General features: G+C 32.8%; 4 protein-coding genes across 5 annotated transcripts; all 4 read left to right on the forward strand.

Annotated features, from left to right (window-relative positions):
• Positions 1 to 11521: 11521 nt before the first annotated feature.
• Positions 11522 to 19587, forward strand: LOC131173908 (uncharacterized protein ycf45-like). The gene is made up of 9 exons (XM_058136619.1): positions 11522 to 11820; positions 11952 to 12014; positions 14283 to 14360; positions 14501 to 14721; positions 15069 to 15141; positions 15250 to 15534; positions 17383 to 17526; positions 18497 to 18547; positions 19017 to 19587. The coding sequence occupies exons 1-9, from the start codon at positions 11596 to 11598 to the stop codon at positions 19086 to 19088; spliced, it is 1212 nt and encodes a 403-aa protein (XP_057992602.1). The 5' UTR covers positions 11522 to 11595; the 3' UTR covers positions 19089 to 19587.
• Positions 19588 to 20954: 1367 nt separating this feature from the next.
• Positions 20955 to 21814, forward strand: LOC110633551 (uncharacterized). Its single transcript, XM_021782194.2, has 2 exons — positions 20955 to 21218; positions 21395 to 21814. Exons 1-2 carry the CDS (start codon positions 21022 to 21024, stop codon positions 21597 to 21599), a joined length of 402 nt encoding a protein of 133 aa, XP_021637886.2. The 5' UTR covers positions 20955 to 21021; the 3' UTR covers positions 21600 to 21814.
• A 19175-nt stretch (positions 21815 to 40989) lies between these two features.
• Positions 40990 to 43839, forward strand: LOC110633550 (pentatricopeptide repeat-containing protein At1g31790). Of its 2 annotated transcripts, XM_058136810.1 has the most exons (3): positions 40990 to 41605; positions 41861 to 42427; positions 43576 to 43839. In XM_058136810.1, exons 1-2 carry the CDS (start codon positions 41069 to 41071, stop codon positions 42350 to 42352), a joined length of 1029 nt encoding a protein of 342 aa, XP_057992793.1. In that variant the 5' UTR covers positions 40990 to 41068; the 3' UTR covers positions 42353 to 42427; positions 43576 to 43839. The 2 variants fall into 2 exon arrangements, with proteins under 2 accessions (XP_057992793.1, XP_057992792.1); XM_058136809.1 differs by having other exon boundaries at positions 40990 to 42427.
• A 4842-nt stretch (positions 43840 to 48681) lies between these two features.
• LOC110633552 (probable carotenoid cleavage dioxygenase 4, chloroplastic) lies at positions 48682 to 50907 on the forward strand. The gene has a single exon (XM_058136926.1). It carries the CDS (start codon positions 48774 to 48776, stop codon positions 50595 to 50597), a length of 1824 nt encoding a protein of 607 aa, XP_057992909.1. The 5' UTR covers positions 48682 to 48773; the 3' UTR covers positions 50598 to 50907.
• The last annotated feature ends 21182 nt before the right edge of the window (positions 50908 to 72089 follow it).

A 72089-nucleotide genomic window follows, 5' to 3' on the forward strand; every position in this document is an offset into this window, starting at 1 on the left:
AAGCTTGATCCCACTGTTTCTCTCGGAGGCATTGATCTAACCATTTCTGGAGATATGTCCAATACCAACCATGCGTGTCTCCTTTGGCGGTTTCTTTTGACTTCACTTCTTCTGGGGGAGTACCCAACATATGTGCCAATCGTTTCCAGGTCTGCCTATGCTCGAGGTGTAGGTAGATCCGGTTTTGCAATGAGTAAGGAATCCCTAGCAATGCCTGATATTCTTCCATAGTGGGAACCGTATCAATGTCATTGAAAGAGAATACCCCGTACTTAGAATTCCAAATCGACAACATGGCTTTTAATGCCGGGATTTGGACCTTGACTGCATTAAGGTTGCAATCCTCCCGTACTTCTCTTCAAATCGTGCCTTGACCTGATCGGGAAGCGACCTCCATCCATTAGACAGACCCTCGAGGTTGTTCATTCTGACCTCTATTTTATTCAGATCTAGTGAAGCTAGTAAGCTAGCATGTGCCTCGGAAACATCATTTTGCGAGGGTACCGGACTATGAGCTGATTTGGACCAAAGTTTAGCATTACAACCTTTTACGCCGTCGACTCGAGGATGCCATGATAAAAATGATGCCTATCCTTTACGGACTCTTGGTTTGGTAATGCACTGGGAAAATTCGTTAGCAAGATAAATTAGGGTAATTTTGAATCATACTGTTGACAGGGTGACACGTACACATTTATCAAAGTAGGAAAATGTGTAGGTGTTTTAGTAGGATTCAAGATTACCCTCAAAAAAAAAAATGAACAAAAGGAAATTAAAGCAGAACAGGATAAGAGTAAGTATGCCCCTTTTTGTCCTGTAGTAGGGAGACTCCTAATACCGGATGAGTGCTACCTATCTGGATAGTTCTATCTTATAAGGTAGTTTACTACGGCTTTCAGCTATTGTGATAGTTTAGCTCAGGATCTAATTTTTCTAAAAGCCACAGTTCCCAAATTGCCCCTACTGTAAACAGTAGAGCCCCATTCTACCCCCATGATATTGTCAGGAAAATTCCACGGGTATCACGGTGAATAGAACGAGTTTCAATTTGAGCAGAAGCCTTCACGGATACTAACGGGGTAGAACCCACGGGTACCGCTACATGACCCCCTCCTACTTTCCTAAAAGGGTAAGAAAGCCCGGGTATAGGGCTGAAGTGTGTGAGGACATCGTGTGAGTGTTCAGTGTGTGAAGGGACACCTTTACCTCTTCCCAATTCAGGGGGATTTTATTTTTCTTTTTTTCCTTTTTTTTTTAAACGAAGAGCACTGCAAGGAGTAAAACAAGCAAAACAAGCGGAACAGTTAGTAGGAATAAACAACACATAAAAATATTACCGGGTGAGCCCACCTAACTATAATTTGATTAAGAAATTAGATCTACTTTTGGACCTCTAGACCGGGGTTAAGTAAAAATACGTCCCCAGTGGAGTCGCCAAGCTGTCGCAAGGGATTTTGCGGTCGCCTGGACGATCACTCACCGAAGTGGGAAGGAGTGAGGAGTCGCCACCTTAGTTTTGAGGGAAACTAAAGAAAACCATTTGGAAGAAAAATGAAACCACTTCAAGACAGAGATTCTAGGTTCGAGGTCCGTAAACGGGTGGGGAAGGTGTTAGGCACCCCACCTCGTCCCTTAATAAGGGTAAGTAGATTTAATTTTGGCGTTCTTTATAAATTGGTTAGGAGGGCTTGAATGGGAATGTTAGTCCTTTTAGTAAAAGGAATATTTGATCTTTCACTAAATTCGGATTACCCAGATACATAAGTAAATGAGACAACCTTAGTGAGTTGGTGTCGCGAATCATCTTGGTTTTGGGATTATTTTACATACAGGTTAAGATTTGGTGTGAGAATCAGATAAGAACTCTCCTCCGATCTCTTTTAAGTTATTTATTAAAATTTTGGGAGGAGATCGGATAAGAACCCTCCTCCGATCTCCTTTAGACGTTTATTAAAATTTTTGAGTTGAGGCCGGATAAGAACTCTCCTCCGATCTCTTTTAATGTTTATTAAAATTTTGAGGGGAGATCGGATAAGAACCCTCCTCCGATCTCCTCTAGACCTTTATTAAAATTTGTGAATTGAGACCGGATAAGAACTCTCCTCCGATCTCTTTTAATGTTTATTAAAATTTTGAGGGGAGATCGGATAAGAACCCTCCTCCGATCTCCTCTAGACCTTTATTAAAATTTGTGAATTGAGACCGGATAAGAACTCTTCTCCGATCCCTTCGAATTTGATCGCAGCTGTATATCTTAAAAGCCTAAGTTTAAGAGTTCTGGTATTTAAAGGTGCCAAAGGTCGAAATAAGACTTCTTTTAACTCGTTGGCATTTTGTGACTAAATAAGGAGCGTCATGCGGGATTTTGCTGATCTCCCCTAAGGTCACTTTATCAGTATCCTATCTGTACCCTTTTACTTACCTGAGTTTTGATTTTTATTCCGCCTTATGGCATTATGCCGGATCGCCTTCTACGTCAGCCTAGTGATTCAAACACAGTTACCTACATTTTGTCTAGCTGTTTCTACGTAACTCGGGACTAGATGACTTACGTTCAGAAATAATAAAGATTAACGGAAGTGTGGGTTAACCAGCACGGGAGTAAACTAGAACATATTTTTGCTTTGTTTTTTTAGCGTGACATAAACTTAAAGAAAACAACAGGCATAAGAAAGAGAACAAAGGAAATACGTGAAACGAGAGCTAGACTTAATAAAATGGCGATATTAACACTGACCTGTAGGGAGTCGAGTCTATTGAACTAACTACAGAATCGTAAAAAGTAGCAAGATTGCAGGTTGGCAGCCGGAGGACTGTGGTTTGCCTCGAAATGAAGTATTCTTTGTTAAAATGTAAACAGGTCAAAATAACCAAGCTTGAGTGGAGTTGAGCTTAGATAATATGAATGGAAATAGAGGATAACAGAGACAGAAAGTGGGAGTGCCACAGGATAATGAACGAACTGAAAATGAAAAGTTTCAGTATTCCAGAATCCCTTTTGCAAGAAAACACTTCAGAAAACTAGTTTCAAAAGTTTTTTCTACAAAAACTCAAAATAGCAGAGTAACAAACTGAATTAAGTTTCAGAGTTATTCCACTATAGTCACTGCCTCTCGCCTATATTTTCCGTCCCTTGAACAGTTTTTCATGTAGGTATTTATAGGAATCGGGTGCTCCCCATGAAGGATCAGGATTTATTTTGAGGGAGATGGAGGGTCAAGATTTCGAAGGACATGATCGGATGTTCAGGAACTAAAGAGAATCAAAATGAATGGCTGAGGTCTCTCTTCAGAATATTTGTCCTTTTCTTCTTTCGATCTAACGGTCCCAAATCTTCTTGTCCGGAACGATTTGAGGGCTAAGAGCGAAAGGCGCTGGTATTGTCATCTTCTCTCTTGATCCAAGGGTTCCGGGTTTGTCCTTACAAGTGAGATCAACGGTGGAGATTGGGGTGTACAGGACTGTCATGACATACCACGGCACTGTCAGCATTGTGGGCGATTCTTAGGCGTGCGGTGGAGATCCCGTCTGCCACGCTTTAACTACCTCGGCTCTGATTCTGACGACGGTTATTGGGATTTGTCTTATTCTTTTTGCCTACCGATCCCTCCTCTTTCTGACCTCTTTCACATGCTCTTTTCCGATCTTTCATGCTGGTTTCCTATCTTAGATCTATTATTCCGATCTTTCCCTTCCTCAGTCAGTCGGTCAAAGCATTAATTGCCTCGATTCCCGGCGTTCGCTTCTTTTACGCTCGACAATAAATGCTCATTTTCCCCTATATATACCCACAATGCAGAGACATTTCCTTCATCGATTTTCCTCTCTTCCTTCTTACTTTTCTGTTCTATTGCTCGTGAAGTTCCGCTACAAGCGTGGCTTTGATCTTTTCGATGGACTTCTTTACTTACCGATGAAAATTTACGATCCGGTGATCAAATGACCTTAGCGGCGATGGTGAGAGGCTGGATTTGACCGATCTATATTGCGGACCTCGGTTGTACCGATCTCGAGTCGCTCAGCGAGTTCATTCGGCTTCTCATCACATTGGGTGTTAAAGCGGTTTGCTCCCACATTGGGTGTTAAACGGCGGATGAAGCATCCGATCGGCAATATCCTGGGATCGATTACAAAGCGATCCTTAGATCAGCCTTTTGATATAATCAGATCTCTAGTGTATTCCGATCCTTAGAGATCGCCCAAATGATGTAATCTGTCAATGTAATCAGATCTCTAGAGATCGCCCAAATGATGTAGTTAGACCTTTATTGTAATCCGATCCCTAGAGATCGCCCTAATGATGTAATCCGATCTTTTGGAAATAAAAATCTTGTTTCTCCAATTATTATCTTATTGATTATTTTCCGATCTCTGATATATTTGTCCGATCTGGTTCCTAACAAAACGACTCTTAACTGATCCTTTATTCAAAATATTCAACTTATTATGCCGATCTCTAATTAACCGATCTCAGAATGTTCGAGAGACGTGTCAGAACAGCTGGCGAATCCCGTTAACCGATGCAGACTAGTATAAATAGGGGTGAAGGGTTAGCCAGTTGTTCTTTCATTCCATTTTCAGTCTCTTGCTCACAACTCCGAAGTTCTCTCATTTTCTCAAGTTTCTTCCGACGCCGATCAGACTCCGGTAAGGGCTTTGATCTTCTTTTTAGTTTAAGTTCTTTGTTTCTTTTGAAAATGAGCGGCACCGAAGGTCAGAGAGCGGCGAGCCCTCCTTCCATTCAGTTCTCGTGGTCGTCCGATGAAGAAGAGGTGGTCGGGCCAAGCACGCAACCTAAACCCCCTAGGGTCTCCGTTCCAGCTCGGGGGCGGATTGCATCATCAAGGCATGCACCTTCTTCAGGGAGGGAGACTCTCCCTATAGACGAGCTACCGTCGGTTCTTCGAGAATCCGATCTGCAATCGTTTGGCCAGGAGTCTGATGTGCGTCTGATTCGTATGAACTTATCCGATGTCACGGCTATCACCGAGCCGATTACTTTTTTGAGGAGAATGACAGAGTTATGGTATACGAGGAACAGTTAAAGGCCGGTCTTCGGTTCCCTCTAGATGACTTCTACAAGGAGGTCCTAAAACTTCACCGAGTGTGCATTGCTCAAGTTCACCCTAACTCGTGGAGGATCTTAGTAGCCTTCCGTGGCCTGTGCGGAGCTATGGGAATCAGACCTACGGATAAGTTGTTCGCGGTACTGCATAGGTGACTCGTAGAAAGGATGGCGAACCTGGTTCTTTCAGCGAAGCCTCATTGCGAGCTCTTTTCGGATCTGCCTCGTCCCTTAAGAATTGGAAGAACCGTTTCTTCATTCGAGGAGCAAAAATCCAGTGCTTTGAGGACTTCCCCGTGTTGGTGGCACCGGGGCCCTTGCTTCAAGCGTATTACCTAAACCAGGAGTATAGCTTAATAGTGATGGATCTGAAGAGTCGGTGCCACTCAAAAGTATTCTTGTTTGGATGCGGTGGCCGAAATTTGCACCATTGGACTATTCAACTGCTTATCGGCCAAGACCGCGAACTTCCGCTCTCTGACCTCGGCATTGGTATTTTCTATATCTCAGATCTCAGGACCTTAGCGATCTCACTGACCTTTTGTTTGTGCAGGTATGGCGGGTGGTGAGGGTTCTAGGAAGCGGAAGAAGGACAAAGAGATCTCCCGGAAAATAAAGGAGATGAAGCGTTCGGAAATGCTTGAATGCACAGTCATGAACACAGGGAAGTATAAGGGGACTGCCTCAACCCTCGGGTCCGCCCGAGGTGTCCGATCTCCTCTCCTCCTAGATCGGAAGAGCAGCCTCCACCTCTTCCAATTGTTCCAAGCACTGAAAGGGGTCCTTCTCAATCTTCTGTGAGGGCCTCTTCTCATGGCGCTCAGGTACTGATCGATTCCCTGAAGAATAACCGGACTGTTCGGGAGAACCTCGGTTTTGCCAAAGTCTTGGGGTCTTCCATCTTCCTTCGGGAGGATCGGGACAGGCTATCCCGACAGACCTTGATGATATCTTGACTCAATCCATGAGCCTGAATGTGGAGTGCCTGGTGAATCAGACCATGGTTCGGGAAAAGGTTCAGCGTCTGGGTAAGGAGATCGGGAAGAAAAATCAGGAAGTGGCTTCCCTCTTATCCCAACTCTCATCCGCTCAGGATTATATATCTCAAGTTGAGGGGCGGGCGAAGTTTTATGAAGACAAGTGGCGAGCAGTCTCATGTCTGGTGAAAGGAATCGGGTTCTCGGAGAAGTCCAGCGCTATGAGCCATGAAGGCTGCTCAGGTCGCTCAACTCATCGAGGAGCTTAAGGAGAAAGACGAGGAGCTTAAGGAGAAAGATGAAGAGATGGTGACGGGAATAGCCGGAGCCTATGTGAATGCTCACAAGGACCTCTTGGTAGAACTCCAGAAGCGTTACCCAGAGGAGGACTTCTCTTGGATGGCCGACCTGGCTCCTGGGGGCGACGATGAGGTCAGTGAGGAGGAAGCCGAGGGTGAGAGAGAGAGTGAGCAAAATGTAAATCAGGCTGGGGGTGATCCTCCAGCTGAATAACTTGTACAAAAAAAATGAAATGAAATGGAATGTCTCTTTTGTTCAATGAATGGATGTGATTGGAAAATCTCTGAATTGCCTAAGTATTTGATTGTATGAGCATAGCGAAACAAGAACTAAATGTAATTATTAATCTAAGTATAAGAGATCGGAGAGCACAATAAGCATGAGATCGGTGGGGAAGAAATGCTGAATGAGACTTGATTAAAATTGAAAATTTAACTCGAACACTTAAGATCGGAATCCTCATTAAACCGAATCAAAACCTTAGCTCTTAAACTTTTGAAAAGGAGATCGGCAATAAAACTGGTAAGAAAAGATCTAGTGCCAGTTCGTTTCGTTTATCAGGAATATACTTGACGGGTCCTGAGTTTCGACAATGGGTTTGAGAGATCGGTGAGCGATAGACTGGTGAAGCTTTGGTGATCACGAGAACTTAACAATTTGATTTAATTCTTTGTGAGGAGAGATCGGAATTGTGACTGCCTATCAAAGAGGGATCGAAAATGTGATTAGCTATCCAAAGGAGACTTAGTACCGGGGGTCGGTTTCAAAGTTTTATTGATTTTGGGGATCGGCCAAAATATGGTGTCGACAATATTAAAAATTTATTTATAATAATTCAAAATTTATAAGGATTATTATATAGAATACGTGAGAACATAAGGTCTACAAATATTAGTCAATAAAAACTATTGTTACTTAGTTCAATATCTTTTAAAAATCAGTTTAGTACACTTGATTTCGTCTCTTCATACATTTTTTTTACATATGTTATAAATAAATCAATAATTTAATATATAATAATGTTATGTTTATTATAATTGTCAATTCTTTTATTTGTATGTATCTTCTCATTCATTATTCTTTCATTTTCAAGATATATTTGTATTAATTTCTAAGCTATAAGAGAATTATATTATTAAAGCATGACCTAGAAGCATTACACATTTCTGAATATTTAACCCAAAATTGTTTAGAGTGGAGAAAGCGAATCCATATAGCCGACCCTAAATTTTTGGGATAAAAGCTTAGTTGAGTTAAGTTGATGAATTTTTTAACTAATTATTTATAACAAAAAAAAAATAAAAATAACAAAATAGAAACATCATAGAGTAGTTGAAAAATTTTACCAATATTGGAAGGAGTTCCTCACAAGTAGTTATAGAGTTTAAATAGTAAAATAATACATACAGGGCTTCTTATTTTAATATATTACATAGAAAATTCATAGAATTAAAATTACATTCACCATGGCTTCTCCTCAATCCAATGTTGCTATTACAAGCTTTTAATTTGGATTCTCATGAGAGAAAAATATAAAATCTTCACGGACTTATGTGATTTAGCAAAAATAAAAAAAAGAAATTATATTATTACTTATTAAATAAAATTATAGTTGAATATGGAATAAGCCTGCACATGAAGCCCTCGTCTATTTCTCTATACATGCGAAGTTCAAGATTCTCCTTGACATCTCTTTTACATGAAACATGTTTATCCTCGATAATAGAACCTACTGTAAAAACAAAAAAGTATCAACTTAGTTGGTTTCAATCCACATAACATTATCGTTTTTGACATTGCAAGTAATATTGTAGGAACTTTTATAATTAAGTATCATTGTAGGAACCTTTATAATTAAGTATCAGCAAAATTTAAGAGTTGTTGAGCATGCGTGACAAGCAAATTAGAATAAGAGGAGTTGATTTTCTTGAACACAAGTAATGTTGATGCCATTGCAGTTACAACTTTTACTGCTATATGGATTCCTGGGAAATATATATTAACTTATACTAGCAGCCTTTTCTCTGTCATGGTTTTGGTCTTTTCTAACACTTGTGATCCAAAGTAGGATTACCCAACTTCAAAGAAAGAAATTTAGAGTAAGATACTTATAAAACCAATTAAAACATAAATTCAAAGTAAATAAGAGATTAGACCAAGTGGGCAACCTAAATATATATAAAGCACATCTAGAGAAGAATCGACATTGATGAGATGATCAATGATCCACTTTAGTGATCCGTGAGCAGGCCGCAATTGCTTTATTGTGTTCATCATATGCTCTCCATATCATCTCTAGAGTTTCTCATTCTATAAATTTCTTGCATCCAACTTCTAAAGAGTTTTTCATGCCACAATTTGGTTTAATGACACAATCTACTCTATACAAGCAATTGTCAAGCACATTTGCTTACAAAGATCATTCACAATCACTAAAAAACATTTTTAAACCCAATTAATATACATTTGTAACAAAATCAATATTTTCAAAAATTATCAAGGCTTATTCTTACATATATATACTATATATTATGTTAGTTCTAGTCAAATTAGAATTTACTCCTTCATTATCATAATATTTTTCTAAGTTAGCACAAAATTAAGATTAGTCATCATGTCGAAAGCTTTTGTATGATCTAAATCAAAGAAGTATCAATATCAATAACAAAAATCATAAGCAAACTACTATATATCTTAAACACTTTACCTTGGGACTCACTCCACTGTTGTTGCACAACTCAATAGCGAGAGCAAAAAAAGAAAACAAAAAGATAAATATTAAGTTTTACATTTTTTAGATAAATATTTGTTACAAAAATTCCACTATTCTCTTGCAGCAATGGATATTCCCCACATCTAGAAGATGCAAAGATAAAGTTGAAAGTAATCTCCTTGAGGTCATCATGACATTCCCTATCTAAGACCAAGCACATCCATGAAATTCAATAATCATCTACCAAAGAAAATTGTAAACTAGAATAAATCAAGAAGCTAATTAATCCTTGGTCATAGCAAACACATTCATCATATTTTGCTCATTGATCACATGCTCAACTCGGGAAATAACATTTATAAATGTATAAACAGAAAGAAGGAATGGAGAAGGGACAATGAGTTACACGAAGAAAATAAAAATGTAAATTGATAAAATTTATTCTTCAAATACAATTTTATTTTATTTAGAATTACTTATCAAATTAAGTTATTAAACTAAGATTGGTTAACATGGTACAACTATATAATTATATTTTAATAAAATTACAATTTCAACTTTATTTTTTTGTTTTATAATATTTTTATTTTATTTTTTTAAATAGTCAATTAAATTTAGTTTTTTTATTAATTTAATGGTAAAAAATACAATTGTAAATAATTTAAGGAACTAAGGGTATTTTTGGTAAACCAAATGTTCTCCCTCCGCCTTCCCCATATATATATAAAATAATTATAGAATTACTATATTAAGAGTTATAATATGTTTTTTTTATTATTAATAGAATTATTGTTAAAATAATATTAAAATTTTAATTTATATTAATTATTATAATATTAAAAAAATGAAATTATTAGGTATTTAGTGATAAATATTTCATTGTAAAAATTATCAGTGACAATATAGCATATTGTATAATTGACATCATAAAAGATTTAGGGACAACTTTTCTATAACTAAAACAGTAGCGACAATAATATTTGAAAGACACTAATTACTAAAATTATTAGCAATGTATCTTTTTATCACTAAATAATATTAGTGACAAATCGATATGATTAGCTACATATTATTGTCTCTAATTATGCATTATTAGTGACGAATTATTTATTTGTCACTATAAATATGTTTTCTTATATTTTTGTAAATAATAGATATATTAATACTATTTTTATTTTTTATTTATTAAATTCTTATTTTAGTTAATTATTTTTTACAAAATTTTATATTTAATTGAAATTAAATATAAGTAAGAACAAAAATTTTAAATTTATATGAACTCTAAAATTAAGAATTTTAAAATTATATAAACTTTAAAATTAATTTAAATAATAAAATATAATTATAATTAATTTTAAAAATGAATGACAATTTGAACAAAACTAATGTTTCCTCTCTCTTCATAGATTTATAGATAATATAGATATATAGATGTAGATTTATAGATAAAATATATTAAAATTATTTCTTCTATAAACTTAAATTATATTTTATTAATATAAAATAATTACACTATGAGTTGAATTCATAACAATTGAATTCATGTACTAACATTTGCTTATAAATGATCTCATTTTTTTTTTCATTAAAATAAGAAATTGATTCTAATAAAACTATTTAAAGTTATTAATGTGTAGTTATTAATATAAATAAAGAAAATATTGATATAACTTATAATTTATTTTTACATATTTTAGTTAATTATAACAAAAAATTAATCACAGATATATTCGAATAACTTTTAGATGCATTTTTCTTTTCATTAGCTTCGATTTTTTAGATATATATATATATATATATATATATATATATATATATAAACTTTTCAGTTTAGTTTATTTTAAGTTGAGTTGGATTCTTATTTAAATTTTAATAAAGAATAAGAAAAATTATAATTTAAGTTTAGTTTAATTTTTATAATGTAGATTTCTTTCTATTTTAATTTGATTTAGTTTAATTTTTGAGTTCGATTTAGATACTGAAAACAACCATTCAATTATTCAATAATTTTATATTTTTTATAAATTTTTTTGATAAAAATTTCTTATAATAAATAAATATTGTTTATATTTCAAATAATTAAAAATCTCATAATTTATTTAAAAAAAATCTCTGAATGGTCAATTTTGAAAAAAAAAGGTAATAGAGAAAAAATAATTTTTTCCCATTTTAATTAAAAATTAAAAATTTTAAATTTAAAAGTAATACATTATAGTAAAAATTAAATTTATTTTATGAAAAATCTTTTCTGAAAAATATTTTTAAAATTTTTTAATTGAAATATTTAGAAAAATTAATAAATGAAAAATATTTTTTTATTAAAAAAATTAAATCACTTTTAAAAAAGTAATTTCTTTAAAAAAATAAAAAAATATTTTTCAGAATTTGATAATCTTACTAAATTGTATATTTAACCAAACTGTGAGCCTAAAAATAAAAATTCTAAATTAATAAAGCCATAAATTCCCGAAGGAACTGAGCTTAATTTCCGAGCTGTGGATGAGAGGCGAGCGGAGAATCTGAGACGGAGTAGAGCAGACATGAACACAGTCATTGCAAAAGCTAATTTCTTATGCATTAATCGCTTTTTTGCTTCCACTTCCAAAACCAAAACAATTACATTAAGCTTGATCTCCCGTAAATCCAAATCCAAAACCCAAAAAATCTACTCTCTGAAATCACCACTATCTCGGTTGATCCATGTCTTCTCATCATTGGACGGTGCCCATTTCATCGTGGAGGATGATCTTCAAGCATTCTTGGATGTATATTTTTCTTCTCTTTATCGTTTTTCTTTAAATGGGTTTGGCTCTATTCTCCAATTGAGAGTTGGGATTTTATGCTTTTTCAAGTGTTGGAGTATTTACCCTTTGAATTAAATTCATACTTTTGACAGATTCTTCCATCTGATTTGCGTTACATTCTTTTAAATGATCCCAAGAGAGCTCAGCTTTTAGAGGTTAGTGTTCAAAATTCTGGTTATGAAGATATTTTTTGAAGGAAAAAAGAATATCAAATTGCACATAAGATACAGGAGATGGAAGCAACTTTTCATTGTTGTTTTGTATATACTTAAATGGAACTTGCAATTCAAAAAAACAAAAAAAAAATGGAACTCACAGCAGATGCAAATTCTAATCACTTTCACAAGTTCAGGATTTATATAAAGGCTAAAGATATCACCTACTATGTTCTGTGCCAATTCTTGAATAGATCAACTGCTTTTATTGAGTATATTATTCCTTGATTACTAAAAAGAGAAGGTTTTCTTTGGAAGCCATATTGCCACTTGAGAAAAATGTATATTTATAATTCTTTTAATTAATTAATTTATTTTGTTTTTCGGGTACTGGGGGGTTTAGAAGTTCCAATTACACGCAATTTGCCTTTGGATAGACCACACAAATAGCATCTTCCTCTAAAATCTTTTGAAGATACTGAATGTTGGTGTGTTACTCTTATGGTAAATTAATCACTTAGTCACTGGGGTACTGAAAATATGAGTATACCAAAGAGAAGATTAATAAAAAAATCCTACTTGGATCTCTTTACAAGATGGGTATTCTGTTTCCTACTTGGATTTCTGTATTTCTTTAATCTTTGCAACTACTTTTCTTAAATTGCCTTAAAATTGTGTGAAGTATTCTCAAGATTGTGAGCATTGTGATTTAGTAAATTTTGTAACCTAACCATTAGAATGCATTTATTACCAGTATCATATAACTTTCATAACCATTTTCATTTAAATACCAAACATAAATATCATATAAATCAAACATATTTTAACAATTATCAAATTACCAATTCATTCTAATCAAGTCCTATTAAGTTCCCATTTGTCCATTATAATTGTTTTTTTGATCTCAAGATTATCATTTCATGATTCAAACGCTTGCCGTCTACTAAATAAATCACACCCTCTAAATTTCTTTTGCACTCATGAACGCTTACATGTGCTTCTATATATTCATATGTTCTGCTAGCACATGCCATCCCTGAGGTTGAAATTTGCTTAAATCCCTTGTAACTGTACTGTCCATTCTCTTTTTTTACACACTTTTGTATTGTGTAGGGTCTTCAAACCATTAAGCCAGTAAATAAACTTATATTGTGTTTGTTAAGAAAGTTCTGATAATGCACACTGGTATCTGAATTTGTTGTTTTGTGCTTGATACCATACAATTAATCTTTCATTTCAATTTGATTCTTCTGGCTTTGAAACTCCTTCTGTGTCTCTTTCTTGGAAGGATTGATAGCAAAACAAAATTGGGTATAATGTGACAAGAGTTTCTCAAGAAAAGAGTAAAAGGAATACTTTAGTCTGAAAATCCAGCTTAGCTGCATGACTTTGACTGGTCTGTTTGGTTTTGAGTCTGGATGTGCTTTTCCAAATTGCATTTGAGCTACCTTTTCCTTCTTTTTATTATTTTTTTTATTTTTTTCTTATTCTTTAAATCAAACAATGTTAAGTTGGATGAATGGCCATACTAGGCTAGATAAAGTCCGTAATGAGAGTACTAGAGAAGAGGTAGGAGTGGTACTAATCAAGGATAAGTTGAGAGAAAGGAGATTGAGGTGATTTGGACATGTGAAGCGTAGACATACGGAGGCTCTAGTTAGATAAGTAGAGCACATTAGGTAAGTGGATAGAAAAAAAAAAGGGGTAGACCTAAATTGACTTGGAGGAAAGTAGTATAACATAACGTAGAAGCATTACACATTCCCGAGAATTTAACCCAAAATCGTTTATAGTGGAGAAATAGAATCCATATAGCCGACCCTAAATTTTTGGGATAAAGGTTTAATTAAGTTAAGTTGAGTATTCTTTAAATCAAACCTACTTTTTTAGGAGAGAATCTAACCTGTTTTTTAATAAGGGAACAAATAGTTGCACTCCCAAGTCCCAACAGCATGTCTCACTTGCTTTTGTGGTTCCAAAAGCAACCTTCACCACATTCCCAAACAGGCTGCATTGCTTTTAAAACTTTCAGTGAGGCTAAATCTACATGGCTTCCACAAATTCAAGACACCATAACTGTATTCTCTCTCTCTTTCTCTCTCCTTTTTTTTATTTTTTTATTTTATTTTGAGAAAGGGGCATGAGAATTGAAATTCCCATCATAATTAGGTAGCTTGGTCTTGTGGATTTACTGTTTTGAACTAGTGTTTAATAAAATATTTGTCTTGCACTCTTGCTTATAATCATAGTTGTGTATGGCTAACGAAGGTTATATTGGACTTGGGGCGCTTGCCGGCGGCACGTTATCTTGGTGAATTTGGTGGGAAGTATTTAAGGAGCACTGAGGTAAATTTCATTCTCTAGAATTTTTGTCCCCCAAAAATGCACCCCCCCACCCAAAAAAAAAATTCTCCCTTGTCTTGGGCATAAATGAAACATATCTGCTTGCTTTCTTGATTAACAATTTTATGGTGTTAATTAGTTAGGTATCAATGCGGGAATTAGAGTATGCACAAAATGCTATTGGAGAATTTGGAGATGATAATAGGGCTGGCATTGAGGGAACCTTGCACAGGATATCTGCAGTCCGAAGTAGGAAGGGGGTGATAGTTGGTTTGACTTGTCGAGTTGGTAGGGCAGTTGGTGGTCACATTGACATGGTTCATGATCTGCTTCATTATGGGAAGAGCATATTGTTTGTTGGAAGGTACAGTTGCTGATGTGTTGACTTGTATATTTCAGAAATGCTGCTTGCTTGGTGATCAGTTCACTGGTTTAAGGTGGAATAGTTTAATGATAGGATATCCAGCAACAAGTTAATTTCATCATGTTGAGTTGCTCTGAAATGAGGCTGACTAGTTTTCCATGATTTTATCATCATTTGTATTTGCTATCGTCCAATTATTTTTTTTTCTCGTTTTGTTTCAATTTCTATCTCAAAAGCACGATACAGTCAGTCTTCCTATTATAGTAGATATGTTATCTTCTGCAGAATGTTCAAAATGAACCTTAATAACATATTTGTGTTATGTTATCATGTGGCAACTTCTGAAGGCCTGGGGTTGGCAAGACTACTGTTATGCGAGAGATTGCACGTGTTTTGTCTGATGAATTTTACAAAAGAGTGGTGCGTTGAGTTTATGCTATCATATAGCAAGCTGCAAGCATTCTCTCTCTGTCTGTGTGTGTATTAACTATATTCTGAGAAGTTTGTATTTAATAATAACTGGAATAGGTGATTGTTGATACAAGCAATGAAATAGGAGGGGATGGAAATATTCCACATGCAGCAGTAGGAGGTGCAAGGAGAATGCAGGTTCCAGAACCATCTCTGCAGCACAAGGTCATGATTGAGGCAGTAGAAAATCACATGCCTGAAGTTATCATTGTTGATGAGATAGGCACAGAAGCTGAAGCTCTTGCTTGCCGCTCAATTGCTGAGAGAGGCATTATGCTTATTGGTACTGCTCATGGAGAGCAGCTTGAAAATATAATTAAGAATGCAACTCTTTGTAACCTGGTTTGTTCTGTTCATTCCATGCTAATTTTACTTGAAACCCCATGATAGTTGATGCCAAAAAGCAATTATCTTAAAACATTGAATACATTTTCCTGGTTGCTGTTCGGTGAGATTGGGTTTAATTAAATCTGTAAGTTGCCTTGGACTGCTGTGCTGAATAAGTTGCATTCTATCAAAACAAAGTCACAATCTTGATTTTTCCCCATGATATAGTTGAATATTTATGTTTAGAGCATAGTTATTAAAGGCACGCCTCAGGCTCAAGGCTCACCAGGCTCGAATCCTAGCGCTTTATGCGCCTAGGTGTGCGCCTTTGTTCCAGGCACAAGGTTCTGGAAAGGCATGCCTTTTTTATTTCCATCTTTAGCGAGAACTTTCATTGGCAAAAAGGACTACCACTTAAAACTCATACTAACAAACCTAATTCAAGATATATGCCAAAGAAAAAAAAGAAAAGTATCACATTTATTTAACTTTTATGAATTTTTTAAATTTTTTACTTTTGCGCCTCACTTCGCTTAGGCGCGCACTTGCGCATTGCGCCTAGGCTCCAAGACTCCTTGGCGCCTTAGTGCGCCTTGAGCTTTTAATAACTATGGTTTAGAGTATTGATGTGTAAAGTGATTCTCTCACTCTTATACATTTTCTTTATTGAACTATGGACAGAATGCTAAATATCCTCATAAAAACATATCCTTGAATGTCACCCTTTGCATTTTTGTCAATACTTAGTTTTATTAATTTTCTCTTGTTTGATGCTTGATTTAATTTGTCTTTTGAATATCTTACCTCCCTGTTCTAGGTGATAATAAATGGGGATGGTAATCGTTATTAGACACTGCTAATTACTGTTATTAGAGGTGTTATTTAGGACTCCTACACCAAAGTAATGTGACAAAGAAAAAAGAAATTTGTGAGCTGTTTTTAGTTCTTTGTTTTGGAAATTTTAGGCTTTACGTGTGTGTTCTGATTGGTCAAGTGTTGAAGTTCAGAGGTTTTGAAGAGCATACATTTTTTATTTCGTTACAAATTAGTATTTCAGTTAAGTAGGTGAAATTCCTTTAGAGATATTTATATTTGTTTCCTTATTACTATTTTCATTTTGTTGTTGTTTTATTTTGTTTCTTTGTTGTGGTTTACATCATTGCCTATGTTAGAACACAATTGGTGTACAAATAGCATGCAAAGATGTCTATCTTGTCCTCTTGTTCAGTTTTTCTTTCTTGTATAAGTGAATTGATTTCTTCTTTTTCCCCTCTCTTTATGTAGATTGTTTTTATTGATACTAAAAGTATTATTGCAAAGCAGCTTATTAACAAGTTTCGGATTACCTAAAGTTTCTTTGTTTTTCTAAAAATTGTTAATGCTGTTCAATTACAGGACTATGAAATTTCTATTTGATTGTCTAATCTCATTCTTCTAAAATTTCATTGTCTTTTATTGGAATTTGATATCCAAATATTCTTTTAAAATGAGGGAAAACTGCAAAAGAATCCCTGAGATTGTGTAATATACAGTTTGGTCTCCTCTTGTTTCCAAAGTTACAATGAGTTCTATAAGAGCCATTGACTAACTAAATTATTAGTTTTTTAAAATGGAAGAACATAATGTAACATGCAGCAAACATTAAGAGTGTTTTCTGTGAGTACCTTTTTTTTCTTTGTAAAACAGCGTTAAATGTTGATTTGACAAGACCTGTTTTCTTACATTTCATGCATGCTACTGAATATTCTGAGTCAAATTTGCTTGTGATGAATGGATGAGGTTTTGATAATTGATGAATGGAAATGCAATTTACATCCTAGAATGCTTGTTAAAGTTTCATAATTGTCAATTTTGTTGTTTCAGATTGGGGGAGTAGAAACTGTTACCTTAGGAGATGAGGAAGCCCGAGCTAGGAGGAGTCAGAAAAGCATTCTTGAAAGAAAAGGTCCTCCAACATTTTGTTTCCTGATTGAGATGAGAGAGAGGCATTATTGGGTTACACATCGGGTACATCTTCCAATTTTCTTCTTTAAGTATGAGTACAAAGCAAGATATCTTCATTTAAAACAACCAAGAAGGGTTTTATTGTTGTCTAGTGGTAATACTAGTGGTGTGGTTCAATGGTGGTTCAATAGTGTTGCACTTGATAGGTGATTAGGGATGCTAGTCTAGTGAGCTAATTCAGTAAGTTATGCTTCCTTTATGGATTGGGAATCTGTATTAGCTTTATATTGAAAACCACTGCTACAACACACATAGGCAGATTAGAATAATGAACACACACACACACACACACACACAGAGTGAGAGAGAGAACTACATGAGCAATTTTATGTGGTCTGGTGATGTGCCTATGTTCATGGATAGCCACTTTAGTTTTTCACTGTGAAGGAGAATATTACAAGTGGATAGCTATTTTTTAATATCTACTAATGGGCCAAACCAAAACAAATTGGAAATTCTTCATGGAAATTCCGAAGTGCCTAGAGCTTTTAATGTGCACTACCTTCCTTCAATATAAACCACAAACTCAACACTTAAGCTGTGGACTACTTGGATGGGGCCAGGTTGCACTTTCAACTGAAGACATGTTCATTTCGAGATGGGGGAGGTTTCTGACCACCCCTGGTGGTTCCAAAGAATTAAGCTTTCCCCTTGTAATTCCACATACAAGAAAAAATTTTTGTACATTGATGATTTAAGTGGAATATCTGATATGATCAGAAAAAAGAAGGGAGGAGGGGGTTGGGCGCGGGGAGATGGTTTGCTGTACACATTTTATTTATAAGAAATAATTGGAAGGTTCTATTTATGCCATAATAATGCAAGAAGTGTAGTCCTCAACTAAGTAAAAATTGAGGAAAAGGAATCCATATGGCAAACCACAATTATATTGGATTTATGCTTGGCTGAGATGAGTTGAATTGTAGTAATTTCAAGTCTTCTTCTTCTGCTTCATTTGCCTTGCATCTTGCAGACAGAGAAGAGTGTGGATATGTTGCTTCGTGGAGAAAGCCCATTAGTTGAGGTAATTCTTTCAGTCGCTATGCATTTAAAATCTAGGGTAATTGATTACAATATTATTAAGAGTTAATGGTGACAAGGGTTTGTCCCAACTTTCAATTCCATAAAAGTCAAAGACTGGTTTAGACTTTAGAGTCTGTATCAAAACAAGTTCAAAATGTTTGTAGACATACGTATTCTTCAGATGGCATATATCATTTATTTATTGCTTCTGCTGTATATTTAGGTTTCTCATACATGATGGTTGTAATTTTGCTCAGGCGGTAGCATTAAAGCAAACATAATTTGCATGTGTGCATGTGCACGTGTAACCATCTTAACATTTTCTATTTTAAACATTGCCATTTTCTAATGGGATATGGTTTTGTTGACGTAATCTCTTTAGATGCTTCCATTTTCCTTCGTTATGAACTTATTTTGCTTCTAAGCCGCATCACCACTGTCAAGAACTCAAAACACTTTGGTGCTTGCAGGTCAGGAAAAGGGATAATCAGTTCAGGGTTGTAATAGAAAGATGGAAGACGTATGATGGAAATAGCATTTAGAATTTTTATTGCTTTCCATTTGCATGAAGCTGATGCTCTTGATATCTCTCTCTTCAAAATATTATTGGCACCTGCCATTATGGATTTCACATTTAGACGCACTTGTCATTTTGTATGTTGTAAATCCAGGAATGTAGTGATTAGAATCCCTCCCAGAAGACATATGGACTCTGAATCTCGTTTCTTTCTAGTAGCACATCTGTTTGGTCCTAGATCTTGCCATACAACTGATGTAGCCATTTTTGAGTGGCTCAGTCCATGTATCCTAAATGCGAGGTGATGCAGAGCAAGATAGAGAATAGACCTTAGAACAGGATAGCATAGTAGAAGTCTAGAACAGAACTGAAGAAGAAGAAACTCGATGTTGAAATACCTTGGCATTATGTACCTAAAGGCATCTAAGATATTTTGTCAGCTGTAAGCTCTTTCTCTACTAGTTTTTATTTCTTTTAAAATAAATAATTTCATTTTATTTATTAAAATGATAAGTGTTTTTCTACTCTGTTCCTGTATGATGGTGGTGAATTGTTTTGTTTGATGAGTATTGTTTTATTGAGAGTTGAGAATGATAATACACTTCTCTAAATACTTTAAATTAATTCTAAATTAAAAACATTAAATTAAAACAAAATTGATGGTAAAGGTTTGAATTATATATATATATATGAGATTGAATGCACAAATATACTATAGTCAATTTAATGAAATTTTTATTCTTATATAATTCACATTTACATATATTTTATAACTAATGTGAGATTTTGAAAGACTGGTCGAAAATATTAACCACATTATTTACTATTTTTTTGAAGAAAAGTAAAGTAAAAATGAAAAACTAAAATGATAACAAAGGCAATCTTGTTAAATTGATTTGTCACTTTCTTAAAAATCCAATAATAAAGTTAATAAGTTTTATTTAACATAATATAATTATTTTTAGGATTGTGAGTTAAATTAATAAAAAAAATCAACAAATTAATTAATAAAAAAGATCAACTCTTACTCAAGTGCTGATTTAGAATTGGAATTAATTGTATCAGAATAGTTTGGTTGATTTATTTAAAATTAAAATTTTTTATTTAAAAAAATTATCAAAATTTTCAATTTTTATATTTAATTAAGTCAAAATTAAATAGGAATTAAAATAAAATCAAATTAAATTAAAATTAAATAATCAATTCTAATTCAATTTGACGAGTTGACAACTACTACTTAGATTGAAAGAAAAAAAAATTCAATTTAATCCTTGCACTTATTGAGAAAATTTAATTTAATTTATTTTTAATTTATTTTTTAAATTAGTTTAAAAATTTTAATTTAAATTTAATTTAATCTAAAAATTAAAATTTATTGACTAAATTTCTTAATTTTTTGATTTAAATAAAAAATTAAGAAGTTTAATTTTTGAGATTAAATTTCTTAATTTTCTGATTAAGTTTAAAATAAAGAAGTTTAATTTATTAATTTTCTTATTTTTAAGTTGAATTAAGTTTAAATTAAAAATTTTAAATTAAATTAAATAAAAAATTAAAAATAAGATAAATTAAACCGCCTAGTAAATATTGAACTTTTAAGTTAAAAAAATATATAAGCCTTTTTATTTTAAATAAATTATTGATAAAAAATAAATTTAATTTCATATAATTATATTTATTTTTTTAAAATAAAATTCTTTTCAATTAAAAATAAATAAATTTTTTATTTTAAATATAAATGAGCAAGGGATTAACCCTCCCTCGTCTGAGTTTTGATCTGAGTTGGATTAATTGAGAATGCAAGAGATAAGAGATTAGTGGCTCAGAGCCAAAGCCAGCATTGGTTCATTTCTGTTTATATATATATATATATATATTAAAAAAAAAATAAAGTAAAGAAGAAAATAGAAACCAAACCTCGCCTTTCCCTACAGACTGCTCCTATATAAATAAAAACAATGGCATGTGTGAGCAGCAGTAGCAGCTTTGTGTGTTTTCCCTTGTCAAGACCCATATCAAGAACAACAAGGTTGGGGCTAATGGCTGCAACAACTGTAAAAGCAGAGGCCATTACTACAGAGAAATCTGGTGTCAAGATCGTGAGGAATCCTCCTGAGTCCAAACTCACCGAGCTCGGAGTCCGCTCATGGCCCAAGTAAGTTTCAGTTTCACTCGCTATCAGATTGTTGAGCAATTGGATTTCTTCCGTTTTCTGAAATTCGATCACGACCCAAATGAAATTTTGTAGTTTTGATTTCTGGGTAATTGTAGATTTTCCTTATCTGATTAGGTATTAAATGAAATTGTGGAATTTTGATGATAAATGAGCAGGTGGGGTTGCCCTGCAAGCAAATTCCCATGGACATATTCTGCCAAGGAAATATGCTATCTTCTGGAGGGAAAAGTGAAAGTTTATCCTGATGGATCAACTGACGCTGTTGAAATTGGTGCTGGTGATTTGGTTGAGTTTCCCAAAGGAATGAGCTGCACTTGGGATGTTTCTGTAGGTGTAGACAAGCACTACAAGTTTGAGTAATGTTTATCTTTTCTTTTTGTCAATATACATATATACATAAACTATTTGCTGCTTGTATGAATTTGCAACTATTTTCTTGATTTTATGCGCCTGAACTTTATGGCCACTCCTTTCCTTTCTCTGCCTGTGTGTATGCCTGCTTCTATTTTGTTTTTGATACAATTACCTCTGATTGAGATTTAAACTTGAGATCTCATGACCTCGAGATTACTAGAGATTAATGAGTTAACTATTGATTCTTGCCATGAAGCTGATGAAATTCATAATTGGTGGTAGGCAGTCGAATTCAAAGACTTGTTTATTTCGTACATCTTTAGAAGAAGATCAACTTGATAATCTCTAATGTTCGACTTGATGAAAATTTTGGACATGATTTTTAATGTTTTTATATTTTCAAGCTTTGAAAAGTTAAAAAGGACGAATCTTTATCTGGTAATGTTTAAGCTAAATGGGCAACCTTTAAAAATTTGCAACATATTAAAAAAATTAAAAAGGGAAAAATGATGGCCAATAATATCATAGCATGGGAAATTGTTGTGAAAGTATTATTTGAATGAGCATTGAATTGAACATTTGGTGTTAGCCATGAGTTTAGAAACTAACCCACAAAGGTTGTTTTTTTTTTTTTTTTTTTTTTTTTTTTTTTTTTTTTTGTAAGGTATAGGTTTTAAAGTAATGGATATATAGATTTTTGTTAGGAGCAAGAATTTTTAATAAGGTTATTATTTTTGAAAGTTCTCAAAAGAATTAATTATAAAAGGCAAAAGGCTTATATTAGCCTTAAAGTATGGGTCAATAGTTTTATGTCTAATTAAATCCTTCAAATTTTGAAAAAATCAAATAGGTCTTTTAAATTTTAATAATAGATTACATAAGTCATTTTACTATTTTGGGGACATAAACTATTTAACATTTAAAAATGGATAAATAAGATTGAATTATAATTTGCCTATAATATAAATCAAGCTAAGACTGTGTACGAAAATCTTTTAGTGCACAGGGTTCTTATCAGTAATCATACGTTTTTGATTTGCAGCATTTCGGTAAATATCTATTATATCATGAAGCAAATTAATAAGTTATTATTTACCGGATAATTTAAGAAGTTATTCTATGAGTTCATCATCTTTGTCATAATTTCTGTAGAGAAGTTTCTTGAATCATCCAGTAAAGAATAACTTTTCAATTTATTACAGAATGCAACAAATATAAGAGGGATGTTGCATCTACTCTAGGATGTAGCAAATATGAGAGGGATGTTGTAAATCAGATACGTAGTATTGCTAATGAGAACCCTATATGCTAAAAGATTTTCGTGCACAGTTGTGATTGGATTTATATTTAAGGCAAATTATAATTCAGTATCTTTTTATTTATTTTTTAAAAGTTAAAGGACTTGTTTATCCCAAAGGACTTGTTTGATATATTTTTAAAATTTGAAGGAATTATTTGATCTTTTTTAAAAGTTGATGGGCTTAATTGGACTATGAAACACTTTAAAAATTTAAGTGATTATTTGGTAGAACTTTAAAAACCTAAATGAGCCTTTTGCCATTGTAAAAATAATGTGAACCTTTTCGCATTTGGACGATTTAATTCAAACGTTTAAAAAAGTTGTTAAAATTTTATCAAAACTTCATTAATCCAATAACTCTAATTTTGGACTTGTCCGTAGTTATCATTGAAAATCCAACTTTATTACAATCACTAACTCTTTAATTATTTCATTTTGATACCTATTAGGCATTGATAGTGATGAGATTTGGTGATAGTTAGGAGAGAAAGTGTGTGCTTATATCACCTAATTTGATCAAATAGTTAAGAATTTTGAAACTATGAATACTCAACTCGACTCAACTCAACTAAGCCTTTATCCTAAAAATTTGGGGTTGGCTATATGAATTCGCTTTCTTCACTCTACACGATTTTGGGTTAAATCCTCAGAAATGTGTAATGTTTTTAGGTCATGTTATACTACTCTCCTCCAAGTAAATTTAGGTTTACCCCTTTTTTTTCTTTCTATTCTCTAACCTAATGTGCTCTACTTGTCTAACTGGAGCCTCCGTATGTCTACGCTTTACATTATCAAACCATTTCAATCTCCATTCTCTCAACTTATCCTCAATTTACACCACTCCTACCTTTTCTCTAATATTCTCAGTGCTGACTTTATCTAGTCTAGTATGGCCACTCATTCACCTTAACATTCTCATCTCTGCAACTCTTATCTTAGACGCATACGACTCCTTCAGTGCCCAACACTCACTACCATATAACATAGCCGGTCTTATGGCTGTACGGTAAAATTTTCCTTTCAACTTATTGGGAATCTTGCGATCACATAAAACTCCCATGGCACGTCTCCACTTCAACCATCCGGCTTTAATCTTATGACTAACATCCTTCTCACATCCCCCATCTACTTGAAGGACTGAGCCGAGATATTTAAAGTGATTAGTTTGGGACAGTACCATTCCATCCAAACTAACTCCTTCCCTATCACCAGTTTGGCCTTCACTAAACTTGCAATGCATGTATTCTGTCTTCGTTCTACTTAACTTAAGCCCTTTGACTCTAGAATACTTCTCCAAAACTCTAGTTTTCTATTGACTCCTTCTCGCGTCTCATCTATCAGAACAATATCATCTGCAAACATCATGCACCAATGAATACTCTCTTGTATATGTTTTGTCAATTCATCTAAAACTAATGTAAAAAGGTAAGGGCTTATAGCTGATCCTTGATGTAATCCAATTGAGATCGGAAAATTTCTTGTGTCCCTTCCCACTGTGCGCACAATAGTAGTTGCTCCTTCATACATATCTTTCAACACTTGTATGTATCTAATAGATAACCTCTTTTATTCTAACACATTCCATAAGACATCTCTTGGAACATTATCATAAGCCTTCTCCAAATCGATAAAAACCATGTGTAGATTTTTCTTCACATTTCTATATTTCTCCATCAAGCTTCTAATGAGAAAGATCGCTTCCATAGTTGAATGACTAGTCATGAAGCCAAATTGATTGAGAGAGATAGAAGTATCATGACGTAGTCGATGCTTCACAACTCTCTCCCACAACTTCATAGTATGGCTCATGAGTTTAATTCCTCTATAGTTTGAGCAACTCTGTATGTCTTCCTTATTTTTAAAAATAGGTACTAAAATACTTCTTCTCCATTCATCAGGCATTTTATTTGAGTTTAGAATCTTATTAAATAATTTAGTTAACCGTGCCACTCTCATATCTCCCAAACACTTCCACACTTCAATTGGTATTCCATCTGGTCCATAGACTTTACACAATTTCATTCTCTTAGGTGCTTCCTTTACTTCTAAAGATCTAATCCTTCTAGTATAATTCACATTCTTTTTTATTATTCTATAGTCTATATTTACGCTATTACCATTTTGACTATTATTAAAGAGATCATTAAAATAATTTCTCCATCTTTTTTTAATGTCCTCATCTTTCACCAATACTTTTCCTTCTTTATCCTTAATGCACTTAACTTGATTGAGATCTTGACATTTCATTTCTCTCCTCCTTGCTAATCTATAAATATCTTTCTCCCCTTCTTTAGTTCCAAGTTTCTCATATAACTTTTCAAAGGCCTGTGCTCTGCTTGACTAATTGCCTTTTTTGCCTCTTTCTTTGCTATCTTGTACTATTCATATGCCTCATTATTATCACATTTAGGTAATTTCTTATACCATTCCCTTTTTCTCTTTACTGCCTTTTGTACTTCCTCATTCTACCACTATCTCACTTTTGAGGGTGGTCCATGTCTTTTAGACTCTCCAAGTATTTTTTAGCTACTTCTCTAATCTTTGATGCTATCTGTATCCACATATCATTGGCCTCCATATCTAGCTTCCATGCTTCGGACTCGAGAAGCTCATTTTTGAACTTCGCTTGCTTTACTCCTTTGAACTCCCACCACTTTGTTTGAGCTACACTATTTCTTCTGACCTTACTTGAATTGTTCCTAAACTTGACATCCAAGACCACTAACTGATATTGACTTGTTAAAGCCTCTCCTGGAATGACCTTGCAATCTTTGCATAGAGCTTTATTTGTCTTCCTGGTTAAGAGAAAGTCGATTTGGCTTTTATTTTGCCCACTTTTGAAAGTCACTAAATGTGATTCTCTTTTTATAAAGTAGGTATTTGCTAGTATTAGGTCGTATGCCATAGCAAAATCCAATATGCTTTTTTCCTCCTCATTTCGACTGTCAAAACCAAAACCTCCATGAACATTCTTATAACCTTGCTATCACTTCCTACATGTCCATTCAAATCTCCACCAATGAAAACATTCTCTTCATCCGATATGCTTTGCATTAAATCATCCATATCTTCCCAAAACCTTTGTTTACTCTCACTATCTAGTCCTATTTGTGGGGCATAAGCACCAACTACATTTATCGTTTCTTCTTCTAGTACTAGCTTTACTAGTATAATTCTATCTCCTGCTCTTTTCACAGCTATTACAGCGTCTTTCAATGTCCTGTCTATGATTATGCCCACTCCGTTCTTGTTTCTCTCCTTTTCGGTAAACCACAGTTTGTACCTTGAATTATCCACTTTCTTGCTTTTCTCTCCTACCCATTTAGTCTCTTGAATGCAAGCAATATTCACCCTTCTTCTTTCCAAGGTATCCACAAGCTCCATTAATTTTCCTGTAAGTGATCCAACATTCCAAGTACCAATCCTGATCCTCTTTTTATCCTGTTCCTTCCTAATTGGTCTCATTCTATGATATTTTCTATTGTTTTCTATGTCTATCTTGTGTTCTGTTTCACTATTTGTTCTACTATCTGTCCTATAGACTAACTTCTTTACCCACACCCGTTCATGATGTGGGAACCCTTGCTCACTTAACATCACACTCGGGCATCGGCATGACGCGTCGCTTTTAGTGAACGCCTTACACCCTTGCATATTTCTTACTACACTCGGGCTCCGATGTAGCGCGTCGTAAGTAGAGGACGCCCCAACGTTTATATCATTTGAATTCATATCATAAGGTGTGACGAAATTTTTACGCTAGTTGTCAACTACCGCAATCCTTCTCCTTTATCCTGACTTGGGACTGGCTAAGCGCAAACTACTTAGGCGGAGTTAATTTTGATACTATGAATATTAAAATGAAATTTAAAACTAGTTGATAGTGATGCCAAAGGTTGGATTAACCAGAAAATAAAATGGAAGAATCAGTTAGAAAAAATTGGATAAAATTATAATAATCTTTTAGAATTTTGAAAAATTTAATCTTTTGCAATTAAATATTTAGTCTATGTATCTTATCATTATTAACACTTTGGTCTTTATGATTTAGAAAATAGACCAGTTAGTCCTTCAGTTTTGCTTCAGTTAGGTCCTTTCGTTTATTTTGATAGTTAGTATTTAATAGTGTTATTAAACTCGGCCGGAGGTTGATTCGGTGGAGAGACTGGGTTGATGGATCAGTGGTTCAACCAATGAGTAAATGGTTCAACTAGTGAGCTATTAAAAAAATTAAATATTAAAAATTAATTAAATATAATACTTGTTAATATAAACAAATAAATTAAATTAATTAAATTTTAATTATTTAAAATCAAACTTTAACCTTTATTAAGTTATATTTACATAAATTTTAATTATGTTTTTAAATTCTATATAAAAGTATTCAAGTAATATAATACATAAAAATTTCCATAAATTTATTATCTTTTTCCTCTTAGCTTTTTGGACCTAGGTTGGGGTGGGGACCTATTGGCTTGGGTTAGTTTTGGTCCTTTAAACTAAAATTTTCCTAGTTTTTATTATAAGCTTTCCTTAAAAAAAAAAAGTATAAATTAAGAGAAATTATATATATATATATATATATATATATATATATATATATATATATATATATATATATATATATATATATATATATATATACTCAACTCAACTCAACTCAGCTTTTATCCCAAAAATTTGGGGTTGGCTATATGGATTCGCTTTCTACACTCTAAACGATTTTGAGATATATATTGAAAATAAAAAAAAATGCCTAGTTAGCTCAATTGGTTTTGATTTTGAAGACTTTTATGAGATTTTGAGTTCAATTCTCCTTGTCAACACTTAAAAAAAAAAAAAAAAAAAATTAAAAATAGAAAAATTGCTTCTATTAACTAATTGAACCGTATGGGTCAACTAGGTCACATTGGTTCATTGAAAAAGAAATTATTTTAATTCAGTTTTCGATTGGTTCAATTATTTACATCCAATAAATCAAAGAACCGAACTGACTGATTTGTACAATTTATGACTTTTTCTTTATTTTATGGGCTTTATGTGATATAATGTGTAATTTATGGAATTTATAGTAGGCACAAAAAATAAAAAAAATATAAAAATTTAAAAGGTCCTACAAAATAGGCCCTAACCGATAGACAGAACCAAATAAAAAAAAAATTCAATTTGGTGCAACCCCTACTTCAGTTTAATTCAGTTAATATTATTTCTTAGTTTGATTCTTCGGTTATTTTAGTTTGATCTGTTTCAATGAGAAATTCAATTGAAGGGCCATCTAGTGGAATTATTGTCTCATGTTAATCTATCGAGAGGACAGCTTGGTTTGGAAACCTGCAATAAATGGCATTTTTTCGGTTTCTTCACTCTACATGGCGCTGGTTAATGCCACAGAGCATGATGGTCTGTTGGTACAGGCAGTGTGGCTGGGTTATGCCCCACCAAAAGCAGAGCTTCTTTTGTGGATGATTTGTAGGAATTGTCTATGTGTGAGGGATAAATTGTGCAGCTTAGGAATAATTCCATAGGTTCAAAACCTGTGCCTCTTTTGTTCGGAATTTGAGGGAAAAATTCCACATGTATTTCTCTTTTGTAAGTTTTCATGGTAGCTGTGGGCTTGGTTTGCAAGGTGGTGGGAATTTAGCACTTGTATTCTAGGTTTGATGTCATATTGGTTTATGCAATGGAGTTTTTTGAAGCTTGGTAAGTTCCAAAGACATTTTCTAGACCACTTTGTTTTCACTATTGTTTGGTCTTTGTGGATTGCAAGGAATGAGAAAGTCTTTAGAACTAAGGAATGCTCAATAGCTGCATTGTGCACTTTGGTTTTGTGTAGGTTGTCGATTTGGATGAAAGCACTCGATGTAGGTTTTCCTTTCTCTGGGTGGACTTACTGGTAACGTCAGAGTCGGTTAAAAGTTGGACCAATTTGAGAACTCAGTGGGCTGTGATTGATTGGGTTCCTCCATTGGGGTCATCCCTTAGGTGGAATGTGGATGGGTCATCGAGGGGGAAACTGGGAGCTAGTGGCATTGGAGGGGTTTGAGGGATAGTGGTAGTTGTTTCATTTGTATTTTTTTGTGTTCAATTGGAATTTGTGAATCAAATGCAACAGAGTTATTAGCAACTGAGAAGGCATTAATTTTGAGTTTGCAGCTGGTTGATCGTTTTGGTAGCTCATTCAAGTTGAATCAAATAGTAAAAACGTTTTGTCTTGGGTTAATAAACTGATTTAGGCTCCATGGAGATTGTCTTCCATTATCAACTAGATTTTAAATAGTTTGCAATTGTTGAGCAATGTGTTGGCCATGCATTCCCTTTGAGAGGCAAATGGTGTGGCAAATGTGCTTGCAAAACAAGGGGAGGATAGGGAGGTTGATTTCGTAGCGTTCCTTTGAAGGGTAGTGTTGTGTGGTATTGCGATTCTTTGTGTAAATGCAGGATGTGTACTTTTGCAGGGTATTGTGTGATGTTCACTACGTTGTTGTGTTATGTTTCTTCCCTTCTCTGTTATTCCTTTTGGTTTTATTTACAGATTGTGTTATCTTTTGTGGGTTGTATCAATTCCTCTCCAAGTTTTTTCACCTAGCATTTGTTATCTTAGGTTAAGTATTGTAACACCCTAGGCAAATCCCACATCGGCAAAACACGGGAGAGATGCTGGGTTCATAAGTTGATAGTTCGTAACCCTTATTGACGCGTTTTAAAACCGTGAGGGCTTCGGCCCAGAGCGGACAATATCACTAGTGGGCCGGGCCGTTACATTTATGGTATCAGAGCCGCTCCGCGTGCAACCTTGAACGGTGGTGGGGCAAACCTCAGCGAGGACGCTGAGTCCCATAAGGGGGGTGGATTGTAACACCCTAGGCAAATCTCACATCGGCAAAACACGGGAGAGATGCTGGGTTCATAAGTTGATAGTTCGTAACCCCTATTGACGCGTTTTAAAACCGTGAGGGCTTCGGCCCAGAGCGGACAATATCACTAGTGGGCCGGGCCGTTACAAGTATATTAGGGTGTCTAATGATCGGGTTTAGTTAGATGACCAATGCTAAAGCTTTTCCTAGATTTTTTATTAATAAAATTATTTGCTTACGAAAAAAAATTAGATGGCTTAATTTTGTAAGTCAATATGTATAACAAAATGGTGATATATTAATAATTAGATTTCCTTAGCTACTGAATTATATTTAAATTATAAGGTTATTTTTTATGTACTGAATCAGTGTTTACTAATAAATAAATATCTTTCCTCCTAAACCCACAAGCAATTATGGATAAGTTAAATCTAAATTACAATTTCTTCCACAAATAACACCTAATTGGATTAATTAGTAATTTTTTTTTTCATTAATTTATCTGAAAAGTTAAGTTTAATTAAAATTAAAAAGTTTTAGCATTTTAGATTTGATGCACTAGTGTTACAACCAAATCCCTAAAAACCACCTTATTTTGACTTTTTCAATCCTAACCAATTTCAACATGTTCAAATTTTCCGAACCCCTCAATCTCCAAACCCAACTGTCTGAAATTTTTGGGACAATACAAAATGAAAATTTTATATTATAGTACTATTTTGGAGGCACAATAAGTATCCCTCAAATCTTTTTTTATTCAATGAAGGCATCATCGATAACCCTCTCCTTTTTTATTATAAGTGTGAATAATATTAAAAAAGGTAAATGGAAAGACTTGAACTTGAGACCTCTCTACTCTCTATATTTTTAAAGTGTAAGAAAACTAACCATGCTACCTTTGATTAACATGATTGGTAATTTTTGTATAATTATTGCGTGACATATATCGGTCAATTCATGCTTGTTTTTTTAACAAAATTTTTAAAGTTGCAATTTATTTTTGTTACAATTATGATATTTTTATGTGAAAATTTTATCAAAATTTGAAATTTGTTTTAGGGTCAATTTTAAAGGGAAAAAAAGGGGATAAATTAAGGTTTGTTGACATAAACAATAAGGAATAATAATTTTTGACACAACTGATAAAATTGGAAGTATAAAGAGTAATATTTTGCAATTTTTGTGGTTATTAGAGAAGAAGGAAGCAATAATATTAACTTTTTTTTTATTTCAATCAAGAATAAGATATTGTTTTTAATTTTCAATTTAGACTTTGAACATAAGTGAAACTAAAATTAGAAATTAGGATAATCTAAACAAATTAAAAGACTTCAACATAATAAAAGATTTGTGGATTAAAAATTTTCAGTGCTTCTCAATATTTTTTTGGAGACCATGGCTAATTTTTAGCTTTCCCTCCCCTCTCCTTCCCTGCATCCTTAACAACATCTCTCAATAAACAAATCTAACCAGCTTATGAGTTTTAATTTTAAGCTAATTTGTTGGTTTGGAAGATTTTCAAAGCTTATAAACACAATTTATAAGCAAAATAAATAAATAAATAAGTTGAGCAATAACAACTTTTCATTTTAATTCTTATAAACATTACATTTATAAGTTAGTTTGACTAAGTAATATATTATGTTATTCTCATTTAATTTTTAAATTTTTTCGTATATCTTAAATTAATTTTAAAATAACTTAGTATACTTTTTAGTTATTTTAATAACAATAATTTCTTTTTAGTTATTTTAATAATAATAATTATGCTCACATGAGTCACTTTTTACCTCATACATTAATTATTTATCAGTTACTTGTAAAAATTTTAACCAAACACATTACTTAAATTTTTAAATATTTATAAGCTTAAATTAATTTATAAGTATTAGGTGTTTATAAGTTAATTTTGTTGGCCACACATGTGTTGCTGGTGGATTTGCTAACAATTTCTCTTGGTAGGCCTAGATTAGGTGGATGGGTTTGAGTGAACTTGGGGAATAATGGCCATGGAGAGAGGGAAATGGGAAGAGAAAGGAGAAGAGAGAGACAAAAATGGGAGGGTAAATAGAATAGGATTTAGGTTTGGAAAGGGGTTTGGGATAGTCCTATCTAATTGTTTGGCTCAAGTCGAATCGCCGACTATGGTATTGGATGGGAGGGGGGACCAGGACCAAATCAAGTTTGTTTGGTTCCTCATGGTTTCAGTCATGCTTAGTTTAGTTCCAGTTTTAGTTCGTTTAAGATGGTTCTGATTTCAATTTTAAAGGTTTTGATTCCGGTTTGTATATGATTTAGTTTGATTTGAGCAAAATTGATAGTTTTTTTTTTTTTTTAATTTTCAATTAAAAAATTTCTGTTTATCAAATTTATATAAGGGAAAAGTATTAAAAGTGTATGTAAATAATGAACTAAAACTAAAATGATGTATTTTATTAAATTTAAAATTTATTGTACATTTATGATATTAATACAAAATGAAACAGAACTACAAAGAATAAAAATTTTATGGATTTGAGAATATGAAAATACACATATAATTTCTTTACATGTAAATTAAAAAATTATAAGAATTTAACAAAATAAAAAGTACATATAAATTTTGTTTCAAAATGGAAAATAATAAAAAATAAATAAATTATATAAACTTAGATAATTAAGTTGCCTATGTATTCTCTTAGAGTTAAAAGAATTAAAACATTTAATATTTTATTTGTGTCCGATGCGGCCTGACTTGTGAAGTCATTATCTGTGCTATCTGTTGACTGTTGCATTTTTTCGTAGGCAATATTTGCTTTACTCCAATCATTAATGCAAATTCATTTTAGAGCAACTCTTATATCTAGGATTTTACCAACCACTAAATGCTCGTTTCATTGCCACAGTTGACAAAAGAGCAGCTAGAACTTCTTTCGCAAATTTTGATAACACTAAAAATTTTGATTCAGTCTAATATCAATTTCAATAGACGTTGCCAAAAATAAATCTAACTCTGAAAGAAAGATCATTTGTAACTCTTATTTTTTGCATTGTTGCATAATTTTTTAATGTCTAAAGTGCCCTTGAGAAATTATATTTTGGGATTTTGAGTTTTATGGAATGATAATTAATAGGCTTTATATAATTCATGCTTTCAATGGCAACTTCAATGAAATTGGATTCAATTTCTGTTATTTTTTTTCCTAGGTATTCAGGCTTTTCTGGATTCAGTTTTTGAAAATTTCTTACATTTGTTGTGGGTTCGTTTTATAAACCTGATGCAGGTTTTTGGATTTTGGCGTACATATATAATGTGATAATGTGCTTTCAGTGGAAGGGTTTGGCTAAGGTTGCTGTGGGTTTCAATAGGAGGTGGCTGAGACTTTTTGTGTATTTTGATGGAGAGAGAGAGAGAGAGAGAGAGAGAGAGAGAGAGAGAGAGAGAGATATGCAGAATATAAGAGAGACAGAGCGAAGAGCGAAGGGAGAGAGACATAATGTGAGAGATATATAAGGAAGGGAGAGAGAGATATTGGAAAGGCAGTTTGTTAGCTGCCACTTATTTTGCATTTATTTAGGGCATTTGTTTAGAAATTTTTGTGTGCATATCTATTCTTACCTTTTGTTGTATGATTCTAATACAATTTTGGTAGTTTAGCTTGATTAGGAACCTATTTGTTAGCTGTAATTTTTTATATATATCTTTGATTTCTGGGGCAATAAAGATCAGAATTCTTATTCCAAAATTTCTTAGTTCTTTTACATGGTATCAGAGCCATGGCTGATGAAAAGAAAAATGAGAGTTCTGGATTAGGGAAGAAAACTTTTGGTTCTTACACACTGAATTCGAATGACAACCCAGGTAACTTGATTACCCAAGTTCAGTTGAAGGGCGAGAATTACGAAGAATGGGCGCGAGCTATGCGGACTGCATTGCAGACCAAAAAGAAATATGGTTTTATTGATGGATCTGTTAAGCAACCAGCAGATGAATCACTGGAACTCAAAGATTGGTGGACGGTTAACTCTATGTTGGTTTCTTGGGTGTTTAACACCATTGAATCGATGCTTCGCTCGACCATCTCTCATATGGAGAATGTAAAGGATCTGTGGGAGGATATTAAACAGAGGTTCTCGATTGGGAATGATCCACGAATGCAGCAACTGAGATCGGATCTGGCGAATTGTAGGCAGGAAGGTCAATTGATCATGTCTTATTTCAGAAGACTCAAAACGTTATGGGATGAAATAAACAACTATGATCAAATACCAATGTGTATCTGTGCAGGCTGCAGATGCAATCTTACCATTGAATTGGAAAGAAAGCGTGAAGAAGAGAGAGTTCATCTGTTTTTGATGGGCTTGAATGAAGAAGGATACGGAACAGTGCGCTCTAATATTTTGAGCACTGAACCCTTGCTCAATTTGAATCGTGCCTATGCTATGGTTGTTCAGTAAGAGCGGGTGCGAACTATAACACGAACCAAGAAAGAAAGAGGCAATCCTATGAGTTTTCCAATTCGAGCAGGAAGTCGAAATTTAGGGGGGGATAAGGACAAATCCTCAATTTGTTCTAATTGCAACCGAGAGGGACATGATGCTGAAAGTTGTTTCCAGCTGATAGGTTATCCAGAATGGTAGGATAATAGACCATGTGGAACTTCTGCTGGACGAGGAGGTGGTCAAAAGCGTGGCAATGGAGCAGGACGTAACAAGGGAGGAGTTGCTCGTGCCAACGCCACACAAGCAACTGGAGTTGATGGTGGGCATGGAATTGTGACAGATTCAGATCGAAAGGGTCTTAGTGGATTAAATGAAAAGCAATGGGCTGCTTTGCTGGGCATGTTGAATTCTTATCAGAATGGTGGCAATGAGAGGCTGACAGGTACGTAGAGGATATTTCCTTGGATTATTGACACAGATGCTTCCCATCATATGACAGGAACATTAGCATTTTTGAGTAAATTGCGTGACATTGTGCCACGCTCAGTCGGGTTACCTAATGGAGAAAAGACCTTGGCGGTGAAAGAAGGAACTGTGTTGCTTGGAGGAGAATTGAAATTGCAACGAGTCCTTTATGTGCCAAATTTGAATTGCAATCTAATCTCTGTATCACAACTACTTAATGATTCAAATTTGGTTATTCAACTCACTAACAAAATTGGAGCTATACAAGACCTAAATTCGAGGAACCTGATTGGAGTGGGTGAGCAACGCGAGGGGCTGTACTTTCTTTAGGGAGTGACATCGGTACATGTTTGCAAGGTAACTGATGTGGGGTCTTTTGAGCATTGACATAAGAGAATGGGTCATCCTTCTTATAAGGTGGTAGTGTTAATTCCAGAAGCTGATAGCATAGTTAGGAAAACTAATAAAACTTGTGAAGTTTGTTTTAGAGCAAAGCAAACAAGAGAGATTTTCTTTTCTAGTGACAATAAAGCTGATGGTTGTTTTGAATTGATACATTGTGATTTGTGGGGACCTTATAGAGTCCCAACTACTTGTGAAGCAATTTACTTCTTAACAATTGTTGATGATTACTCTCGTGCTATTTGGATATAGTTGCTGAATGGAAAACAAGAAGTAGCTTGTGTTCTTAAGAAATTTATTGTGATGGTTAAATGCCAATTTGAAAAAAATGTGAAACTTGTCAAAAGTGATAACATAAGTGAATTTATGTGCTTGAAAGAATATTTTGATGAACGAGGGATGTTGCATCAGACTTCCTGTGTAGGAACACCTCAACAAAATGGCCAAGTGGAAAGAAAACATCGCCATATTCTTAATGTGGCAAGAGCCTTGCATTTCCAAGCAAATTTACCCATAGAAATTTGGGGAGAATGTGTACTTGTAGTCGGGTATTTGATTAATAGGACTCCATCTATGTTATTAAATGGTAAAACTCCATATGAGATGCTCTTTTAGGAAAGTACCTTCTTACAAACACATTCGGGTTTTCGGTTGTTTGTGCTATGCGCATAATCTGAATCGGGAAAAAGATAAATTTGGCAGTAGAAGTCGTAGGTGTGTTTTTATTGGGTATCCATTTGAAAAGAAGGGATGGAGACTGTATGATTTGGAAACTAAAGAATACTTTGTATCAAGAGACGTGGTATTCGCTGAAACAGAATTTTCATATACAAATGAGAAAACAATGGGTGATGAACTCATTAAAAATGGAGTTGAGGAATTGGGTGATGAAGTTGATGGTTTAGAGAACAACTTGGGAAAAGAGCACGATGAAAGTGTGGGTAGAAAAAGTGAGGTGAATCCTGAAATGAAAGAATTGATCCATGAAAACAATGAGGGAGTGGATAGAGGTGAAGTTGTTGAAGAGCAACTAGGCAGGGGACAAAGGGCCAAGCAACCTAGTGTTCGTTTGAAGGATTATGTGACAAATGCCTTCAAAACAAGCCCCTCGGTATGCTCACCTTCCCAATCTGATTCCTCAGGTATGCCTTACTCTATATCACATTATGTGGGTTATGATAAATTCTCTACACAACACCGATGTTTTTTGGCAGCCATTACTACAGGACGTGAACCAAGCTCTTATGCAGAAGCAGTTAAGGATGAACGGTGGAGAGCGGCTATGAGAAAAGAAATACAGGCTTTGGAGGATAATGGTACATGGACAGTTGAAAATCTGTCATTTGGGAAGAAAGCAATTGGAAGCAAGTGGGTATATAAAATTAAATACAATTCTGATGAAAGTGTTGAACGATACAAGGCATGGTTAGTGATATTAGCAAATAATCAAGTTGAAGGCATAGATTATCAGGAGACTTTTGCTCCTACAGCAAAAATGGTTACTGTGCACACCTTTCTTGCCGTTGCGGCTGCAAAGAATTGGGAACTCTATCAGATGGATGTCCAAAATGCTTTCTTAAATAGTGATTTGGAGGAAGAGGTTTACATGAAGATGCCGCCTGGATTTGCTTCTCATTCACCAGGGAAGGTTTGTAAATTCCGGAAATCTCTATACGGTTTGCGACAAGCACCTAGATGTTAGTTTGCAAAATTGGCTGCATCTCTGAAAGCTTATGGATTTCAGCAATCATATTCAGATTACTCTTTGTTCACTTTTTGAGCTGGGACTATTCAATTGAATGTGCTTATTTATGTGGATGACCTTATTATCTCTAGCAATGATGTTTTCCGCTGTACAAAAATTCAAGAACTATTTGAATCGTTGCTTTCATATGAAAGACTTGGGGAAGCTGAAATTTTTCTTAGGGATTGAAGTAGCTAGAAACTTGAATGGTATTTTCTTGTGTCAACATAAGTATGCGTTGGATGTAATTTCAGAAGTTGGATTACTGGGTTGCAAGCCGGTTAAAACTCCTCTTGAACAAAATCACAAGCTGGCCCTTACCGAGAGTGATGATGTAGATAACCCTGCTCAGCATAGGCGTCTGGTAGGACGGCTTATTTATCTAATAATAACTCGGCCCGAGTTGTCTTATTGTGTGCATATTCTTGCTCAGTTCATGCAACAACCGAAGAAAGCTCATTGGGAGGCAGCTGTTAGAGTTGTGCATTATTTGAAAGGAAATCCAGGTCAGGGTATACTACTGCATGCCAATTGTGATCTCAAATTGTCTGCTTACTGTGATTCTAATTGGGATAGCTGTCCTTTAATGAGACGGTCTTTGACCGGTTATTTTGTTCCTTTGGGTGAATCCCCTATCTCGTGGAAGACTAAAAAGCAACAGACAGTGTCTTGCTCATCCGCTGAAGCTGAATATTGGTCTATGAGTACTACAACTTGTGAACTAAAATGGTTGAGAGGATTATTGAATTCTCTTGGTGTGGCGCATATTGAACCTATGAATTTGTATTGTGATAGTCAAGCAGCTCTGCATATAGCTGCTAATCCTGTCTATCATGAATGTACCAAGGATATTGAAGTGGACTATCATTTTATCTATGATGAGATATTGAATGGTAACATTCGAATAGATTATATACGTAGTTCAATGCAACCTGCGGATATCTTCACAAAGGCGTTGGGAAATAATCAGTTTGACTTTTTTTTTCGCAAGTTGGGCATTCGAGATCTCCATGCTCCAACTTGAGGGGAGGTATTGGAAAGGCAGCTGTTAGCTACCACTTATTTTGTATTTATTTAGGGTATTTGTTTAAGAATTTTTGTGTGCATATCTATTCTTACCTTTTGTTGTATGATTATGATACAATTTTGGTAGTTTAGCTTGATTAAGAACCTATTTGTTAGCTGTAATTTTTTATATATATCTTTGATTTCTGGGGTAATAAAGATCAGAATTCTTATTTTAAAATTTCTTAGTTTTTTTACAAGAGACAGCGTGTGATAGAGAAAGAAGCAAGAAAGAGAGAGAGAGGCAGAATGTATGTGTGTGAGAGAGAAATAGTGTCGACTTATATGACAGAGTTGATCCTTTATTGGCTTGGCAAAAATGAAATATTCTCAAAAATCTCCATTAATACAATGCGCTATGTTTTTCAATAATATTTTTTAGGATCAATCGTGGTGTAGTAAAATGATTAATTAAATAAAAATTTGAATTAATAATAGCAAATTAATAATTAAAAAGAAATATAAATTTATAACAAAATTTTATTAATAAATTTAATAAATAAAAATTTTATTAACAAATAATCATTTATTAATTTGACAATAAAAATGTAAGAGAGAGGGAAAATGAAATTTATTGTATGGCCTATGTTCGGTTTATAGGTTTATAATTTTAATGGTTGTTTATTATAATGTGATTGCTTTGTGTAATTGATAACTGAATAAAAAAATTACAGTGTGATTATTTTTGAATTTTTATTATATTAAAATATATTTTAATTAATAAAATTAATTTTTAGAAATTTAAAATGAATGTAAAATATATTTTATATTATAAATATATTTTACATAATAAATAGAAATATTTAAATATAAAATCTAAATGATTAGAATATTTTGTTAATAAAATAAAATTTTAGAGATTATATTATAATTTATTATTATTTTTTTAAATTTAATTTAATTTTTTTAACTATAATTATGATAACTAATTAAGTTTTAACTATAAGACAAAAAATAAGAGTTTTAACTACAATCATAAAATTAAAAAACCTAAATATTTTAACTTTTTTTTTTATCCCATACACCTAAAGTAAATGAAACGTTAATATTGTCAGTAAAAAAAAAAATAAATAAAAGAAGTGAATTTCTTTGACCATAGTTAATCGAGTTCTATAAATGCAATTTCTTAGGTTTATTTTTTAACATTATATTTTATATTAATAATTTTATTTAAAATAAATACAAAAGGTTTACAAAATAATGTTAAAAAATATTTAAAATTGAAAATTAAGATAAATAAGGCTAATATGCTAACCTTTTATGGCTTCGTCTTCAATGTTGTGCTGATGTATAGTAAACTTCTACAACATTATGGTAAGAAATTGAAGCTGTAGCTACATGAAAATATAATTATTTTTTTAATTAGAAATTACAAAAAAAAAAAAAAAAAGTTCTTGCTCAATATTGTGCTTGCTTTCTAAAATTAAGCTAGTGTTAACCACATAATTCTAAGACGAAATAAAAATTACTCAACAAAAGCATTACTACAGTAACATACCACAGCTCTTCAGCAACAACATCTGGAAGGCTGAAGATCTTAGCAGCAGTGTGTCTCTTGTTTGCTGGAATTGGCTGACTTGTAGCGTTGTAAGCATCACATGTTACCTAATTCAGTGACTGAATTAGAAACTGACTTGCAGTGATACAATTATAATTTCAGTGTAGAAACTCCGCCATAAAAAATAATAAGTTTTACGATAATTATTACAATTGATTGAAATTATTGTTAAATTAATTATTATTAATAATTAATTTATAATTAATTTATAATTAATATTAAAAATTTTTTAAATATACTACTAGTGATCGATTTTAAAATCAATTGTTATTAATAATAGATTAAAAAATTGATTGCTAAATCTATTTCTAATAAAAATCGAATTTAAAATCAGTTACTAACAGTAATCAATTTAGACAACTAAATTTTAAGAATTTTAAGTAATTTTTTCATTGAAAATTAAATAAAATTTTAAAATTATAATTTTATAGATATTTAAAACAATTAAAAAATAAATTAATAAGAATAATATTGTTTAATATTTTTTATTAAAATAAATTAAATAATTCTTAATAAATTAATAACACTTATAGAATTGTAATTATAGTTACTATATTAAGAATTATAATATATTTTTTGTATAAGTAGAATTATTATTAAAATATTATTAAAATTTTAATTTATATTAATTATTGTAATACTAGAAATTGAAATTATTAGGCATTTAGTGACAGATATTTCGTCGCTAAAAGTTATTAGTGACAATGTAACATATTATAGAATTGATATCATTAAGGATTTAGTGATAAATTTTTTGTCACTAAATGTTTAGCAACGATAATTTTTGAAACCACTTATTGTTAAAATTATTAGCCACATCTCTATTTGTTGCTAAATAGTATTAATGGAGAGTTTGTAAAGATTAACTATAGGCTATTACCATTAACATGTATTATTGGTGACGAATTGTTTATCTATGGTTATAAATATATTTTTTTATTTTTATAAATAATAGATAGATTGTTAATTTTTTTAATTTCTTATTTTAGTTAATTAATTTTTATAAATTTTATATTTAATTGAAATTAAATATAAGTAGAATTAAGAATTTTAAATTTATATTAACTCTAAAATTAAAAATTTTAAATTTATGAAAATTTTAAAATTAATTTAAATAATAAAAATATAATTATAATTAATTTTAAGAATAAAAGACAATTTGAGTAAAACCAATGTTTCTCTTCATACATTTATATATAATATAAATAGATTATAGAAAATTATAGATTAATCATATTTTTTTATTTTTTACTTATTAATTCTTATTTTAGTTAATTATTTTTTATAAAATTTTATATTTAATTGAAGTTAAATATAAGTAGGATTAAGACTTTTAAATTTATATAAATTTTAAATTTATGTAAACATTAAAATTAATTTAAATAATAAAAATATAATTTAAATTAATTTAAAAAATAAAGGTCATTTTTAGAAAAACTAATATTTCCTTTCCGCATTTATATATTGCACAGATTATAGATTACATATAGTTATATTATATAAATATATTATATATATTTATTTAAATAAATAAATAATGTTTTATAGTGAATAATTTTGTTATTATATTATGGGCATTTGCTCACTGCTAGTTTAAGTTCTGCTACAAAAGGTCAAATACAATGCAATGTATTGATTTGATGAACATGACAAATTAGATTCAAAATGGTGGTCATGTCTCCTTCCACCTCCACTCAGTTACAATCAGCAGAATGGTGTGTCCATTTCTGCTGCAGCACAAAGAAGACCAACAAGATCAATCCATCCAACCCATCAATTGACTTCAAACTGCGTCTTCGGAGACCAAATCCACTCCATAAACCTCAAATTCTCTCTCAACCAATAAAAATATCCACTACTACTAGGAATTATAGCAGGAGAAAGCAGAGTTCATGCTCAGATATCACGAGGTTGATGGATAGCCTAAGCCTCCCTATCCCACCGGACATTTACTCTTCCCTTATCAAAGAATGCACCCTCTCATGTGATTCTGATGAAGCTCTTCAGTTGCATTCTCGCCTCATTGGTCAGAGTGGCCTTGAACTCTCCTCACACTTGACGCACCGTCTCCTACTTATGCTTGTATCTTGTGGGCACTTGGATACTGCCCGCAATCTGTTTGATCAAATGACGACCAGTAAAGACTTGCTTTCTTGGGCTATAATCATTATTGGTTATTTGAATAACCATCGTTATGAAGAGGTAATCGGCTTTTCCACTAAAATGTTGCTTTATTTCAATGTTTATACCAACATTCTTGAATTCCCTACATGGGTTATTGTTATAGTTTGCATCCTCAAGGCTTGTGTGTGCAGTCTGAATATGGTATTGGGGAAGCAGGTTCACGGGTTGTTACTAAAATTTGGTGTTACCAATGATTTCTCTGTGAATGTTGCATTGATGGACTTGTATGGGAAATTTGGCTGTCTGGAAAGTGCTAACTTTATCTGTAATCAGCTTTGCCATCACAACACTACCGTTTGGACAGTTAAAATAGTGAACAATTGTAGAGAAGGGCGTTTCCATGAGGTAATGAAGGATTTCACGGAAATGGGAAGTGCTGGAATAAGGAGTAACAATTTTACTTTATCTAGTGTACTGAGGGCATGTGCTAGGATGGATGATGGTGGAAACTGTGGTCGACAAGTCCATGCCGTTGCCATCAAACTAGCATTGGAATCCAATACTTTTGTGCAATGTGGGTTGATTGACATGTATGGCAAATGTGGTATGGTCAGGGATGCAAAACAAGTGTTTGAGATAATCACTCATAAAACAAACGTTGCTCATTGGAATGCTATGCTTATGGCTTATGTTCGGAATGGATTGATTATTGAAGCAGTTAAGTTTCTATATCATATGGAAGCAGCTCAGGTACATATTAACGAATCACTAATCAATCATGTCAGGATTGCTTGCATCACTCCAACATCTGGAAAGCAGAACTGATGTGTTCTTGGGGTGACTTAATTATGATTCTTCACCCTTCATTTAGCTGCACCAAAAGTATCAGATAAAACAGAGGTACACCTTATACTAACTTCGTTTGCATATTTATTTTTCAGTTTCAATTAAAACATAATCAAATAGATAACGTGGAGCTAGAGAACAAGTGTGTTCAAAGTTCCAAGAAATACATAAGATTTGTAGAAGGCTTATCTAGGACAAACTGAATGTGTTCCTTCATTCCTTGTAGAGTCTTATATGTACATTAGCTGCTTGCCTAGACATTTATAATTTTTAGTAGTTAGGATTTTCTAACAATTTCTAGATCTTTTTGGCAATGGGCTAGGGTTGACAGTTGACACACCTGAGTCTTATTTCTTTTGCATTAATTAGGCCTTTATTTACAATTTCTAGATTTTTTTCTTTGCTCAAATTTGCAATTATATCCAATTCTTTTAATTTGGTTAATTATATACAATCTCTTAAAGTAGTGTCTTAGCCAATTTTGAGAGGGTATATGCTAAAACTCTTAATTGATAATATGATATATATTTTACTCAAAATTCATTTTGCTTTGACATTTGATATAGTGTATTTGACTGCATAATCTTGCAGAAATGTGTTAACTATATTTAAAAGAATTATTAAGTAATTTTTAAAGCTCAAAAGTTTTTAACTTTTCATTGCAAAAATAAGACTTTTCGCTCTATTTTCTCTCTATCCCCTCTCCCTCCCCTTGCCTTTGGCATGTTTATATAAAATATTTTATCAATAAAATTAATGTTGTTTTTGCAATTTGAGAGTTTATTGCATGTGCTCCTTCGAATTTTGCTGCAATTAAAAAAAAAAGGGTTGCATATATAATTAATAAAATTAAAAAGATCGGTCATAATTGCAAAATTCAGAAAATATTTGAATTTTTCAAAGCATCAATCCATAAAATGATGATATGCACTTGTACAATGAATATTTAGACTTAGAATTATGGCTATTAAAATTCATATATATATATATATATATAAGGCTAAAATTTAAAAAAGGGCAACTTATTTTTCTAAAGTAGGGATTAAGAATTCTATTATTAAGGGATAACTACATTTATAGTATAATTAAAAGTTTTTTTACTTAATAAAGTTTTAAAACTTATACAACTGCTTACTGTTAGTATTATCCTATGTTATTCTTTTGATCATTAAGTATTATTCTTTGTTTTTCTTTTTTGACAGAGAACACACACAGAAGACAGGAACAACACACACCCTCAATGGTAGTACTATCGTTTTTAGTATACTTATGGATTCGGTTTGTCAAATACTAAAAAGAAAATATTATATCAATATAAAAATTTTAAGGAATTATTCTCTCTTTTTTATTTTTATGGCAAGGGAAGGAGTAGGATAAGGCTTGCCATTAAACGCCCTTATGGATATGTGATATGATGTGAAAAGCAGAACATGGAATATCTTGAATTTAGTGGATTACTGTTATCATGCTGTAAGCATCAATCTATGAATATCTGAAAATTGACAGTGACTACTGGATTATTACTGCAAACAAAAATGGAATCCTTATCCATTTTTTGTTGATGAGTAATTTGTTTACACTCATCTCTATATTCTAAGGAAAGCAGGCAAAATAAAATAAATAATAAAATCGCAGCAGCAGAAGAGAATAATCACTACAATTCACTCAAATGCATTCCTGAATCCCGAACACAGTTTTCTTTAGAACATGCAACAGTTCATTACTCTGCCAATCCCTCAAAAATTTAGCTATCTTCTTATAAGAATCATAAAACTGGCAAATCACCAGGACTCATCTCTATATTCCTTAGAATCCATATGTTTGGTGGAAAAAAGCATCACAGGGAGGTGTGATATTAGATTTAGATAGTGGTCCCTTGTGCATTAATGGATTCCAAAAAGGACTTATTCATTTAAGCATTTTGCCTCCACATATTATTTGATCCAACAAGGAAAAATCCTTTTTTTTTTTTTTTTTTTTTAACATGGGTTTATTAGGAAAAACTTAGCATAGTTATTGGTAACTAAAACCAAGCCAATAGGCCTCTCCCACGTAATCAACTTAAGCAATATTATGTTAAGTGAAAAAATTTGAAAGACCAAGGCTAAGAATTGGGAGAACAAAATAGCCCATTGGAAATCAGAAAGCCACTGGGGAGATAATGAAAGCGGCTGAAGAAACCACGCTAATGCCATAGGAACCTTGCAACCTATTAGCAAAAATAACGCAAAAAACAGCAATACCACAGAAGCGCAACAGCAAGAAGGAAAAGTCTTGTGCTACAATGGGATGAGAGGAGAAGTGTTTTGGTTATACATATATATATTTTGATATAATTGGCTTCAATTGAGATTTGAACTCAATAACTTATAGTCCTAGAGATAATTTTAATACCATTGAATTAAAACTTATTAATTATAATTTAGTATAAATTACCACAGGGAGGGGTGATAAAGATTTAGATAGTGGTCCCTTGTGCATTAATGGATTCCAAAAAGGACTTAATTCATTTGAGCATTTTGCCTCCACATATTATTTGATCCAATAAGGAAAAATCTTTTTTTTTTTTTATTTAAATCATGGCTTTATTAATGAAATTAAAATTTAAGAAAAACTTAGTGTAGGTATTGCTAACTAAAATCAAGCCAATAGACCTCTCCCGTATACTCAACTTAAGCAACATTGTGTTAAGTGAAAAAATGGGAAAACCAAGGCCTTAATCCTATTGAATTGCAACTTATTAATTATAATTTAGTATAAATTACCACATTTATATAGGTCTCTCCTTTTCTGAAAAACGAATTTAATAGTTCTTCGCATTTAATTTCCTGGGTGGTTTTGGCCTTATGTTAAAACAATAGTGATTGAACAGTTAAATGGATGTAAGAACACAAAATTACTCAAATATATTATATATTTACAAAACGTTAGAATAATAATAAAAATAAAAATAAAAGAAAGAAAACATACCCTTTAGCAGCTCATAGCTAAGCTAGGGAAGCTTTATTATATATTAATCTCATTTTATGATCTAAATATTGAATTTTTTTATAATACTTTTAGGATTAATGTCCCATCATGTTTTTTCACTTAAGGGAAGATTTATTGATCTGAAAATAATTTGTATTTCCAGTTTGAACCTTCCATATAAAGTTTTTCATGGTTATGATTATTAATAATAAAATTTTACGTTATAATAATAAAATTTTACATTGGAAGAAATAAAAATAAAAGAAAGAAAACTTACCCTTTGTAGACTAGAGAGGACTACGGCCCTAAAAAAACAATTTTGTTTTTTGATAAATTAAAAAAAAATTCTTTTTATGTGTAAAAGTTAAGATTATATGATAAATTTGTCTGCTTTTATTCTTTCCAAAATATCTATTTTAATGAGATGTTCATTTATAAATTTATAAAATTTTATTTGTTCAAAATTTTTTTTTACTTGTATGTACTCTTGGAAAAAATTTCATAATATTTATATTTGTAATAACTAATTAATAACTATTAATCTCATAAAATCTAATAATTATCATTTGATATTTTACATTAAATAAATTCTCCAATTTTAAATAGAAAATTTTCATATTAAATACATGTACATCAATAAATAAATTTTTTTAATTTTTTTAAAAAAATTTTAATTGTACCTAAAATTATTATGAGCAAAATTTCAAATAAAAATATATTAAAAATACAGAGAAACTTTTGTTTAAATTCAATTCATTATAAACTAAGATAAAAATATATAAAATTTATATATTTAAAAAATAGATTTCATCATATATTTTTTGTGTTGAGTACATTATGAATTAGATTTGGGAAGAAAAATCCTAAAAATATAATTTCTTTTTAAATTATTAATGATGATGATGGGCCAAAATAAACCTTCTATAGCCCCACCACTGTTTGCATTATCCTCACTATCACCTACCCATCTTGAATGCTACTTTGAATATCAACAGAATATGGAATAAGTTATGACACAAAAATCATGAATCAAGTGCATCAAGAAAATTAAAAAAAAAAAAAAAAAGATTGAAGCCATACCCAGAGTTTTAAAAAAAATGTCAAGTTTTGAACTATTAAAGTGTCAGTATCATTTGTTATTTATATGTTGGAGGATTTTAGTAATTTACCCATAGCGATTTATGGGCCATTACTGCTACAATTTATGTGAGATGAAGGTTTCCACAAATGCATGTGGGTTGATGAATGGAGAATGTAAGGTAGGCGTCCCTAATTGAGGACAGGGTAGGCGTTCCTAATTGAGCATGCCCTCCCAAACTTCATCCAAACAAGCAGTAAATGGATTCCAAAATTATCATTAATAATTTGATCGTTTGGTTGTATCGTTATCCACGTGTTATTTGCCAAAAATCCAATTGTTGGGATTTTGATAGTGGTCCCCTTGTACATAAATGGATTCCTAGGAATCCTGTTTTGATTTTTATATGTAGAGATTGTTAGTTATATCTGATGCATATATTTTATAATTTTTTTTATATATATTTTATTTATTTTCATCTCTAATAATTAAATAAAACAATAGTAAACATGTCATAAAGAATTGTACCCCACTAAATTTTTGCTGTTACTTTGCGAATTTGGGTATTATGTATATGCGCAGGGAAAAGGAATATTTGATGATGTGGCATTTGAATGATAGAAACAGCCAAACTAAAACGTAGAAGAAATAGGAAGCTTTCCATAGCTTCTAATTTTAAGTAGCTCCCCAAAGCTAACTCTTTACTTCTTAGTTCACATCCTTCTTGTTGACAAAGGTAACGACATGGATGCTTTTTCTTCCTCTTTCCTCTATTATGTGCAAACTTCAAAGCTTTTTCTCACCCCTAAGATCGAAAAATCATATAATGTAATTGATGTATATCGGAACTGTTGTTTGTGATGGATTCCTCGTACATGCAATAGTTATAATAAACTGTTGTTGTATATAGAAATAAATCAAAATATCTTATTTTAAATAGGAAATACATCTAAAGATTTAAATTAATACAAATAATATTTTAGAGTATTAAATAAACTAAAAAATATGAATAAATTTACCTAAAAAAATACAAAATTCAATTAGAAATAAAAATTCTTATCTAAGTAAGACTTTAAGCTCCTTGCAAGATTCCGCGTAGTGTCATAATATTATTTACACAATATAGAAAGATACTTTTTCACCTGTAACTACTAGCATTAATGTGACGACTCATTGTTTGAATTAAAAATAAATTTTTAAATTTGAATGGAAAAATTGTTATATTACAATACATGGATATCAATAAATAAATTCTTTAAAATTTTTACTTAATTTTAATTGTATAATATGAGCAAAATTTCAAAGAAAAATATATTAAAAATATAATTTCATTATAAATTAATAATGATCGTGCTTGACCTAAATAAACCTCCTAGCCCTAACACTGTCTGCATTATCCTCACTGTCACGTACCCATCTTGAATGCTACTTCGAATTAACCCATCAAGATTCGACTGGTTCATCCAAACAAGCTCTAAACGGATTCCAAAATTATCATAAAGAATTTGATTTGCTTGGGTTTGTATCCGTGTCCACACATTATTTGCCAAAAATCGAAGGAGTGTGGTTGGGATTTTGATAGTGGTCCCCTTGAGCATTAATGGATTCCTATGAATTGACCCATGATTGCCTTTGGTCATTCAATCTACAATTTCTGTAGAGTTGACAATGGGTAAGGTCTGGTCATTTTAGATTGCGGTTCATTTGAATTATTCATTGCACTCATACACACACACACACGCATAAAATTCTGAGTAAATTTGAGAATTTCGGCGCAAGTTTTTAAAGGTAGGGGTAAGATTTTTTAAAATAATTAAGACATATAGACTTATTTGAGAGGGAGATTTTATGAAAAAGAAAAGATCTTTCAATGTTTTTGAAAGTTTTTATAAATTAAATGTTAATTATTTTCAATTTTTATCTTCCTTTGCCTTTAATTCAAACAATATAAGGTTACAGCAATATGAAAAAAATTTTATTTTTTCTTTTATTATTTTATTTTAAAAAAAATTTCACCTTACCTCCTTATAATTCTCCAAATCAAATATTATTTTTTTTCCTTTTCTGAAATTATAATTTTATTCACTTAATTTTCAGTCTAAAATTTAAATTTATTCAATCAATTCGAACGAATTAGCTTCGAGGTAAGTCACACAAGTCTCAATTTTATGAATCATTCAAATTTAGGTACATTTAAGTGGGTTGTGAGTTGTGTTTCAAATTTAGGTATTTCGAATGATATATATAGCCAAACGTAGAAGAAATAGCGTGAGCTTTTCACAGCTTCAAATTTAATTAGCCCTCTAGCGTCTTATTTCTCACATCCTTCTTCTTGTTAACAAAGGTAACAACATGGATGCCTTTTCTTCCTCTTTCCTCTGTTCTGTGCAAACTTCAAAACTCTTTCTCAGCCCTAAGATCACCATCCCCAATTCATTTCCTTTTCCTCATCTCCATCCTTTCAATGTGTCATCTGTTAGAATTGAAGAAAAACCTCAACCCACAACTACAGGACCTACCACCACCAAAAGAACATCTAATACTACTACTCCACCCGTCACAACTAGTACTAAGTCGTCGTCATTGTCGCAGCCGCCTCCTTCTGCAGCAGCAGCTGGGGCAAAGAGAAGAGTAAAACCCACCCTACCAGCTATGGTATTCAGTGCCTTGGATGATGTAATCAACAACTTCATAGATCCTCCAATCCGGTCATCAGTGGATCCTAGATACATACTTTCCAACAACTTTGCTCCCGTTGATGAGCTTCCTCCAACTGAGTGTGAGGTGATAGAGGGATCTCTTCCATCATGCCTTGATGGTGCTTATATTCGTAATGGTCCGAACCCACAGTACCTGCCTCGAGGACCTTACCACCTATTTGATGGAGATGGCATGCTTCACTCCATCAGAATCTCTCAAGGCAAGGCCATTCTCTGCAGCCGATATGTCAAGACATATAAATACACTACGGAGCGTGATGCTGGTGCTTCGCTTCTTCCAAATGTCTTCTCTGGATTCAATGGCCTGGTTGCCTCTGCAGCCCGTGGAGCTCTCTCCGCTGCTCGAATTCTTTCCGGTCAATTCAATCCTGCAAATGGCATTGGTCTAGCAAACACCAGCCTGGCTATGTTTGGCGATAAACTCTATGCACTTGGTGAGTCTGATCTACCTTATGCTGTGCGTTTGACATCAAATGGGGATATTGAGACTCTGGGTCGCCATGATTTTGATGGAAAGTTGTTCTTTAGCATGACTGCTCACCCCAAGATAGACTTTCAGACAGGAGAGACCTTTGCTTTTCGATATGGTCCTGTTCCTCCATTTTTAACATACTTTCGCTTCGATTCAAATGGAAATAAACAGCCAGATGTGCCTATATTTTCCATGATGCAACCATCTTTCCTTCACGACTTCGCTATTAGCAAGAAGTATGCTATATTTGCAGACATACAAATTGGGATGAACCCCACGGAAATGATCTTCAGAGGAGGCTCTCCGGTGGGTTCAGACCCAGCAAAAGTATCAAAAATCGGAGTCATCCCGCGATATGCAACCGACGAGTCAGAAATGAGATGGTTCGATGTGCCTGGGTTCAACATTATACACGCCATCAATGCATGGGATGAAGACGATGCTATTGTCATTTTGGCGCCCAACATTTTATCGGTAGAACATACAATGGAGAGAATGGAGCTTGTCCATGCCTTGGTGGAGAAGGTGAGAATAGACTTGAAAACTGGCATAGTTACAAGAAACCCAATTTCAGCCAGAAATCTAGACTTTGGAGTGATAAATCCTGCATATGTTGGGGAAAAGAACAGATTCATATATGCAGCCATAGGTGATCCAATGCCAAAGATTTCAGGGGTGGTGAAGCTGGATGTGTCAAAAGGGGGGCGCCAGGAGTGCACGGTGGCTAGTAGGTTGTTCGGGCCAAGATGCTATGGTGGTGAGCCTTTCTTTGTGGCGAGAGAGCCTGAAAAATCAGGGGCAGAAGAGGATGATGGGTATGTGGTGTCATATGTTCATGATGAGATTGCTGGAGAGTCCAAGTTCTTGGTGATGGATGCGAAGTCGCCAAATCTTGATATTGTGGCTGCTGTCAAGCTGCCCCGGCGAGTTCCTTATGGCTTCCACGGACTTTTTGTGAGGGAGAGTGACCTGAAAAAGCTGTAGCTACTCATGTTTCTATGGGAAGGAAACTTTTACCTATAGTAACCCTACAGGGATGACCAATCATATGGGTGAAATTCTTAGGTGAATCTCCTTATGGAGTGGATTTTACTTACAAGATGGAGTTCATTTCATATAAGTGGTGGGACATGTGTAAACGATAGAAAAATATACATGGTAAAATTAGTAAATATACATATGGTAATGAACAATACTGAATTTTTCTTATCACAAGACTTACTTTTCTTTAGATTTATTATTGACATTAATTTGTAATTATTTCGTATATATATGTTGTTTTCATGGAAGTCAAGATCTATTCTTCAATTTTTTTGTTAATTTGTTTTTGAATTTCTTAATTTTATGCTTACAAAATGGTTCGCTTTTGTGGGATTTTTTTAACAATTTTTTTTTCCTTCTAGATATAACTAAAATAGCTGTTGAAATCTTAGTCTTTCTGGACCATATAACTACATATTTACAAAGATGACTCTTAGTTTAGTAGGGCATCTGGCTCCATTGAATTTTTCACTTTCCTTCTTTGTTACGACAAGTCACATCACTTTTTTTTTTTTTCAACTAAACTCACCTCTTAATGCCTTAATCAGTTGATAAGAGTGAAAGTTTTTATTTTTTATTTTTTATTTTTTTATGAGTTTAATCAATGAAATAATTAAATGAAATCCTAAAATTTAATATTAGAAATGCCCACAAAGGTAGGGAAGGTATGTGAATGTACTAAAAAAAACAAAGAACATCAATGGTATATATCAAAACTGTATCAACATTTAGATGAGAAAATACAATAAATCAACCCTTAGCATTTTGGCGTTACAGAAAATAATTAAAATTGCAATGGGAAATAATTAATCCAAATATGTGTGAAACTCAAAAGCTCATAATAAATGATAGGGGATGTTGTCGTAACTTTTTGGATCTCAAGTTGATGTCAGATATTTGGTTGCTTGTAATTAGAAAGCAAAATGAGGCATGGTGGCTATCTAATAGCCACTTCAATGCTCCAATCAGTAATGGAAATTGTTTTCAATGAGACAATAGAATGACTAACTTTTCAGTTAAATGTAAAGACGTAATTGGGTTAACCTTTGAAACTTATTTATGCAGAGATGAGAAATAATCACCAAAAATCCCGGTTGGATCTTTTGCCTTTTCCTTATTTGCATATAATAGCATACACATTGATTATCGTGCTTGATCTCAGTCGTGATCTTTGACGTGATCTCTGGCCATTCTGATATCAAATTAAGGGTGCTGGTCTCCCTATCAGTGTATTTTACTTTGAACTTGTAGAGACAGCCTTCCTATCTAAGATCACCTCTAGCTTATCCTGTAACTTGGTTCAGATCCATGACAACTCGGGACAGGGCTCAGTTGACCTGGTTTGTAGAATTCAATTTTTTAGGATTAGACTATATTAGTAGAAAAAAAAGAAATTGGGTATAAAGTGGAAGGTTAGAGAGAGAAAGAGATAGTATAAAGAAACCCACAAAGCATAAATCCAAAACCTAAAATGATAAAATGCCAAACTACAAATCTTAAACTTGATCCTACCTGACTTGTAACACACCCTCCCTGTAGCAACTCCGTACATTCTACTGTTCCGGTGACCAGTGTCGGTCCGGATAGCTAGAACGTCCGGAAAAATATTTAAACTAAAGTGAGGAACTATAATTAACTCAAATATTAATAAGAAAAATTTAGAAAAAATTTTAGAAATAAAATACAACCAAGTTAAATGAGCCGGTGCCTTAGCGATGGGTAACCTAGTGGGAAGTTGCGGTTCTAGCAACTAGGAGCCCTAGACCCGAGAAAAATTCATAAAATAATTTTTGGGACTCCAGAGAAGGGTCATTGAGGTTCCTATGGCATTAGAATGCCAAGAAAATATTTAGAAAAATTTTTTAATCGGTACAGACAATTTTGGCCCGTTAAGCCAAACGGAGGGCATTTTGGTCATTTCGCCTTCAGAGGTGATTTTTGGCCGACTTGTCCAATTAAGTAAATAAATTATATAACATAAAATGTGAATAAATATTGCTAAAAATTAAATTAAAAATGGGTAAAAAAGAAAGAAAAAGAAAAATGAAAGTAAATGCTTAAATATGCCATCATGCTTAAGTAAGCATGATGCAATTAAATTTTCCCACCAATGGAAATTTGACAAGCACACATTAAAATAATTAAAAAGGGAAAAAATGGACAAAAATTCAGTTTTCTTCTTCATTTGTTTCAGTTTGCCGAATCCCTCCATTGAAGCACTCTCCCATTTTTCTTCATTTACCTCAATTCTCTCACTCTACTCACCATATTTCCTCTATATTCCAATATTAAAAATTACCCTAGACTCTAGCTAAAGTGTTTGCTAGCCAAGAAAACAAAAGAAAGTGAAGAATTAACAAGAGAAAATTCTGCCCTACTAAGGTTAGTGCCATCTTTCTCTTTCTTTCTTTGGATATCCATGTTAAGACACTAAGTTAGGCTAGGAATTTGTGGGAATTGAATAGAATTATGCATGCTAGGGTATATGGTAAATTTCTGCAGCCTATTGGGGGTGGTGATTTTGATTGTTTTGATGGGTTTAGAGTGGATTAGAGATGGTGTTTGAAGTGTATATATTGATAATGAATTAGTATGTTTAATTAATGTATGTTGTGTGAATTGGAATGGGGAACTAGGGTTTTGGAGAGAAATTTGGGCTTTGCTTATGTAATGGTGAATGAACATTCTAATGGTCAATTAGTGACAATTTGAGGTAAATTAACCATAACTTGGAGTGAATTGTAGCATTAAAAACTGATTTGGTATGCTGCCTAGTGAGACCTGCAGGTTTAGATGTGAGTCCAGCCTGTTTGGACAGCCATAACTTGGGCTGTGTAGGTTCAATTGGTGTTTGGCCAATTGGACATGAAACTAGACACATAATGGCACAACTTTGGTAAAGAAACCATGCCCATAAGACCAAACCAAGTGGACCAAAAGCTTTCCCCAATCCGGGTATCCTGTAATCTGTTTCTGCAGAATGACCAAATGAATAGTGATTGTTCATTTGGCCATAACTCAGTGTAGAATGGCCCAACTGACCTGAAATTTTACCAGCAACAAGCTAAGATATAGACCAACAACTTTCATGTAGAAAACCACCCCAAATTATGACCAGAACCTATCCAACAAGAGAGTTGCAATCACTGTTCACTGCACTGTAGATATGGTTAGTCCAGAAAAATTCAAATCCGGCCAGTTGTGGTTTTTGGACCATAACTTGAGCTACAAAACTCCAAATGGAGTGATTCAAAAAAAGAAATTCAACTAGACAAAATAAGGAACAACTTTCATGTTGACCATTTTGCCAAATTCCCACTGTAAGAATGACCAATGGAATAGTAAAAGTAAGGCATAAAAACTGAAAATTCTGCCCACCTAACTTTAAGCTTAGAAATGGTATTGACAACCAATACCAACAAATTTTGAATGCAAAATGTGGTATGTTGATGATATGAAAACTAATGTACTTATTGCCTATGCAAAAGTCAACATTTTTGTTGATCAATGAATGGAATAGTAACACTAAAACTTAAATTCCAAAAATTGTGAAACTTAAAAGTGTGAAATGCCCTAGTATATCTAACAAGATTGGTTTGGATAGTTTGACATGCCAATAGGGTTCAGTTAGCAGTACTGCACATGGCATTATGCCATTCTGTGATTTCTTGGCTTTTAGCCATTCTGACATTGTGTTGAGACTTGGCCTTGTGCCTAATGTTATTACAGCTTATTAGCTGTTACACTGCCGGGAGATACATATGTGACCGATGGTGTGACGGCGAGGTACTTGATACCCGGTGCGGTTACCCGTTTATCCAGTCCAGTCGTCCAGTATAGGTTACTTGGGCAACCAAAAATGAAAGTGGATAAATTTAATGAAATAATGAATATAACAAGTACAAAATAAGTAAATCTATAAATACTCAACAAAAATTTATTTTCAATGAGATATCAATACATTCACTACATATTTATTTTCTATTATTTATTTTTATTTTATTATTGGCACCACTAAGCATTATTGCTTAGCGCGTTGCTTTTGCCACGCGTAGGTTCTAGAGATACTGACCGAGAGCCCAGTAGACCACAGACTGGGTGAGACCTCCTGCAGCTCTGCATAGTGTCCGTGTCACCTCAACATCTTCAGTGTATTGGTAGGACACTAGGTTTCATTTTGGTATTTTGTAACTAACTTTTATTTTCTCATGTGTAATTGAGATTTGTGGCATGTATTTTGGTATTAATGTAAATAGTGAAAATTGTGTTTATGAATGAAAAAGTGAATATTTATTTATGTCTTTTACATGATTATCATATGAGATGAATGATTGAGGAATGGAAATGTTGTTGAAAAAAAAAAATATTGAGATTGTGATGATTATTGGAGTTTGAGAATGATTAGAAATGATTATTGGAAGTGTTTTTTACAGGTTCCGAAGAACTGTTTTCTCCATTTTTAGCCGGTACTCTGCCGAATTTTCTATAAAATCTTCGGAACCTCAAATAAATTATAATTTCAATAAATGACTTAAATGAATTATATTTCACAAATTATATTCAAAACTATGATAAAAATAAATTAAGGAAGAATAAAAATGATTGAGATAAAATAGAGTGTTCCGGTACACTGTGTGACATATCTTACTCGGATATACTGTAGACGGGTAAGGGTGTCACATGACTGACCATCACTACCACCACTGCTTATCAATCTGTAACACCCTCCCAGTAGCAACTCCGTACATCCTGCTGTTCCGGTGACCGGTGTCGGTCCGGACAGCTAGAACGTCCGGAAAAATATTTAAACTACAGTGAGGGACCATAATTAACTCAAATATTAATAAGAAAAATTTGGTAAAAATTTTAGAAATAAAATACAACCGAGTTAAACGAGCCGATGCCCAAGCGATGGGTAACCAGAGGGAAGTTGCGGTTCTCGCAACGAGGAGCCCTAGACCCGGGGGAAAAATTATAAAATAATTTTTGGGACTCCAGAGAAGGATTACTGAGGTTCCTATGGCATTAGAATGCCAAGAAAATACCTAGAAAAATTTTTCAATCGGTACAGACAATTTTGACCCGTTAAGCCAAACGGAGGGCATTTTGGTCATTTCGCCTTTAGAGGTGATTTTTGGCCGACTTGTCCAATTGAGTAAATAAATATTGTGACATAAAATATGAATTAATATTGATGAAAATTTTATTAAAAATGAGAAATGAAAATAAGAAAACAAAAGTAAGAAGAAAAGTAAGTAAATGGGAATTGTGACATCATAATTATGTCATTTAAAAATGGTCCACCAATCACCATATAACAAAGACACTTAAAACAAACTAAAGAGGCTGAAAATAAAAGAAAAATGTCATCTTCTTCCTTTGGACCCCAACCAGCCGAAACCTCTTCCTTTCCTCCCTCCATTGATGTTCAATCAAGCAAGCTTAATTCCTTCCTTTGTTACACCACTAAACCCTAACTCCTTTCATTAAAACTTGACCATATCTATAGGGGAAGCTTTTGGCAGCCAAGAAGAGGAAAGAAAGTGAAGTTTGAGTTGGGAAAAATCTGCCCTATTCAAGGTTAGTGCATTAGATACTTAAAACTCTTTATTTTTATGATTTGTAACTTGAATTGAGTAAGAATTGTAACTAAAATGAACAAGAATTATGTGTATACATACTATGAATTTTTGGCAGCCCTTGTGAAGGAATTATTTTGATTGTTTTGATGGACTTAGAGTGAACTAGAGCTTATGTTTAAAGTGTATACATATACATATACAAAGAATGAAAGAGTTGAATAAGGAATTTGTGAAAACTCATATGGGAATTAGGGTTTTGAGAAGTGAAAAATTGACTTGGCTTAGGAAATTGTTAGAAAACATTTTAATGGTCAATTAGTGACCATTTTAGGTAAGTTGACCACAATTTGGACTGAAAAATAGTATGGCAAAGTGAATGTGTAGGCTGCCCTAGGGACAGTAGTGATCAAATTTCAGTCCACTTGGACTGCCATAACTTGGGCTGTGTTGGTCCAATTGGTGTTTGGCCAATTGGATATGAAACTAGGCTTATAATGGTACATTTTTACTGAAGAAACCATGCCCAAAAGACCAAAGCAAGAGGACCAAAAGTTGGCCCCAATCTGGACACCCTGCAACTGATTCTGCAGAATGACCAAATGAACAGTAACTGTTCATTTGGCCATAACTCACTGTAGATTGGTCAATTGACCTGAAATTTTTACAGCAACAAGTTAAGACATAGACAAACAACTTTCATGAAGAAACCTACCCCAAATTATGACCAGAACCTCACCCAAATAGCAGTCACAGTCACTGTTCATGTTACTGTAGATATGGTCAATTCTGCAGATTGGCAATCCGGCCAGCTGTGGTTTTTGAGCCATATCTGGAGCTACAAAACTCCAAATGGAGTGATTCAAAAAAAGAAATTCAACTAGACAAAATAAGGAACAACTTTCATGTTTGTCATTTCTTCAAATTCCCACTGCAACAGTGCTTAATGGAACAGCAAACTTATGCTACAAAAACTGAAATTTTCTGCCCTCTTGGTTTTAAGTTAGAAATAGTAATGGTGACCAATTCTAACAAGTTTTAAACATGAAATGTGGTATGTTGGGAGTGCCAAAGTCAATGTACATATTTTCTATCCAAAAGTCAACATTTTTGTTGACCAATGAGGTGAATAGTAACACCAAAATATGAAATTCACAAATTGAAGAATTTAAAAGTTTCAAATGCCCTAGTATACCTAACAAGATTGGTTTGGATAGTTTGGCATGCCAATAGGGTTCCGTTAGCAGTACTGCACATGGCAATATGCCATTCCGTGATTTTATGGCTTTTAGCCATTCTGACCTTGCATTGAGACTTGGCTTTGTGCCTAATATTATTTACAGCTTGTTAGCTGTTCTGTTGCACACCGGGAGATGCATATGTGACCGATGGTGTGACGGCCCGAGGTACTCGATACCCAGTGCCAGTTTACCCGTTTATCCAGTCCAGTCGTCTAGTGTAGGTTACTTGGGCAACCAAATGAATAAAAGTGGGCAAAGTTAATGAAATAATAGATATACCAATACCAAATAAAGAAATCATACACATTCTATACATACTTACTTTCTGCTATTTTCTTTTATTATATTATTGCACCACTAAGCATTATTGCTTATCGCGTTGCTTTTGCCACGCGTAGGTACTGGAGATACAGATCGTGAGCCCAGTAGACCGCAGACTGGGTGAGTCCATCCTGCAGTTCTGCACAGTGTCCGTGTCACCTCAACTTCTGCAGTGCATTGGTAGGACACTAGGTGTCATTTTGGCATTCTGTATTAAATTTTGATTTTCTCATATGTAATTAAACTTGTGTAATGTATTTTGAGGTTCATGTAAATAATGAAGATTTATGGTTATGTATGGAAGTAATTTGAGTATTTATTTGTTGTTTATACATATGAGTACCCTGAGAAATGATGATTGAGAACTGAAATTGAAATGTTGTTGAGATCTTGATATTGAGACTTTGTTGATGAATTGAAGTTGGGATTGTTTGGAAAATTATTTGGAAGTGTTTTTAACAGGTTCCGAAGAACTGTTTTCTCCATTTTTAGCCGGTACTCCGCCGGATTTTCTTTAAAATTTTCGGAACCTCAAATAAATAATATTTTCGATAAATGGCTTAAATAAAGTATGTTTCATAAATTATATTCAAAGGCATGATATAAATTAATTAAGGTATATTAGAGTGTGCCGGTACACCGTGTGGTATTACTTACTCGGGTATACTGTACACGGGTAAGGGGTGTCACACAATCTGAGTAACCTGGTACTATTCTCAAGTGTGAACATAAGATTTTTTTAAATCAATTCGATCGAGGCCTTAAAAACAGTCAAGGTCATTGGAAATGTAATCAAGGTGAAGATTCCATTTGAATTTGCTATTAGCAAGGAAGTAATTCATAACATTGGACTTAGAGCTTAGATTCCAATTGAAGTCGATGTCAAAGTGGTCTACAGATCAAGATTGTGAGTATCATTTATGGAAGATATAAGGCAGGATTAGGAATTTAAGATAAGGTAAGAATAATTGAGCAGAGAAAAAGAGTGAGTGAAAAGATAAAAGGAAACGAGAGAGAAAGTTAATTTTTTGAAGGGGATTCACAGTGCTTAAATGTAATCAAATCATAACTTTGTTCTTGTAAATGGTTGGCTTCTTGATTCCTTATAACAATAACATTTATACAAATAAAGAATCTTGATAGCAAATACCACCATAACTTACACTTTGTTTAGGAGGAAGTTTTTGGAGGTATGGGTTTTTTAGTATTAATTATTTGAGAGGAAGGTTCTTTAAAATGAGGTAATGTTTTTAGAGGTTTTGAAACCTCCAAAGGCCTCACTTTTTCAACCCACCTAATTAGTGGGTTGGGAAGGTTTTGATAACTTACCTTACATTATCTTACTTTAAAAAACCTCCCTTCATCACATCTAAATACACTGTTAGCAAATTAGGGAATCTTGATAGCTTAAACCAATTTCTAAAAAAATAATGATTAAAAACAAAAGATAAATTTATACAAAAAGAAAGAAGAATTGATTGGAAAATAAAATTAAAATTCTCTTGATGAGAAAAATCTTCCAAAGAATCCAAAGCTAAAGCTCCTTTTGAAGAAATGACACTATCTATCTCCTCTCCTTTTGCTTCTCTTCTATTAAGCTCCAATAGGCGATGAAAATCATTTAGCAATTTCATAGGCCAGATCCTATGTACTATAGATTAAGCTCTTGCTTCCATAATCATTGTCCTTCAAGAAGATAAAGACATTGTAAAACCATGGTGTATGTCCTGAAAAGAAGAAATAATGAACAAAATGGAAGAAAGAACTTCCACTAGAGCAAAGTGGCAATGATGATTTTACCCTTCTCTTCATCTTGTCTTCCTCTAAGGCTTCTAGGGGTTTGTTTATTATCATTAATTAATGACTAAAAGCAAATTGAGCAAAAGATTTCAAAGAGAAAACATAATTTGGGGCTTCCAATCTAATTCTCAAAATATTAAAACTTTTTATCCTTTTCCAATTTAGATTTTGTCTATTACATCTTCATACCAATTCCAATAAATAACTCTTATTTTTGCTCTTATTGAAAATCACCATCTCCACAGCTATTAACAATACTATTGCAATTTTCATTGCCTCAACTAGAACCCTAGTCCTTGAATATAATTGTTGCGAAGGCATTAGCTACTACTGCGGTCAACACTTTTGTCATTGTGTAGGGACGGGGGGCGTGAGGCAAAATATCATCCATTAGAATTATATAAAATGCACCAGGTAATGCCCAGGAAAGATGGTGGAGTCACAATGGTCTCACTTAAGTACCACCTCCTTAGACAACATTTTCTAGACATGCACTTCATACAATCCTAATAGAATCAAACCACTGGTAAGTACCGTCTTCCCATAACACTACCACGGTACTAAGGATTTATGCCACGAAGGCATAGATAGACAGGAGTCGCCACCCGGGTAATAACCGGGACATATTCAGTGTTTCTTCTGAGGGTCATGGATGGCAACTTACTCCTTGCAGAGTTTCCACAACCGTCATTACCATAGCCCAATGTCTAGGTTCGGGATAGTGGGTACATAAGGGAAAGGTGTTAGGCACCCCTTATGCCTGGTCTAACCTCATTAATTCGAGTGCCAGTCCTCTACTAATATTTCTAAAAGTCTTGTTTATTATTTCTTTATTAAACTTTATCATAAAAAATGCAATTCTAATCCTACACACGCAAGTAATTCACAAAATGATTGTTGTTTACACACAATTTTCATACACAAGTAATTCCTATCTATGGGGTTGCTAATTTTTTAAATGATATTTACCAGATGACTAAAATTAATTTATTATTGAGAATTTAATTTACAAACAAATTCAATTTCAAATAACCCTATGTTTCTATTTAACCTAATTAATTAGTTTTCACTAAGTTACCCTAAGGATAATTGAACTAAGTTAATTATGTACATGTGTAATTTATTCTAATATCACATAAGGCCTAAACAATCACAACCTAATAAAGATTTTTAACATGTAAATTTATTTTACAATTACCAAGTATTAAATTAAATTTATTTTACATGCCAATGTTAGTTTAATTTACAAATAAGGTTAATTTTAATTTATAAAGTATTTATTTAAATTAATTACATGCAAAAGTTGGTTAAATTAAAAACAAAGTTAATTTTAATTTACCAAATAAAAATTCTATTATTACTATAATTTCATACCAATAATTATTCTAGGAGTTTAGAGCTACTTACCTGTTGGTAAATGCAGTTGCCATTGGGGCAAGCTACCCTTAAAAAAGAGTTTTCTCTTCTAGTATGGTAATGATATCCCTGGCTTACTCCCGTTTAGCTCCACATAAGCTCCACGCAAATGCCTTCTTTGGTACTTACCTTAGGACTACTTATCAATTTTATTTGTAATAAAAAATAAAGAAACTAAAGAAAATAAAAGAAATAAAGAAAATATTAATAACAATTTACATTGAATTCTAACTCTAGTCTCCTAAAGGGTTAAAATTCCTAATTAGTTACAACTACCTAATGGTCTAAGTCTTCTAACAAATTTCAAACACTTCATAACACTTCTTGAATTAAAAAAGTACAGAAAAATAGATCAAATATCAATTGCAAACCAAGAAAATACAAGAACATGCATAAACATACAATTTCCAAATTCTAGCAGATTGATAGTAGCAAGAAATTTGATTTTAAAAAAATAGTTAGACGAGTCTAAAAATCATGAAAATATTACAGAAGATAGCCAAAACATCATACAACATCATAAAATTTATAAACCAAACAAAACCCTAGCCGAATGGTCTACACAAATTGTAACTTTTTCGAGTAACAAAATCGCACTACTTTTTTGTAAAATTCATAACTCACCAATCATAACAATTATGAATGCGAAACTATCCAAACTTAATTTTAGATACTAGATTTATACAAAAATATTAAGAAACAAGGGAGATATGGGCTCTACAATTCAGGTATCCTGCAAATCGGATTTTACAGGAACCCTAACTTAAAATAGCCATAACTTATAAAATATTAAAGATTTTTTAGTGATTCTTGAACCTAAAATTAATAGAATTTCGTGTAGAATATGAATATAATTTTTAAGAATTTTTTACAGGTTCAAAAAATAGCGAAAAATAATAAAAATATGAGAGATAGAAAACTAAACATGTGCAGAGTTGTGTATCCCCTCAAATTAAATATGATTACATGATCTATATGAACATATAAAATAAATTAAGAACAAGGAACATAGAATTAAACATTACATGGCATAGATCTTGAAAAGAAAATAAAGAACTAACCTTTAAAAAATATCGCTAGAAATAAATAAGAACTAAAAGAATTTTGGCTATTCCTTTCTTTAATTTTTTTTCGTTTTTTTTTATTTTTTATTTTGTCTTCTCCTCCACCTTTTTTTTTTCTCCTTTTTTTTTCCCTTCTCTTTTTTTTTATCAGTGATTAAACATTACATGGCATAGATCTTGAAAAGAAAATAAAGAACTAACCTTTAAAAAATATCGCTAGAAATAAATAAGAACTAAAAGAATTTTGGCTATTCCTTTTTTTAATTTTTTTCCTTTTTTTTTATTTTTTATTTTGTCTTCTCCTCCACCTTTTTTTTTCTCCTTTTTTTTCCCTCCTCTTTTTTTTTTTTTATCAGTGGGGTATTTATATGGTTTTGGGAGAGAGGTGTGATAGGGTTTGGAGTCCTAGCGTGATAAAGTTCAGATAACTTAAACAACTAGGATTGCAGAATTTGGGTTAGACTGAAATATGGATGAGGTGTTTCAACCAATGGGAAGAGAAGGAAAGGGGAAGGCACCAATAGGGAGTGAGGAAGAGGTGTGGTAGGGTCTGAAGTCCTAGTGTGATAAGGTTCAGATAACTTAAACGACTGGGATTGAGAAATTTTGGTGAGATTGGGATATGAGTGAGGTATTCCAACCAATAGGAAGATAGGGATAGAGAAAAAATTTTTTAAAAAATAAATTAAATAGGTCTTATTTAAAATTTCTAACTAGGCTTTCTTAGGCCCATGGCGCCCAATTAAACTTAATTAGGTCCATTTAAGAACTACCCATTTTAAATTTAAACAAAACAAAATTTTATTTAAATTAAATTAATGTCCCAAAAAGCATATTATTATTATTATTTTTTTCAAGATCATACCACGGAATTAATAATTCAGTTCCATGCCTTCAATTATATCTTACAGTCATACAATTTTTCATCATCGGGTTTCCCACGGCCTCAATGCACATACTAATCACAAAATAAGGGTCTACACATTGGCACCTTGCTCTTCTTTTTCACCCATAGGTACATAGTTGCATGGTACAAAAGAAAGAAAGTAAATGTTGGAGATGTCCTACCTCGATTGAGTTGCCAGTGTAGAGGTGGTGATTTCTTTTCTTCTTCTTTAGGGTTTTGGAAAGAAGAATAGGAGTTGGTTGATGAGTTTTGAATTTTTTTATTTATTTCACTTTATAAATTATTTTATTTAAATATTTTATTAAAATTTTTAATTTTTATTTATTTGTGAGTCTCACCATATTAAAAATATTATTAATTTACATTATCATGCCAACAAAACTAATAGTGTTTGACTAATTTAGCCTTTAAGTGATATCAAAGATATAATTAGAATATGCTTTTGATAAATTTGAAATACCTACCCTGAAATGTGTCAAAACACAAAATCATAGGGCACTTTTTTATACAATTTTTTTTTTATTAAAAACTTAATCTTAAGGTTAATAAGTTTGATATTAGGATTTTGTCAAATGATGAACACTTAATGTAAAGATATGTAAGTTTAATCGAGCTTGAACATTTCAAATATCCCATCAAATAAGCACCAATATAAAAATAAAAAATAAAAAATCACCTGTTAGTAGTATGCCCTAGAGCATATCATATTGTATGAATCTTGTACATTTTTAATTAATAAAAGGCATTTTCACTTTTTTGTTTTCATAATTCATTTATATGTAATTGAAAATGTCCATTGATATTTTGTTAGAAATTCTATTTTTAAGTTGTTAAGAATATGAGTGACAATATTTCTAGTATAAAGTATCATAAATTAGTTCACAATCGAGGATACTTCACAAATGACATGACTTATCCAGAAAGATTGTAATCATGTTTATTCCCAAAGCATTAATATGAGATATAAATAAGTTGGAGTGGTGAGTCTCATGCCACATAACAAACATGATAGGCACTTATATACGATAAGTAGGCTGAACCAGTGACGCTTATGACAAGCACATAGAGTTTACTCTTGTCAATGTATTGTCATATATCATATTAGTGCATATAATCTTTAGACTTGAGATAACACAGTTATCTTGTATATAAGTGGTTTGAGTTTGATACTACTTTCATACTCGTACTATGTATGGGTATATGGGCATGTGTTGGCTCCTACTAGTTATATATGGAGATAGGTGTTGATCAAAATGGAATATGTTACCCTAAGTAAATGGGAATAAAATCCTATGTTCATTTAATTATTTTTGATGATTCAAGTTCTTGGCCAGGACAGATAGATTTAGTTAGAAAAGAGTTTTTGACAAGAAAATCTAATTAATCAAGAATTGGAATTAAAAGAGAACATAATGTTCATAGCAAATGGAGTTTAACATTAACCATGACTCCAGCTGGAATTGGGATTTTGTAACGGAGAGATTTTAGTGCATGGTAACATATGATTAAAGGTTCATTTAAGGTATTCTTTATTACTGATTGGGTGGCCATGACATACTATGCTAGGTATCAACCATGGTCTATGAGATGCCTGAAATGATTTAGAGAAATCATTTAAGGTAAGAAAGAGTTCTAATGATATTAAGAGATAATATCTTTTCTCATTGCCAATAAGTAATGAGCCTAATAAGTCACACATCTATACAAGTTAATCATCAAGTAAAATGTAATTTAATTGATTAATTAAAGAGTTTAATTAATTAATTAAATAGGTTTGCTTTGTAATAAGATTGCAAAGTCCCTAGCATGACTTGAAATCAAATCTAGGTTATTGGATGTATAGCATAGATTAAATTTATATTTAAAGTATTTAAATATGAATTTAATTGTGAAAAATTAATTAATGGAGATTAATTAATTAATTAATTTATATTTGATATAAATTGATTTGAAGAGGAGAAATTATAATTTTAGGTTGAGAACTCAAATTAAAACATAAGGGTAAATTGGTCTTTTCACATGGTGATATATGGCACCATGAGGTGATGACACATGGCACCATATAAGCTTGCCATTTGTCTTCCAATCATGAAAGATGATAAAAGTCAAGATTGTATCTACCTTTGACACTTGGCTTGATAAGATTAAGTCAAACAAAAGTAAGATTAGATCATGTGGTGACATGTGGCAAGGGAGTAAGTAAACTTTGACCTAAGTATATAAGTGAAAGGAAGAAAGAAAAAGCTATATATATTTTTTTTCCCTTTATTCATGTTGGACGGTAGCCATGGGTTTTCTTCCATTCTCTTCATTTCTCAATTAATTCAAAAAGAAAAAGCTTATTTCCTTTGAATTAAAATTGTTAGAAAGTTTTTCTAGCTCATTGTACATCCATACACTCTCATTAAGGTATAAACTCCAATTTCAAGTGGTTGGCAAGGCTTTGGAAGTCAAGGTTGGGGCTGCCATTTGTGTGCTTATGGTGGACAAGCTAGAGGGACAACAATTGGAGTTCTAAGAGCATCCTAAGAGAGGGAGATTCATTGATTATGCACTTGGAGGTTAGTACTCAAAATCCCTCTTCTTAATTAGGGTTAATGAATTAATTTGTTAATTCACAATCTTAAATGGCAAATAAATTTTTTAATGCATGCTAAAATGTGTTTTGATATGCTTTTGGGCATTGGAAATTGATTAGACACATAAAACACATGGTATGTTACATGTAACCCTAGATTGAATTCTAAAATTCAATGTTCCAATGCCCTCAAATCCATGCTTCCATGCCTTAACCACCACGCTATAATCTCTCATTAATTTGAATGCTCCCAACAACCATATAACACAAATTTTGACAAAAGCCAAAACCAAAGTATATTTATACCTAAACTTAAGAGCCACTAGTAATATTTATCCTGTATAAAAGTAGGCCTAAGTTACTTTTAGAAAATGAATTAAATGTTTTATGCCACACCTTTCCTTGACCTATAGAGACAAATGCAACCTAAAAAACTAACATAGTTTCTCCTAAAAATATAGCTAATTGAACATGTAAAACCTGTTAAAAACTTAGAAAAATGTATGTAAGAAATAGCTTCACGCCAACCAATAATAACTATTGCATAAATATACAATTATCTTCTCTTAAAGGATAAAAAAGATTATATTTAAAAACCAGAGGTGTCTAGCATCCTGAGCATATAGATAGATAAAAATAGTAATCCAAATGATTAGAAGTTTAAAAAAGAGAGATGTTGGCTTGACCTCTACTAGACTTTGTATCATAGCTTGTGAAGTGGAAGAAAGGACAATGTTAATGAATAAGGCCTATGATAGATTTGTGACTTAAATCCTAGTGGATTTGGAAGACATTTGTTGCTAATTTGAGTGTGAGAAATATTCTTTAATAGGAAGAAGTAATATTTTCTATATATAGTAGAACTCCTATTATGGTGTTATTCCTAAATTGAGTGAGATTCTTAATTAGATTAGGATTGAGGAGATTAACACTTTAAATAAGATTATGGAGAAAAGGTTATTTGGCTTTTAGCTTATGGAGTGAGTGGCTTTACTAATTAGTAAGGAGTGGCTTTGCCCATTGATGAAGGGCTATTGCATATTCCAGTCCCATAGAAAGAGAGAGAGAGAGAGAGAGAGAGAGAGAGAGATTTTGGCCTAAGGTAGAAAAGGGCATAGTCCAATAGGAAGGGGCGATTGTCCATTGTAGTTGAAGAAAACCTTTGTATTATGGTACTCAAAGTAGTAAATATATTGGGTTATTATGAGAGTTTAATATAAGGATTCTCTTGGGTGTAATTGGAATAATAGCAGTTTGGAGTAGTTTAACCTTTGTAATTGATGATTTGTCATTCAAGTTCAATCAACCTTAACATGTGCATCTCGTAGCACTAAAGCATGCATTGTTATTATTATTTGATTACCTTGTTACCCTATTTAACATGTTTCTATGTTCATTGCACACCTCGGGCTTGTTTGCACGTACATTTGAAAGACAAATCAAGAATAGTCACCCTTTATGTCATTCCATGCCTCTAACATGCTTTGCTTTTTTTTAGTTTGCCAAATATTCGTAGATTAGGTACTTTGTTAACTTACATGCCTTTGGTGATACTAAACAAAATAAAAAAGACCATAAAAGGGAGGAATAAAAAAGACCATAAAAGGGAGGGAGGAGAAAATAATTACGTTCCTTTTAGCCTACAACTAAAAAATGGTGGGAGGAGAAAAGAATTACAACCCTTAATTAAACTTAAAAGGTATACATCTTATTATAAGGCCTATTAGGTCCAATATCCCTTGCAAGAGGCCTTGAAGTTTTCTTTATGTCATGGCTCGCCATACATGCACCTAAGGTTTCCATGTCGATTTTGTGCCTCATTTGCCCTTTTTGGTGTCTAGACTTGCCTTATTTGGGGTAGAGTCAACTTACCATATTTAAGGGAGTACTTATCATATTTAGTTTTACGAAAGAAAAATATTAATCACCATATTCATGATAACACAAAAGAATAACAATATTAAAGAAACCATAATAACAAATAAATACTGAAGAATAAAAGGAAGGGAACTAAAATCCTAACTCATATTCAGCTAGGGTTGAAATTTAACTCTAGCTACAACTGCTCTTCTTCTAAACCATGTAAAGGATGTCTCACAATTATCACAAAAATAAGATAAACATGCTAGACTTTAATCAAACTAAACAAAAATTAAAAGAGAAAATTAAATTGGATGAATTGCATTATGTTTCTATACAATGGCAAGAATGATGTAAAATACATAAAAAAATAGTAAACATGTACCAAAATTATAAAATTTTATGATAATTATCTTAAGACATCACGCAATAACTTATAAAAAAAAAATACAAAAACAATTATGGAAAAATTAAAAATGAATTGCAAAGTGACAGTTTGTTACACATGTCCAGATTCTGTCAACTTAAAATTAAATTGCATACCAATTTGTAAAGACTTTGGAGAAAATCAAAACACAAAAAGTTAGATGAGCTCCTAAAATTAGTTTTAGGCATAAGAATCACCAAAAAAAAAAAAAAATCTACACTGAGATATGATGTCAAGAAAATCGGGTGTGTGCAAAATTGTGTTTAATCAAATGCAAAACTTTGAAAAATCATAATTGACTATAGAAAATTTAGATTGAGATGATTCAATAACGAAAGCTTCATAAATTTTCCTATAGAATAAAGAAAAATATTACAAAATGAGAAAAGCACCTAGCTTTGAGATATAAGCTAGGTATGCACCAAGACTTACATTAGTTTATGAGTTTGCCCTCAAACTTTGTCTTATTAAATTGACAATTATGGTTCACAAAATCTTACCAACAAACTTAAAGAGATGAATACGGGATGATTTACATGAATTATCTATATGTTTTAAGTGTTCTTCTCTTTGGAATAAGAAAAGAGAGGAAAAAGAGAAGTATAGGTCATAATCAACTAGGGCAAGGAAGAAATGGCATGTGAGTCTGTGTGAGGGAGGAAGGTGGCATGTGGGCTATTAGGGTTGGGAGAATTTGGTGTCTCTTGGCTATAGATGACTTCTTTAGGTGCTTTTTTAAGGAGTATTTATTGTGTTTTTACTATTTAGAAAGTCCAAATCCTTCTCCTTTTAGGAAAAGATTCGACTTTTCAACCTATTTCCCATTTAGTGTTGATTCTCTCTCTCTCTCTCTCTCTCTCTCTCTCTCCTTATTTGGCGAACATGATTTGGTTGTCATATTTTTTTTTCCTTTTTCTTTTTTTATTTTTTTTCCTAATTAGGGTGATTTTATTCTAAAGGCTAAGATTCAATCTAGGTTCACTCCTTTTCCTTTTATGCTGGTGGGGCCCAAGCAAGGTCCTAATGGGCCATGCTTTGGCTAGGCTCTTCTTAGAGTTTCCTCTAACTTGGTTTAGGCTAGAGATGCACTAGATTGAGTTTAATTGAAGCAGCAGTGCTCCTGCCTTGTCTGGGAACCTATTAGGCCCCCAAAGCCACTAAACCTATTTCAAATTTATTTTATTTCTATCAACCCTAAAATGAATTTTTATGGAAAAATAATTTATGTTCATCTCTCTAGTGCTTTTAGAAGCCTTGAAACCTTTTAGAGTTTTCATTATTAGGCTCTTCATTGCCTCAAATATACAAGTCTTTAAAGTACCAAAAATAGGGGTCTATAAGATGCAAGAGGGGAATTTCATTGTATCTTCTTCTATCCCATTAGGTGTATGGATTCCATTTCTACTGAACTATTTGCCATATGGAAAACCTTAGAGATCTTAGTATCCTTACCTTTCTTAAGTGGTGGATTTATAAAATTAGAATTGGATTCACTTATTGCAGCATCTTGGGCATTTAATGTTGATTTTGCTCCTTGGAAGCTTTCCTCAATCATTAAAGAAATTTGTGTCTTCATGAAGGCCCTACCATTAGTTGTGATCACTCATGCCCTTTGAGTGGTAAACTTGGTCATAGATTCATTAGCAAATTGAGGATTATCCAGTACCTTAGACTTTGCTGCGTCCTTCTGACTTACTGATGCTTTAAAATCCTAATTGAAATTTTACTGTGCTTGGTTACATTTTGTTCATGGAAATTCTATTAGTTGTGCAAGGAACTAGGCTATTGATGTCATGGTTGTGCTCTTGTGTTTTTTCTTTAGTGTCTTGTATCTGATGCTTTTGGGTTCCTATTTGTTTTGTTATGTTGCTTAATCATATCCTTTTACTTGGTGTTACCCTTAAATTTCATGTATCTAGTTTTGTTTCTATTGTTTAACAAGTTTTGTACCCTCATTCCAGATTTTTTACTTGGATGCCATGTCCTATATGCCACGTTTATTTGGGTCGATCTATCGACTGGGGTTTAGTTTGGATGTGTCCATGCTAATTTTTTCCTAGTTCGATTAATAAATTACCTACAAATAATGTACCATATTTTTGATGATTGAATTTGATCATTAGTTCTTCTAAAAGAATTTTCCTATGGAAAGTAGAGAAAAAATAGATCTTGCATATGGATCATAAATAAATTCATATCTAAGTGCCCTGCCAAATATACTCACTTAAGGAGGTATAGATAATGCGAACTTGCTCAAAATTTTGAGATATCTCCGCAAGGTTTCTTTATCTCATAATAGGTTTTTCAACAATGCATTTGTTAGAGAAACATTGTTTCTATATGCCTAAGAATCAATCTTTCATGTAATATACTCTGTATAAAGGAAAGGCTTTATGCCATACAAGTTATTGATCAATCACAAAATTCCTGCTTGAGGTATATGATGCATAATGAATCTATCTCTCACTTATTTCTTGAATGCCAATCATCAAATTCAATGTGTTTTTGGTTGTTAAACTGGTGGAGCTTCTAATTCTGTCTACCTAACTCCTTTTCTACTCTTTTTGAAGAATGGATGTGCATGGTGATAAATTTAGAAAGAGGGCTGGACAAAATTATATTGAATTCATTTTAATATGAGTTTATGCAAGTGATTGAATTACTTTACAAATAAAAATTGGATTACTTTACAAATAAAAATGACTAGCCATTTTAATGTTACAACCCAACCACTTATATTTACCTTTTCAATCGTATATTTTTTCAATGTGGGATAAACTGCCAACACTCCTCTTTCAAGTGCAACCACATAGTTGTCACTTGAAAATTCAATAGTTTGTATTTTAACATAATAAATACCTAATTATATAGCTTTATGGGTGGCTAAAACCCACAATGCAAACTGGGCTCTAATACCATGATAAATTTGTAGAGAGAGCTAGACAAATTATTTTTAATTCATTTTAATATGAGCTTATATAAGTGATTGAGTTTTTTTTTGATAAGTCATAATTTTATTAATTTTACAAATTACAAGGAAAAACTTAGCATTAGCAACCAAACTAAAACCAAGATTAATGGACCATTCCCTTAACACCCAACCTATGGTTACTAATGTTAAGTGAAAAAAACCTATTTGAAGTACAAATAGAAAATACATCTCAAGTGCTAAGTACCAAAACCAAGGAAATGAAAGAAGATAGTAGCAAACATCCATCTATACATCCCAAATTTTAACTAAATCAGTAAAGTAGCAAAGCTCTAAACCCATGATAACAAAATCTAATAGAGCTATAAGAGTGAATAAAATAGAGGCCCAAATGTATAAGCCTTTTTAACCTACAAAGCCATAAAATCATGCTCTCCATGTAGTGCTCAATTCAAAACAACAACAGTATGAAGAAATCTTAACTCAGCTACATAGAGATGTGGAAATTTCTATTCCACAATAGCAAATCTGCATAGGAATTAAAATTTCTATCTAGGCCACAAAATCATGGTCTCTTAAGACACATTGTTTGGCTAGATTATTGTAGTGAAATTCTATTCTCGTATTACATATTGAAATAAGATATTAACAAACTTGGTTTTTAAATTATCAATGATATTGAAAGCTTGTTGGAGGCACTAAGGTCAACAGTCATGAGATGAAGTAACTTATTTAATCACATTAGAAGAATCCGATTCAATTATAAGAGAAAAAATTTACATAATTGCAAATTGAAATAGATAGCTGAAGTGCTTTCATGATGGCTAACAACTCGGCATCATTTGAGTCACAAATACCATAAGGACCAGATAACACATATAAAAAAGTTTCAGATGAATTCCTAAGGTTGGTCTGGGTTTGCCTAAAGTTGAGGCATCCACATTTCATTTTAGACAATTGGAAGCTAGAAGTTGCCAGAATAAAATGGGGCAAGGTGAATGAGCTAGTTTTGAGGCTTTGATACTATACATAGCAAGAAGAAGATCTTGATTAGAGAGAAGGAATTTAAGATTTGAGGCATTCAACCACAAGGAAGCTCTCTGAAAAATAATGGAAGTTAGAGTTTCCATATATTGAATATCACCTTTAAAAATTATATTGTTCTTGCATAATCATATAAACCAAAATGTAGCCAAAAAAAAAAAAAAAAGAAAAAAGTCATCCACACCATCTTTTGCATGAACCCAACACAAGGCCCTCCCAGTGCAAGAGAAGATTTTTCAATTACTTGGCACACACCAACTTAAGCCCCA

The sequence above is a fragment of the Hevea brasiliensis genome, chromosome 15 (assembly GCF_030052815.1).
Source record: "Hevea brasiliensis isolate MT/VB/25A 57/8 chromosome 15, ASM3005281v1, whole genome shotgun sequence".
Classification (NCBI taxonomy): Eukaryota; Viridiplantae; Streptophyta; class Magnoliopsida; order Malpighiales; family Euphorbiaceae; genus Hevea; species Hevea brasiliensis.

Bases quoted from the DNA above. Each gene is read 5' to 3' on its own strand.
- LOC131173908 (XM_058136619.1), top strand. From the start codon at position 11,596: ATGAACACAGTCATTGCAAAAGCTAATTTCTTATGCATTAATCGCTTT. The intron at 15,535-17,382 runs GTTTGTTCTGTT...TTGTTGTTTCAG, and splicing joins ATGCAACTCTTTGTAACCTG to ATTGGGGGAGTAGAAACTGT. The intron at 18,548-19,016 runs GTAATTCTTTCA...TGGTGCTTGCAG, and splicing joins GAGAAAGCCCATTAGTTGAG to GTCAGGAAAAGGGATAATCA.
- LOC110633551 (XM_021782194.2), top strand. From the start codon at position 21,022: ATGGCATGTGTGAGCAGCAGTAGCAGCTTTGTGTGTTTTCCCTTGTCA. The intron at 21,219-21,394 runs GTAAGTTTCAGT...ATAAATGAGCAG, and splicing joins GGAGTCCGCTCATGGCCCAA to GTGGGGTTGCCCTGCAAGCA.
- LOC110633550 (XM_058136809.1), top strand. From the start codon at position 41,069: ATGGTGGTCATGTCTCCTTCCACCTCCACTCAGTTACAATCAGCAGAA.
- LOC110633552 (XM_058136926.1), top strand. From the start codon at position 48,774: ATGGATGCCTTTTCTTCCTCTTTCCTCTGTTCTGTGCAAACTTCAAAA.